The sequence below is a fragment of the Aotus nancymaae genome, unplaced genomic scaffold, assembly GCF_030222135.1.
Source record: "Aotus nancymaae isolate 86718 unplaced genomic scaffold, 86718_ANA_hifiasm-v0.15.2.pri h1tg000028l, whole genome shotgun sequence".
NCBI classification, from domain to species: Eukaryota; Metazoa; Chordata; class Mammalia; order Primates; family Aotidae; genus Aotus; species Aotus nancymaae.
In genome coordinates this window covers 192,851-258,770 of record NW_026988441.1, presented here as the reverse complement: position 1 = coordinate 258,770, position 65,920 = coordinate 192,851, and the positions used below count along the sequence as shown (strand labels likewise).

At 56.7% G+C, this 65,920-nt stretch overlaps 5 protein-coding genes across 21 annotated transcripts; all 5 read left to right on the top strand.

Moving 5' to 3' along the window:
- Positions 1 to 13,797: 13,797 nt before the first annotated feature.
- Positions 13,798 to 16,130, top strand: ZNF580 (zinc finger protein 580). Of its 2 annotated transcripts, none has more exons than XM_064380785.1 (2): positions 13,798 to 13,984; positions 15,157 to 16,130. In XM_064380785.1, exon 2 carries the CDS (start codon positions 15,169 to 15,171, stop codon positions 15,685 to 15,687), a length of 519 nt encoding a protein of 172 aa, XP_064236855.1. In that variant the 5' UTR covers positions 13,798 to 13,984; positions 15,157 to 15,168; the 3' UTR covers positions 15,688 to 16,130. The 2 variants fall into 2 exon arrangements, with proteins under 2 accessions (XP_064236855.1, XP_012320724.1); XM_012465301.3 differs by lacking the exon at positions 13,798 to 13,984 and adding an exon at positions 14,695 to 14,809.
- A 38-nt stretch (positions 16,131 to 16,168) lies between these two features.
- ZNF581 (zinc finger protein 581) lies at positions 16,169 to 18,288 on the top strand. 2 transcript variants are annotated; one of them, XM_012465300.3, is made up of 2 exons: positions 16,169 to 16,436; positions 17,224 to 18,288. In XM_012465300.3, the coding sequence occupies exon 2, from the start codon at positions 17,243 to 17,245 to the stop codon at positions 17,834 to 17,836; it is 594 nt and encodes a 197-aa protein (XP_012320723.1). In that variant the 5' UTR covers positions 16,169 to 16,436; positions 17,224 to 17,242; the 3' UTR covers positions 17,837 to 18,288. The 2 variants fall into 2 exon arrangements, with proteins under 2 accessions (XP_012320723.1, XP_064236854.1); XM_064380784.1 differs by lacking the exon at positions 16,169 to 16,436 and adding an exon at positions 16,525 to 16,688.
- On the top strand, positions 17,935 to 25,275 carry CCDC106 (coiled-coil domain containing 106). Of its 3 annotated transcripts, none has more exons than XM_064380783.1 (7): positions 17,935 to 17,993; positions 20,320 to 20,449; positions 21,213 to 21,344; positions 21,471 to 21,575; positions 21,672 to 21,848; positions 23,418 to 23,630; positions 24,514 to 25,275. In XM_064380783.1, the coding sequence occupies exons 3-7, from the start codon at positions 21,314 to 21,316 to the stop codon at positions 24,828 to 24,830; spliced, it is 843 nt and encodes a 280-aa protein (XP_064236853.1). In that variant the 5' UTR covers positions 17,935 to 17,993; positions 20,320 to 20,449; positions 21,213 to 21,313; the 3' UTR covers positions 24,831 to 25,275. The 3 variants fall into 3 exon arrangements, with proteins under 3 accessions (XP_064236853.1, XP_064236852.1, XP_012320722.2); XM_064380782.1 differs by lacking the exon at positions 17,935 to 17,993 and adding an exon at positions 18,386 to 19,868; XM_012465299.2 differs by lacking the exon at positions 17,935 to 17,993 and having other exon boundaries at positions 18,386 to 20,449; positions 21,269 to 21,344.
- Positions 25,276 to 27,163: 1,888 nt separating this feature from the next.
- Positions 27,164 to 44,558, top strand: U2AF2 (U2 small nuclear RNA auxiliary factor 2). 2 transcript variants are annotated; one of them, XM_012465302.2, is made up of 12 exons: positions 27,164 to 27,302; positions 31,391 to 31,526; positions 32,379 to 32,423; positions 32,718 to 32,821; positions 33,199 to 33,350; positions 34,636 to 34,752; positions 35,653 to 35,791; positions 39,510 to 39,589; positions 39,673 to 39,795; positions 40,086 to 40,184; positions 40,442 to 40,690; positions 43,785 to 44,558. In XM_012465302.2, exons 1-12 carry the CDS (start codon positions 27,254 to 27,256, stop codon positions 43,917 to 43,919), a joined length of 1,428 nt encoding a protein of 475 aa, XP_012320725.1. In that variant the 5' UTR covers positions 27,164 to 27,253; the 3' UTR covers positions 43,920 to 44,558. The 2 variants fall into 2 exon arrangements, with proteins under 2 accessions (XP_012320725.1, XP_012320727.1); XM_012465304.2 differs by having other exon boundaries at positions 27,165 to 27,302; positions 40,086 to 40,172.
- Positions 44,559 to 45,230: 672 nt separating this feature from the next.
- On the top strand, positions 45,231 to 65,194 carry EPN1 (epsin 1). Of its 12 annotated transcripts, none has more exons than XM_021673456.2 (11): positions 45,231 to 45,290; positions 48,333 to 48,681; positions 55,383 to 55,632; positions 58,714 to 58,838; positions 59,146 to 59,220; positions 59,689 to 59,772; positions 61,368 to 61,671; positions 62,296 to 62,406; positions 62,521 to 62,604; positions 64,181 to 64,438; positions 64,583 to 65,194. In XM_021673456.2, the coding sequence occupies exons 2-11, from the start codon at positions 48,454 to 48,456 to the stop codon at positions 64,789 to 64,791; spliced, it is 1,728 nt and encodes a 575-aa protein (XP_021529131.1). In that variant the 5' UTR covers positions 45,231 to 45,290; positions 48,333 to 48,453; the 3' UTR covers positions 64,792 to 65,194. The 12 variants fall into 12 exon arrangements, with proteins under 12 accessions (XP_021529131.1, XP_021529129.1, XP_021529134.1 ...); XM_021673454.2 differs by having other exon boundaries at positions 62,518 to 62,604; XM_021673455.2 differs by having other exon boundaries at positions 45,247 to 45,290; positions 48,353 to 48,681; positions 62,518 to 62,604.
- Positions 65,195 to 65,920: the final 726 nt, after the last annotated feature.

Genomic DNA, 65,920 nt, shown 5'->3' with positions numbered 1-65,920 from the left:
AAGCTATTAAATAGTCACAGAAGAGAGCACTCTTTAGTGGAATTACCATAAGCTTTCAAATCAGGCAAACCTAGGTCCAGATCTGTATATCTGCTTGCCGCACAACTCTGGGCAAGCAATGTCCCCTGTATGTGTCTAGTTGACATCTACAAAGTGGGCACCATAATGCCATTTGGCAGGGTTGTAGTTAGAATGCCACAGGTTGAGAATGCCAAAGGTCTATGTCATGCCTGGAGTCAACTGGCCCTCAATAAATGTGGGTTCTGGCTGGGTGCAGTGGCCCCGTCTCTACTAAAAATACAAAAATTAACAGCCCCAGTGTTGCGCCCCTGTAGTCCCAGCTACCTGGGGAGCCGAGGCAGGAGGAGTGCTTGAGCTTGGGAAGTTGAGGCTACAGTGAGCTGAGATCACACCACTGCACTCTGGCCTGGATGACAAAGTGAGAGACCCTGTCTCAAAAAATAAATAAACATAAAATAAAATAAATAAATATAAACTTTAAAAATAAATGTGAGTTTCTTGCCTTTTCACCTGTTGTCTGGCTTCTGAGTCCCTCGGTGCCAACATAACACTAACAGTCCATTGTATGACTTGAGGCCAGAAGTCCGGAAACATGGAGCCATTAGAAAATGGCCGCCGGGCACAGTGGCTCAAGCCTGTAATCCCAGCACTTTGGGAGGCTGAGGTGGGCAGATCACAAGGTCAGGAGTTCGAGACCAGCCTGGCCAACATGGTGAAACCCCCATCTCTACTAAAAGTACAAAAAAAATTGAGATGGGCATGGTGGCAGTCACCTGTAATCCCAGCTACTCCGGATGCTGAGGCAGGAGAAATGCTTGAACCGGGAGGTGGAGGTTGCAGTGAGCCAAGATCACACCAGTGCACTACAGCCTGGGCGACAGGGTGAGACTCATCTCAAAAAAAAAAAAAAAAAAAAAAAAAAAGAAAGAAAGAAAGAAAAAAAATGGCAGAAAGAGTCTTGGACTTGGAATCAGAAAATTTGTCTCGCTTCTTTCTGTCTCTACCTTCCTGTAAAAACTGAGCACATTACTTCTCCTCACTGAGCCTAGATTTCCTGCTTTTTTTTTTTTCCCAAGACGGTGTTTTGCTCTTGTTACCCAGGCTAGAGTGCAATGGCGCGATCTCGGCTCACCGCAACCTCCGCCTCCTGGGTTCAGGCAATTCTCCTGCCTCAGCCCCCCGAGTAGCTGGGATTACAGGCACACGCCACCATGCCCAGCTAATTTTTTGTATTTTTAGTAGAGACGGGGTTTCACCATGTTGACCAGGACGGTCTCGATCTCTTGACCTCGTGATCCACCCGCCTCGGCCTCCCAAAGTGCTGGGATTACAGGCGTGAGCCGCCGTGCCCGGCGATTTCCTGCCTTTTAAAAGAAATTGGCTAATAGAGTTACTTTGATGGCTCTGCAATTCCTCTCCCTTTCATTTTTCTATGTCCCAAGAAAAATGAAAATATACATTCACACAAAAACTTGGAAACAAATGTTTTTATAACAGTATTGTTATTCATAATAGTAAAAAAGCAGAAACAACCGAAATATCCATAAACATAAACAAAATATGATATATCCATACAGTGGAATGTTATTTGGCTATAAATAAATAAATAAAATACTGATACTTGCTACAACATGGATGAACCTTTAAAACATCATGCTAACTTAGAGGCTGGGAAGGGTGTGTGGTGGGAGCGGGGATGAATGAAGGTTGGTTAATGGGTACCAACATACAGTTACATAGAAGACATACTTTTTTTTTTTTTTTTTTTAAAGGAGTTTCACTCTTGTTGCCCAGGCTGGAGAGCAATGGCGAAATCTTGGCTCACTGCAGCATCTGCCTCTCGGGTTCAAGCCGTTCTCCTGACTCAGCCTCCCAAGCAGCTGAGATTACCAGTGCCCACCACCATGCCCAGCTAAAGTTTTTTGTATTTTCAGTCGAGACCAGGTTTCACCACGTTGGCCAGGCTGGTCTTGAACTCCTGACCTCAGGTGATCCACCCGCCTTGGCCTCCCAAAGTGCTAGAATTATAGGCAGTGAGCCACTCTGCCCAGCCTCTCTGTGGTTTTTTTGAGACGGAGTCTCACTCTGTTGCCAGACTGGAGTGCAGTGAGCTGAGATCGAGTCACTGCACCAACCTCCCGGGTTCAAGTGATTCTCCTGCCTCAGCCTCCCGAGTAGCTGGGATTACAGGCATGCGCCACCACATGGGCCTGGCTAATTTTTTTTTAGTAGAGACAGGGTTTTACCATGTTGGCCAGGCTTGTCTCGAACTCCTGACCTCAGGTGATCCACCTGCCTTGGCCTCTTAAAGTGCTGGGATTACAGGCCTTACACAGCTGTATGATACTTTCCTCCCTACATCCTTCGATCTGTTCTTCACACCACAACAATTTACAGTTTAAGAAAGTTTTATTTCAGATAGATTCACGACAGTTGTAGTTTCAGTATTGTCAAGTTTGGGAAAATCATAATCACGTTTCTTTCAGGTATGAATTTAAGTTTAGAGGGCATGGGAAACTGTTTTGAGCAATGACTGATCTTAAACACTTGGAATTGTTGGCACTCATTACGTAGAGAAGTAGTTGTCCCCGCGAGGAGCCTCTGAAGCTTAAGCTTTATTAGCTTTGTGGTAAATCCACCTGAACAGCTATGTTTAACTACTTTTAAGGGGAAGAGTAATATCCGCATTCCTACCCAAAGAAGGAATCCTGATAGGCCAGACAGGACTCCGACTTGGAACCTGATTGTGGGGGCCCTCCACGCCTCTCTTAGGATCCTTCTTGTTGCTACCTGCTCTGCCTATCTTCAAATAGAAAAACGCGGAGTTTTCCAGGACAGAGTCGGGAACCTCAACTGGCTCCAGCGAGTTCCTCCCTGGGCCTCATGTTTTCGTCTATGTCGTGAGATGGGCACTTCCCGATCTCCCTGTTGGTCCCCAGCGCTGTCAGAACAAAAATGAACGAGGGTCAGGAAGCCCCTCTGAGGAGAGTGATCTTTTGGAAAATTGGTGGGGCGGGGCGGAGGGGAATCCCACGTATTGAAGGGGGTGGGGTAGGTCCCAGGGGAGAGCGGCTCCTTCCTCTCAGAGCCATGTGTTTCCAGCCGGAACGTATTCGCAAAGGACCCAAAACACGACCCTACTTCCCAGGGACTCCCCCCAGAAGTCACGGCTCGGGCCTTCCCTAAAAGCAGTCTCACTGGCCACCGTTTATGCTGGGCTGGACCAGAGAGGCAGCCCGAATAGCCGACCCAACCCGAGCAGAACCCGCCGGCTCCAGCGTGGAGGAGCTTGGAGAAGGAGCGGATGTAACAAGCAGGAGGGCTGGGCCTGAGGGGGGGGGAACCATAGAGAGGTGAGCGCGTAGAGGGGCCAGCGTGGGTCGGGAGACGAGAGGAAGCCTGCGGGTAGATGGGCAAGAAGGGAAAACCCTAGAGACGCGGGGTGGCTAGATGGGCCGTCGCGAGCAAGGTGCGGTGTGGGGCGGGCAGCTGGCTTCCGAAGGCGGGAACAGAAAACGGATCTCCTTGGGTTGAGAGATGCTGGCGTGTTGGGAGGACGTTAGTCTCAGTCCAACGCTACCAGCGTGCCCTACAGCAGAAAACTCTCAGTCGGCTTCGTATTGGTCACTTGTAAAACAGGAATGATTGTGTTACCTCTCAGGGTGATGAAATAAAACCGCGTATGAAAGGACCAAGCATAATGCCTTTGCACAGACAATATGGGGCGCCTGGGAACGGGTGCTAGTATTATTTTCCCACGCTGAAATTCTTTCTGCAGCGCTGAAGTTTATCAGGGAATTAAAACCAGGCACTCGTTCATTAAAAGAGAGAGAGAGAGAGATCTGAGGATTCCCCATGTAATCACTCTCGAGGTCTCTCCATATACAAAGCCTCGTCCCTAGCTCAGACCTCATTCTTCCTCATCTGGGTCACAGCACCAGCCCAGCCTCCTCCCTAGTCTCTCGGCTCCCAACTCAGCCGCTTAACACACGCAGACAGATCTTTGTTTGTTTTGAGATGGAGTCTCGTTCTGTAGCCCAGGCTGGAGTGCAGAGGCGCAATCTCGGGCTCACTGCAACCTCCGCCTCCCGGGTTCAAGCGATTCTCCTGCCTCAGCCTCCTTAGTAGCTGGGATTACAGGCGTGCGTCACCACGTCCGGCTGTGTGTGTGTGTGTCTGTTTAGTAAAGACGCGGTTTCACCATGTTGGCCATGCTGGTCTCTGACTCTCGATCTCAAATGATCCGCCCTCCTCAGCCTCCCAAAGCGCTGGGATTACAGGCGTGAGCCACAGCACCCGGCCACAGACAGATCTTTCTAAAACGCTTTCTAAAACCTGTGCTTTTCCCAGCTCTCATCTCTTCTGCTGCTTCCTCTTCACTCAAGACAAAAAATAAAATAAATTCCTCAGTCTGGCATTTGAGGGCATTCATGAGGTAGTGTCGGCAGGACGGTCCAGCCTCACTTCTCACTACTTTGTGCTCTACCCTTACTCTTCACACGTCCAGGTGCTAAGCGTTGGACTGTTCCAGCAGCCTCATTTAACCATTCTTTTTTTTTTTTTTTTTTTTTTGAGATGGAATCTTGTTCTTTTGCCCAGGCTGGAGTGCAGTGCGCCATTTCCGTTCACTGCAACCTCTGCCTCCTGGGTTCCATTGATTCTCCGGCCTCAGCCTCCTGAGTAACTGGGATTACAGGCGTGCACCACCACGCCTAGCTAATTTTTGTGTTTCTAGTAGAGACAGGGTTTCACCATATTGGCCAGGATGGTCTCTAACTCCTGAGCTTATGATGCTCCCACCTCACCCTCCCAAAGTGCTGTGATTACAGGCGTGAGCCACCGCACCCGGCCAAGTAACCATTCTTGTGTAACTTGTTCATTTTTTTTTCAGGACTTATTTCCTCTGGAAAGCCACTTTTGACTTCTGCCTACCTCCATCTCCCAGGCAGAGTGAGGCACCCCTGCAGCTCCTCTCCTGTGCGGCTTTTAGGCCATTCTTTCTAGAGGAATCCTAATGCTCTCACCAAATGGTGTTCCCCTGCAGCTCAGAACCCTCCCATGATGCCCCAGTGCCTCTGGCACAAAGTCCAAGTTCTTTAGTCAGGTACTTGTAGTTATCTCCACCAGCATCGTCCCTTGCTTGGTACATTGTCTTTGCTCAGTTGCCCTGAAAAATGAATAGTTCTTGGCCAGCACGGTGGCTCACGCCTGTAATTCTAGCACTTTGGGAGGCCAAAGTGGGTGGATCATGAGGTCAGGAGTTCAAGACCAGCCTGGCCAAGATGGTGAAACCCTATCTCTACTAAAAATACAAAAATTAGCTGGGCACGGTGGTCGGCACCTGCAATCCCAGCTACTCGGGAGGCTGAGGCAGGAGAATTGCTTGAACCCAGGAGACCTCTAGACTGCACTCCAGCCTGGGCGACAAAGCAAGCCTCCGTCTCAAAAAAAAAAAAAAAAAAAAAGTTAAATTTATAAGACGTTTGAAACTGGATCACAGTGATCTTTGGGAGTAGAAGTGAGAATAGTGATTACCCTCAGTGGGGCTAATGACTAACAGAAGGTGTGAGGCGGGAATGTTCTCTAACCCAATCTGGGTACTGGTTATATGGTGATGTGCTTGTGCAAAAATTCACTGATCTGTAACCTTAAGACTTGTGTACATTAATCTCTGTAACGTATGTCTCAATGTATAGAAATAAAATGCGGTTAGGCGTGGTGGCTCACACCTGTAATTCCAGCATACTGGGACGTCAAGGTGTGAGGGCTTCTTGCGCTCAAGAGTTCAAGACCAGCCTAGGCAACATGGCAAAACTCTGTCTTTACCAAGAGTATAAACATTAGCTGGTCATGGTGGTACACACTAATAGTAGTCCCAGCTACTCAGGAGGCTGCGAAGTGGGAAGATCCCTTGAGCCCAGGAGGTAGGGGCTACAGTGAGTCACGATCGTACCACTGCACTCCAGTCTGAGTGACAGAACAAGCCCTTGTCTAAATAAATAAATAAAATAAAGTAAATAAAATGGGAAAAAAGGATGACCTCTTTTGGGGTCAGATGGGCAAACCGAGCCACCAGGTGGGGAATGAAGCCCCCAGTGGCTCTCAGATCTTCCTGGAAAGGACTGATTGTTTTCAGACCAGATATAGGATACTGTCATTTCTAAGCCACCTATTAAAACATGACATTTTTGCCACATAATCCTAATCCTTCAAGACAGTCTGCACTGAAGCAAGAAGGCAGCATTTTCTTTTTTTTTTTTACGACGGAGTATCGCTCTTGTTACCCAGACTGGAGTGCAATGGCGCCATCTCGGCTCACCACAACCTCCGCCTCCTGGGTTCAAGCAATTCTCCTGCCTCAGCCTCCCGAGTAGCTGGGACTACAGGCGTGCGCCACCATGCCCTGCTAATTTTTGTATTTTTAGTAGAGACGGGGTTTCACCTTGTTGACCAGGATGGTCTCAATCTCTTGACCTCATGATCCACCCTCCTCGGCCTCCCAAAGTGCTGGGATTATAGGCGTGAGCCACCGCGCCCGGCCAAAGGCACCATTTTCATGAATTCACAGGGCTCTGGGTGAACAGAAACTCAAAGGCCCACTTTCTCATTTCCCTAACCTTTATTTGCCAGCACTGACTCTCAGCATGTGGCTGACCAGTCCAGACCACGCCCTCCACCTGTTCTGGGCCTTCTGTTTCACATCAGGAAACATGTTCCCCAAGGAAGCTCTCCATCATTCCGAACCTCAACTTTCTTCAGAGTGTCGCCAGTTGTATCCCTGAAGGGCCACAGCCTCAATTCCCTAAAAATCAAGATACTTAGATGAGGATGTGTAAAGACTTCCTGAATTTTGTGTTCTAATCCTGGCTCTGCCATCCACTCACTGTGACCAACTTTTCTTTTCTTTTCTTTTTTTCGAGACAGAGTCTTGTTTTGTCACCCATGCTGGAGTGCAGTGGCACAATCATAGCTCACTGCAGCCTCAAACTCCTTGGCTCAAGTGATCTCCCACCTCAGCCTCCTGAGTAACTTGGACAAGTGCTTATGCCATCATGCCCAGCTAAGTTTTGTAATTTTTTTTTCGTAGAGACAGGGCTTCACCATGTTGCCCAGGCTGGTCTTGAACTCCTGGGTTCAAGCAATCCTCCCGCCTTGACCTCCCAAAGTGCTGGGATGACAGATGTGAGCTACCACGTCTAGCCACCGTCATTCCATTAAGCCTCTCTGGTCCTCGGTTTCCTTATCTATGACATGTTAGTGCTGAATTTGAGAAACCAAAGGGCCTTCCTCTTCCAAATTATAGTCATGAGTTACATAAGTTTCCTTAGTGAGGCTGAACGAGTCTTTGAAATTGAGTTTTTGCGGATTAGAGGAAACACAGTAGTCCCTACCTACTTTTCCCAGGTCCTGAGGTGGGTGAGATATTTTGATATTTTGGTCTTTGTCGCCCCCATGAGGCTTAGGAGGGTTCCCTGTCAAAACAGTTGTCCAATAAAGATCAATCTGGCCAGGTGTGATGGCTGATGGCGCGTGCCTGTAGTCCCAGCTACTCAGGAGGTTGAGGCAGGAGAATTGCTTGAACCTGGGAGGTGGAGGTTGCAGTGAACCAAGATCGCACCACTGCACTTCAGGGAGAAATGAGGGGTTTAAGGAGTAGGGAAATGGAGGATTAAATAGGTAAGAAACACTGGGGGATACGGGATTCTTTGATCACCTCAACTCTTAGGTTGCCTCTCCCTACCTTTAGTTAATGCATTTTCTTTTTTTTTTCTTCCTAACATATTCTATGATATTAGTTAATGCGTTTTCTTTCGTCTTTTTTTTTTAGATGGAATTTTGTTCTTGTCGCCCAGGCTGGAGTGCAATGACCCGATCTCGGCTCACTGCAACCTCCGCCTCCCGGGTTAAAGCGATTCTCCCGAGTAGCTGTGATCACAGGCGCCGCACCAAGCCCGGCTAATTTTTGTATTTTTAATAGAGACGGGGGTTTCACCATGTTGGCCAGGATGGGCTCGAACTCCTGATCTCGTGATCTGCCCGTCTCGGCCTCCCAAAGTGCTGGGATTACAAGCGTGAGCTACCGCGCCCGGACTGATAAAGTGACTGTTTAAGAAAAATCCCTTTTTTTGGACAAAAGCCACCTCTCTTGTATTCCCTCCCACAGCATCCAGCACTGCGCCAAATTGTGATTTCATTTTAACTTCCGTGTATTGTGTGTGGAGCAGCAGCAAGGTGCGCGACCCAGGAACCTTTCTCTTGCGTGTCCGTTTCTGGCGGGAGTGCTTTCCTGATGTTTTCGGAATCCGGAAGCTGCTGGAGAAGTCGGAGCATTTCAGAAGTCGTCCCTGCGGCCACTTCCGGACGTGAAAGTTTGCTGCGTAGGGAGAGGGAGACGGGGCCGGACTACGGGAAGTGAGCAGGTTCAGCAGGGACGGCATTCTTAAGAATCCTGCCCACGTGAAGGACTTGCGGTGTGGGACAGAGTGGCCCCCAGGGCAGTGGGCATTGGAAACTGAGGTCCTGCGAGGAAGGCTTGGGGAGGGGCTGCGGAGACCGGGGACGAGGTATAGGAAGAGGAGGGCAGAAAGTCTTGAGAGTGGACTTCTTGGATCCCAGTCGTCCCCGAGGGGACAAGGGGTTATTGCATGGGAAGACAAAGTGGGATGAATAGTGGACCTTGAGAAGAGGGGGCGGCCAGGAAAGGTTCCTGAAGGAGGTAGGACCCAGACTGCAGGCTGTGGAGGGTTTGGGCAGCCAGAGGGAGGTGAGGGTGCTGGAGCTGGAGTCACTCGGTCACTCCGGCCGGAGATCCGAGTGGCCTCTGCCCGCTCTGCGCCGTGGAGTGCATCTGATTGCCAGCCTTGCTGGACCGTTGAGAGGATTCATCGAGACCCTGGATATGAACACGCAGTGTGAACTGAAGTTTGGGGACATGAGTAATCAGTCACAGTGGCCCAAGATTTGAGGTATAAATGGAGACGTCAGAAAGATTCGCTGCAGCAGTCTGGAACAGGTTGGGTGAGGTGCAAGGGTGGGAAGGGTGGCCTTGGCCAGGTTGTGAGAGGCCTCAGCCAGGCTGAGGGGGTTATGCTGTAGGGAGGATTTTAAGCAGAGGAGCTGGTGGACTGGTGAGCAGGGCATATAGGAGACATCTGGCCAATTTGAGAGGTTAGAAGGCTAAGGGGAATGCTGCCGGTAGTCAAGGGGAAGAATTCCCAGGGCAAGGAAAGCACATACGCCTTTCTGTATGGAGCTGTGTAAATTCAGGGTCTAGCCAGGGGGCTGTGAGATGCCGTATGGGCTTGGAGCACAGGAAGAGAAGTGAGGTGGGGAAGTGGCTGGGTCACCTCACGAAGGGCCTCAAATTCTAGGCTGAGAAACTCGCACTTGGTCCTGAGGGTGAAGGGGGCCGGGAGACTGTTATGCATGGTGCTAAACAGCTGTGAGAAGAATCCGTTGGGGTCAGGCCAGTGTGGGAGGGGAACAGGAGGCCAGGGTACCAGGGAGAAGGCTGGTATGGTGGTCCAGGTGAGAAGGGCGGGGCTGGAGCTGAGCTTGGAGAATGGAGGGGAGCGGCCAGCTCTAAGAACATTTCAGCTGAAATGGAGAACATTTCAGCATGAAACTTGATGCTTGCCTGGCTTTGGGGAGTGAGGGAGTGGGAGGGAATGAGGACATTCAAAGTTCTAGATGCAGTGGTTGCCCCATGATCGTGTCTTGGGGGTGAGCAGGGGTTCTGTTTGGTGGGGAGTTGGGTAGGGAAGTAATGCTTGGCTTTTGGATGGGGCAATCAAATTCATTCATTTATTCATTCAACCAATATGGAATTGATTCCCTACCCTTTCCTGAGACCTTTGATAGATTCTGAGAGTAGAATGCTGACCAGGATGGAGCTGGGCCTTGGAGAGTGGGGAAGACAGGCAGTAGATCAGCGAGGCCATCATGGATCGTGCTGTGGGATATGAGGGAAATGAACAGACAGAGGACACCTCAAACTGACACGGTTGCTAAAGTCTGCTATGACCAAATGTTATGTGAGCTGAAATCAGAATGGCCAGGAAGGAGTCACTTCTGTGAGGGGCTGAAAGGAACATCGCAGAGAGGGAAAGAGCAGGCGCAAAGGCTCTGCAGATGGGAGAGGCTGGTGCAGCGGGCAAGAGACAGGCAGCACCGTGGCGCCCAGAAGGAAAGGCAGCTGCGGGGCCAGTCTACACAGGGCCTTGCAAGTGTCTGGGTTTACTCCAAGGGCAGAGGGGAGGGTTTTGATCACAAGGCACTGCAGTCTCAAACTCCTGGGCTCAGGCAATCCTGTCTCAGCTTCCTGGGTAGCTGGGATTGGAGGCAGGCACCACCACCCTGCCTAATTATCATTATCATTTTTTTGGAGAGACAGGGTTTCAATATGTTGCTCAGTCTCAAAGGGGAAGGTTTTAATTTAGGGAATAATTTTATGAGCTTAAAAAATCACTTGGAAATTGCCATAGAGAGGGGAGGGAGAAGGCCAGACGCACTGGCTCACACCTGTAATCCCAGCACTTTCGGAGGCCAAGGCGGCGGATCGCTTGAGGCCAGGAGTTCAAGACCAGCCTGGGCAACACGGTGAAACCCTGTCTCTTCTAAAATAACAAAAAAGTAGCTGGGCGTGGTGGCACGTGCCTGTAATCCCACTACTTGAAAGGTTGAGGCAGGAGAATCGTTTGAACCCAGGAGTTGGAGGCCGCAGTGAGCCGAGATCGCACCACTGCCCTCCAGCCTCGGTGGCAGAATGAGCGTCTGTCTGAACAACAACAACAAATGAGAGGGGAGGGAGAAGGTGGGAGGGGGAGACTGCTGCTGCTGTAAGCCGGGGTAAATCGTGGTGGTTTGCTCTGGGGTGGCGGCAGCGACCGTGGGATTACAGGGAAGTGTGCGGCTTGCTGACAAGGGTCATGTGTACTGACTGGGGGCAGGCAGAAGCAGGTGCTGTCCTGGCCATCCCTCTTGCGGACATGTGACTTCAGGCCAGTCACAGCACCTCTCTGAGCTCTGCTTCCCTCATCTGTAAAATAGGGATCCTCATGGCACCTCCCTTGTAGCTCTGCCCTGAGGATGCTGTGCTTTAGCGATGGCTGTTCCCGAGTGAGGGCTCAATAAATATTGGTTATTGTTGTCATTATTTTCAGGGATAGCAGTGGGGGTGGGGGTTGTGACCACTGTAATGCCACTAGCTATATGGTCTGAAACTCAGGAGAGGAATTGTGTTAGTTTTGTTGTATCTTTGTGAGTGAATACCTGAGGCCGGGTAATTTATAAAAAAAAGAGGTTTAATTGGCTCAGAGTTCTGCAGGCTGTACAGGACTTGTGGTTCTGGCAGCTGCTTCTGGTGACGGCTTCAGGAAGCTTACAATCATGGCGGAAGTAAAGGGATGGTTAGCATATCACATGGTGGGGGCAAAAGACTGGTGGGAGGTGGCAAGCCCTTCCCGCCCCCTCTCTCGAGAGACTCTGTCACCAGCCTGGAGTACAGTGGTATGATCTCGGCCCACTGAAACTTCTGTGTCCCAAGTTTAAGCGATTCTCCTGCCTCAGCCTCCCAAGTAGCTGGGACTACAGGTGTGCACCACCATGCCCAGCTAATTTTTGTATTTTTAGTAGAGATGGGGTTTCAGTATGTTCCCCAGAATGGTCATGATCTCTTGATCTCGTGATCCGCCCACCTTGGCCTCCTAAAGTGCTGGTATTACAGGCCTGAGCCACTGTGCCTGGCCAGACATGCTCTTTTAAACAACCAGATCTCGGCCGGGCACGGTGGCTCACACCTGTAATCCCAGCACTTTGGGAGGCCGAGGCGGGTGGATCACGAGGTCAAGAAATCGAGACCATCCTGGTCAACATGGTGAAACCCCGTCTCTACTAAAAATACAAAAATTAGCTGGGCGTGGTGGCGCACGCCTGTAGTCCCAGCTACTCGGGAGGCTGAGGCAGGAGAATTGCAGAGGTTGCAGTGAGCTGAGATTGTACCACTGCACTCCAGCCTGGCTCCTGGCAACGGAGCAAGACTCTGTCTCAAAAAAAAAAAAAAAAAAAAAAAAAAACAAACCAACTAGATCTCATGTGAACTCGGCAAGAACTTACTCATCACCTTGAAGATGGCACCAAGCCATTCATGAAGGATCCGCCTCCATGATCCAAATGCCTCCCGCCAAGCCCCATCTCCAACATTGGGGATTCGATTTTTTTTTTGTTTTTTGAGAGGGAGTCTTGCTCTGTTGCCCAGGGTGGAGTGCAGTGGCACGATCTTGGCTCACTGCAACCTCTGCCTTCTGGGCTCAAGCAATTCTCCTGCCTCAGTCCCAGCCTCCCAAGTAGCTGGGACTACAGGTGTGCACCACCACATCCAGCTAATTTTTGTATTTTTAGTAGAGACGAGGTTTCACCATGTTGGGAAATTATCATGAAACAGAGTCTTACTCTGTCACCCAGGCTGGAGTGCAGTGGCACAATCTTGGCTCACTGCAACCTCCACCTCCTGGGTTTAAGTGATTCACCTGCCTCAGCCTCCCAAGTAGCTGGGACAGCAGGGCACACCACCATGCCCAGCTAATTTTTGTATTTTTAGTAGAGATGGAGTTTCATCCTGTTGGCCAGGCTGGTCTTGAACTCCTGACCTCGGGTGATCTGCCCACCTCGGTCTCCAAAAGTGCTAGGGTTACAGGCCTGAGCCACCGCACTGATAATGGGAAATTTAAAATTCAGGTCCTCTGACGCACAAGCCACATTTCAAGAGTGTTAAGAGTCTCACGTGGCTAGTGACTGTCATAGAACTTTCCACCATTGCAGAAAGTTCTGATGGGCAGTGTTCTAGGACGTAGCTGTGGCACCCCCAGGGTCCTGGGGCTGGCTGCTACAGTTACTCCCCTTCTGTCCCCCACTCCCAGCTGCACCTGCATATGCTGCTGCCGCCGCCCTCCTGCGAGGCCAAGGCGCCACGTGGCTGGAGGAGGAGCTGCGGGCACCACTGGCAGCTTCCCCTAGTGCTGACCGCGTGTGCGGCTCCCAGTGCGGCTGCCGTGCCTCCGCGGTTGCTCTGGACGCCCAAGTCCTTCGTGTGCGCAGCCAGCGCCCAGGCTTCCAGCGGTTCTCCGGGCGGGGGGGGGCAGTGCCAGCGTTTCCTACCTCCGCCTTCGCTGCGCCTCGGTGTCCCCACGTGACTTCTAGAAACCTCACACCTCCGCACCTGCACATTCAGCAGTCTGGCCCTCTGTGGCCTCAGTTCCCGCATGTGCCTGTGGGAAGTATACACCTTCCCAAACTCTAATGGCAGTGTCTGGCCTTCTCCGGGCCTCGGTCTCCCCATTTGCTGGATGGAGAATCAGGCCCGTGCCACATCGGAGCCAGTGAATGGCTGGCCTCTGGACCTCGGTCTCCACAGTTGCTCAGCCGGCAGGAACATCCCTTCTCCCGCCCTCTGCCTCGGTGGGTGACCACGGCGGATCAGGCAGCTCCCACCCAGTGGAAAGTGGACAAACCTTTGTGAGCCTGCAGGCCAAGACGTAACTTTGCTTAGTATCGGTTTATTAGCCGATCTCTGTCAAAGCAGGCGAACTGTTCCGGTCGGGAGGCTTGAGGGGAGCTAGGCCGCCGGAGGCGGGCGTCTTCCGTGGGCCCCCCGCCTCGGGTCCCCTCCCCGCAGGGCGCTCCGCAGAGGCGGGGGGTGGGAGCGCCGGCTCCGGGGGGTGGGAGCGCCGGCTCCAGGCTGCGGAACCTCCGCGCGGGGCTCGCGCGCTTCCGGCCGGCGCCTTTTCCCAGGGACGCCGCCGCCCCTCGCGCCCCCGCGCCCGCGCCCCCAGTCCCCGCGTCCCCGGCGCCGCCGGCCCGGAGCTGCCCGGAAGTCTCGGTTCCGCCGCCGGCGCTCGCCAGGGGAAGCCCGGGGCAGCCCGGGACCTCGGCCCGCTCCTCAGGACCCGAGAGGCCGCCTCACGGGGTACGGGGGCCGGGAAGTGAGGGGAAAAGGAGGGGCCCCGGGGGCGGGGGCGGGGGCGGTGTAGCGGGTTGGGGGCGAAAACGCCCAGGTGCTGGGGTTCCCAGAAACAAGGGGAGCAGGGCGAAAGAACAGGCATGGGGCCATGCTGTGTGTAACGGGGAGAGGGATGGGGCTCCTGGAAGAGGTGAACAGGAGAATGAGATGCCAGATGTGCAGAGAAAGGAGGGAAAGGGGGGCTTTGGAGAGGTAGTGTCGGGAGCGGAGTTCCGGGGCCTGGTGCGCATAGCTGGGTCTGGGAGAAGCTCCCTGATGGGTACAGAAAGAAGTCACGATGTCACCGTCGTCTGTAGGGGCGGGGGGAGAAGGGGGGCTCTTGGGGAGAATGTAGCAGGTAGCCAGGTTGGGGGGACGGGGTATACATAAGGCAGGCATTTGAGGCATCTTGGGGGTTCTTTGTAGATGGATGAGACGATAGGTTCCGTAGTGGGGAGAGGTGGCTAGACTTCGAGGTGCTAAGTGTAGGAGCAGGATGGAGGAGCCCTAGTGAAATGTGGGGAATTGGGTTAGTGGGGCTCTGGGGAGGCACCTAGAGAGGAAGTGAGGGAGGCCACGGAATCTGAAGATGGGGAGGCCCTGCGACTTGCTGCGGGGATGGAGCCCCAGGAGGGCGCGGAGGCTGATGCGGGGCCCGTGGGGGTGGGGTGGGGTGGGGGGGCAGAAGGAGGGGAAGCAACCTGAACTGGGGCTGGGCAACAGAGGAAGAAGAAACCACAGATTAGAGAAATCCCGGAGGTCAGGAGGGCCGGGCTGTGAGACTTAAAAGAGGTAAAAAGATTTGAGGATTGATGTCTGCTGGGGTGGGTTGAGAGGCGAAAAGGGAAGAAAAGTCGGGGGGCCACGCCCTCAGATCTGACCTGGGTGCTGAGAGATGGGCCCTGGAGGAACGGCAGGCGGTGGCAGGGTTTTGCCGAGCTCAGTTGGAGGCCCTCTCCGAGGCAGGCTAATGGAACGTGGGAGACCTGGGCTGGAGTCAGAGTTTTTATTTTGCTGGGGAGGTGGTCAATGGCGCATAAAGGGTAACAAGCAGTGATAGTGGGGACGCTTTCCATTTTAGGAAGCTTTTCCTTAAAGGAAGTGGCAATTTTAACTAATCTCCCCTCCGCCGCTCCCAGCTGCCGCTCCAGATGCTGCTGCTGCCGCCGCGGCCACCCCACCCTCGGTCCTCCTCTCCGGAGGCCATGGACCCACCGCCCCCCAAGGCTCCCCCTTTTCCCAAGGCAGAAGGCCCCTCCTCCACGCCTTCCTCGGCGGCGGGGCCCCGACCCCCGCGGCTGGGCCGCCACCTCCTCATCGACGCCAATGGGGTCCCCTACACATACACGGTGCAGCTGGAGGAGGAGCCCCGGGGCCCGCCCCAGCGCGAGGCGCCCCCAGGAGAGCCCGGCCCTCGCAAGGGCTACAGCTGCCCGGAGTGCGCCCGTGTCTTTGCCAGCCCTCTGCGGCTGCAGAGCCACCGCGTGTCGCACTCGGACCTCAAGCCCTTCACGTGCGGCGCCTGCGGCAAGGCCTTCAAGCGCTCCAGCCACCTGTCGCGGCATCGCGCCACGCACCGCGCCCGCGCCGGGCCGCCGCACACCTGCCCGCTCTGCCCACGCCGCTTCCAGGACGCCGCGGAGCTGGCGCAGCACGTGCGCCTCCACTAAGCTCGAGACCCGGCCTGTGCTGCCCTGCCCCCCTCAGGGCCACCAAGTCTGACCCACACAGCGTCACTCACTCCCACACACACTCCCTAGCTCTGCTGAGGTTACTGCCTTACCCCGGGCCTCAGTTTCCCCACCTTCCAAAGGGAGGCGCATCATTCTTTCCTTATCCCCCTTCTAGCTGTGTGATGTAGACCAAAGTCGTTGCCCCTCCCTGGACCCGGGAACCAGTCGGAACTGGGTTCCGGCCCAGCTGTGCTGTGTGAACTTTTGCAAGTGACATGACCTCTCTAAGCCTTGGTTTCCTGCCCTCTGGAGCGGTGAGCCGGCGGCTGTCAGCGGGGAAGAGATGATAAAGAGCACGGGCATGGTCTGGTTCATTTCTGTATCTGCCCTCCTTCCGCCCACGCTCCCTACCCTTTGCTCAATAAACATTCCGCACTCCATTTTCAGGCTCTTATTTGCGTGTGCGTGCGCCTTGGGTGCTGGGGGGGGTGGAGACCGGACTTTTCTCGCTTAGGAACCTTCTTCTGGGTGTGTGTTTCTGGCCGGAGCCGTTTCGCGACGGCCTCGGCGCCCCGCCCCCAACTTCCTTCTTTAGACCCTCTCTTCTCTTCGGCTCCTCTCTCTCTCGGCTGGCGCCGTCTGCTCCTGGGGCACACCCAGAAGTCCCCTTCCCGCCGCCGCCTGCAACTGCGAGGGTAGCCCGGGGCCACTTGGAGTCGCCCGGACCTGAGAGGCTGCTGCACTTGGTACGGGGGCCGGGAAGAGAGAGGGGGCTGGGAGCGGGCGGCGGGAGGGCCAGGGCCGCGTGGAGGGTACCTGGGCGTGGGCGGGGATGGGGCAGGAACCGGAGGGGGCTGTTCTGGGGCTTCCAGGGATCGAGAACTTATATTGAAAGGCCCAGAAGGCAAGAGCTGCGGCCCTGGCGGTGGAAGCCTGGAGAGTGCTGGGACCTTGAACGAGCCTGGTGGTGGCCGGGCGAGAACTAGCGAGAACCCGAGGTGGATGGACGGGGCGGGGGGCGGGGGCACAGAGTTCTCCAGGCACATTCCTGGAGAGGGACCCAGAACCTGGGGGTTCTAACTCGCAGCCCCTGTGAATAGGTTTGGCTTGTATGGAGGGGGCAGGAAAGGCTTGAGTGGAGTATGTAGGATGGGCCAACACGCAGACCCTGGAAGGAGCCAGAAAGAGGGGAGGGAGAGGCCTTGAGGCCTGCGGGGTGGGGCACCCAGTGACCTGGGAGGGCACAAAGGGGAAAGTTAGAACGAGGTCCAGGTTGTGCAGAGCAGGTCAAGAGGTCCTGTGAGTACAGTGGGTGGTGGAGCACCGAGGCTAGAAGAGGTTTTCCAAGGAGGGAGACTGGTAACTTTTTAGGAGGCCACAGAGTCCAGCTGTGAGTGTGACTGGAGAAGAGGGACTCAGGGGCCACGGGCTGCAGAAGTCCTGGGGCGGGTATAGGGAGGGAAAAGGATGGAGCCTGCGGTGCTGAGCTGCCCTCTTCTATATAACCTTCCTATCCTGTTTCCCATCCGCCAGGCCTCAGCCACTCCTCCGGATGCTGGTGCTGCCATCCCGCTGCCCTCAGCCCCTGGCATTTTCCTCCGTTGAGACCATGGAGGGCCCTCCCCGTCGGACATGCCGCTCCCCAGAACCTGGACCTTCCTCCTCCATCGGAGCTCCCCAGACTTCATCCCCTCCAAAGCCCAACCACTACCTGCTCATTGACACTCAGGGTGTCCCCTACACTGTGCTGGTGGACGAGGAGTCGAAGAGGGAGCCGGGGGCCAATGGGGCTTCAGGCCAGAAAAAGTGCTACAGCTGCCCGGTGTGCTCCAGGGTCTTCGAGTACATGTCCTACCTTCAGCGACACAGCATCACCCACTCGGAGGTGAAGCCCTACAAGTGCGACACCTGTGGGAAGGCTTTCAAGCGGGCCAGCCACTTGGCACGGCATATCTCCATTCACCGGGCGGGTGGTGGGCGGCCCCACGGCTGCCCGCTCTGCCCTCGCCGCTTCCGGGATGCGGGTGAGCTGGCCCAGCACAGCCGGGTGCACTCCGGGGAACGCCCGTTCCAGTGTCCACACTGCCCTCGCCGCTTTATGGAGCAGAACACACTTCAGAAACACACGCGGTGGAAGCATCCGTGAGCCGGGTGGCTCGGTGCCCCAGGTACCACAGGACTTTGTAGGGAGCCTGGACTCCTGTCCAGACACCTGGTGAGAGCCTGAGGCTGGCGTTCAGGGCCCTGGACAGACACAGAGCAGCCGCATCTCAAAGGCAGAGCCCTGCCCGAAGGAGGAATCCGTGAGTAGTCTTCAGGTCCTCCGTGTTTTGGAGCTGAGATGGGAATGAACCCCACACAGAGTGGAGTCCTCTAGCCTAAAGAGATCAGCTATTCCATGGCAGAGCCTTGACTGGATGGGGGTTGGGAGAGTGGTGTGGAAATTGTCTGGCCTCATAAAAGATGGCTGGGGTCATGAGGAATCTGTGCCATCTTCCTGAGGCCTGTGCTGTGGTTGGGGAAGGGACCCCCATCCCGCCTTACACCCCCCAACCAGGCCTGAGACTGATCAAACAATAAACACATTTCCCACTCTGAGCACTTGAGGTTTGCTTCTAGAGACAGCATCTCAGACCTTCTCGTGGGCGCCAGCAGGGAGACCTCAGCTCGCCTGGCTGGGGAATAGGAGGGTTGGCCTGCCCTGGGGTGAACCCTGCCTCAGCTCCTGAAGACCTGTATCATCTGGAAAGAATATTTTTAAACTTAAATTTTAAAACTAACTAACAGATTTTATATGGCAATAGAGTACACAGATATACAAAATATATGTGAAACAAGTTTTTTTTTTTTTTTTTTTGAGATGGAGTCTCACTCTGAGTGTCACCCAAGCTGGAGTGCAGTGGCACAATTTCGGCTCACTGCAACCTCCACCTCCCAGGTTCGAGCGATTCTTCTGTCTCAGCCTCTTGAGTAGCTGGTATTACAGTGGAGACAGGGTTTCACCATACTGGCCATGCTGGTCTTGGAACTCCTGACCTCGTGATCTGCCTGCCTCAGTCTCCCAAGGTGCTGGGATTACAGGCCTTTTTAAAAAAATTTTTTTTTTTTTAAGTGTTTGCTCTGGAGTGAGTGCAATGGCGTGATCTCGGCTCACTGCAACCTGCACCTCCTGGGTTCAAGTGATTCTCCTACCTCAGCTTCCCAGGTAGCTGGGATTACAAGTGTGGATCACCACACACTGCTAATTTTGCACTTACAGCAAAGATGGGGTTTCACCATGTTAGCCAGATGGGCCTGGAACTCCTGACCTTGGGTGATACACACGCCTCAGTCTCCCAAACTGCTGAATTACAGGTGTGAGCCACGGCGCTGGGCCTCGAGACAAAAATTTCTTTACCATAGTTAGCTTTAGTATGTGCAGCTTTTTTTTCATCAAGTATTATGATTATTTTTTGAGACGGAGTCTTGCTCTGTCACCCAGGCTGGAGTGCAGTGGTGCCATCTTGGCTCAATGCAACCTCTGCCTCGCAGGTGAAAGCGATTCTCTTGACTCAGCCTCCTTAGCTGGAATTATGGGTGTGTGCCACCACACCCGGCTAATTATTTTTTTTAAACTGCTGATTCCATCCTATTTTGAATTCTCCACCCATGATCTTGTACTTTGGAAAAGACCAATCTAGGGCAGGTGGCTGGCCCAGGAATTTTTGGACCAGGCTGCAGTTTATCTGTAAAGTGAGGTGGGGAGGGGAGGATCATGGTCACAGCTTTGCAAGGGGGTGCGGACATTTAGATTCTCTATCGGGTTAAGACCTTGCTTTCATAAGGGCTGGCCGGATGCTTCTGGTGAACAGGAGAGGCAGGTGGAGCTGAGCCTGAAGCTTAATAACCATCTGTTTATTAGCTCACTTTCCTTGCCTATTTTGTGCCAGGCACTGTGCTAGGCCTCGTTTGTTCTTCCGACCTCTTCTTTTGGGAGGAAGAACAAAACTTCGTTCGAACTCCCCGAAGTGGGAAAGAGCCTCACAGAGGCTGCGATCACACCCCATCATCTGACCTCAATACCAGCAGCGCCCTTCTCTTCAGCCCTGACTATGGCCAGGTGCTGGGCTGAGCTGCTGCCTGTCACAGCACCGCATCCTGCCAAGAAATTTAGGGCTTGTAATGTCCCCATTTTACAGGTGAGTTAACAGGCTGGGGAGGGGCAGGAACAGTCAGGACTGGAATGTAGCTCTGCTCCAAAGCCAGCTCTTAATTACCAACATAGGGGTGGGGGTGGGGGTGGCGTGTTCCTGGCCCTCATTTTCCGAGTGAGGGGTAACTTCCCCCATTTTGGCCCCCACATCCCTGGGAACCTTGGAGTCTGGCTGTGGGAGGCGGGGGCTCTGGGGGAGTCCGCGCTGGCTAGTTCCGGAGGGATCGTTAAAAGTAGATTCTTTCGCTCCAACTCTCCTGCCTTCTCCTGGGCCCACTGGGCACACGGCCACCGAACCCGGGGACCCTCGGAGACTCGCCAGCTCTCCTGGATGGGAATTTCGTGACGTTCCCTGCCTGGGCTTTGGGGAGGGCGGGGGAGTGCTGTAAGGGACCATCGCACAAGTGCATCCCCCCTGCTTCTGCCGCAAACGACAGGCCTCACCTGGACCCAGGGACTCTCGAACGACGCGCACTGGCTTAGCCCGACGGGGCGAGTCCCCACGTCCCTGTCCGTTCCATCGCTCAGTTCCAGGACTCGCTACCCTGCAGCCCCGCCTGTTCGCGGGTGAGTGGGCGCTTCCCTCGGCTCCCCGTGACACTTTGCAGACGCTCCCCGGCGCCGGGCATGGGCGCCGCCGCCGTCGGTCCCCGAGCTGGATTCCGCGCGCGGGTGGGTGAGCGTGGGGGGCCCCGGCCCCTCGGACCCCGGGCATCCACGGTCGGGGGATGGTGGCTGCGTTTGCACCCCTGGCCTGGTGCATGCCCCCGCTGGGATCTTTCCACGACTGCTCCCCCTCCCACCCGCGGGACAAAGGGTGGGGGCGGGGGGGGCGCATCCCCACGCGTGACCTTTCCCCATACTGCGCACGCGCCCAACCCCCACCACCGGGGGGGGTTTGTCCGCCCACGCGAGTGCGGGGGAGGGGTATGGGGCCCCGGGGGTAGGGGAGGCAGCGAGCACGGGCCGGACCTCCCCCTATCCTGGGAAGTTGGGGCAGTTTTCCCTTGCACCTGCCTCTTGCTTAGGCCCGGAGGTAGCCCGCGATGAGCCAGGGTCCTTGCCCTGCAGGCCATGTGTCCCTGCTCAGGTGACCCCTTGGGGCACCTAGCAATTGATTTAGGGCTTCAGCTTCCTCTTCCTTCCATACCCAGGAGCCCACGTCCCCAGCTCACTACTTCTTCCCCAGGACCTAGGCGGCTGGGCCCCCTGCCCCTGTCCCTGGGAGCCCAGGAGTTTGAACCTGGGCGTGTATGGCCTCAGTCGTGGGGTCCGGGCTCCCTCCTCCCTCAGACCAGGGTTCCCTCCTCTCTCATCTCACCTCCCCCAGGATGGACCCTCGAGTCCGTCCGCGTCCCGCCATTTGTGGCTGCTGTTTCTGTCCAGTGCCTCTGAGGCGCTCGGCTGCTGGGGTCCGCAGGAAGCCACGCCATGAATGACCGGACCAGCCGGAGGAGGACAAGTGAGGAAGCTGGGGCCCCTCCCTACCCTCGGTCCCAGTGCGGTTGGCTCCAGGCTGCCGTGGTTGGGGGGTGGGCTGAGGGGCTTGCGGACTTCTCTGGGGTGACCCAGGGCCTCTCCTCTCCAGTGAAGGACGATGAGGCCTTCGAGATCTCCATCCCCTTCGACGAGGCGCCCCACCTAGACTCAGAGATCTTTTACAGTCTGAGCCCCTCTCGGGGAAACTTCGAGGGTGAGCTGAGGGGGCGTGGAGGGACTGGAGCCAGCTGGGAAGCCAGGCCCTGAGTCCCAAGGTGTGACCTGGGCCCCTCCCTTGCTGTGTCCCTAGAGCCCCCTGAGGACACGTCCCCTACCCTGGCCCTGATGAACAGCGTCAAGGCCCAGCTGCACATGGCCCTGGAGAGGAACTCCTGGCTGCAGAAGCGCATTGAGGACCTGGAGGAAGAGAGGGACTTCCTGCGCTGCCAGCTGGACAAGTTCATCTCTTCTGCTCGGATGGATGCAGGTGTGTTTGTGGGGCACGTTGGGCCCATCACCTCCCTATCCCGCTCCTGGGCACCCGCTCACCCAGGCTCAAGGCTCCACTGTTTGGCTGGCTGTGTGGGACCTGCCATGTTGGCCCTCTCTGCTAGTCCCCTGCCTGTTTCCGGGCCTCAAGCCCAGCTTCCTTCTTGCTTGGCCTCCAAGGCCTAATCCCCATGAACTATCTCCTGGGGCCCGTCCTGCCTTCTCCATCAGCTCCCTGAATTCCATCAGCCTCAAGTGCCCTGCCATGTTTCCCTAGCCCTGGGTGCTTTTAGGGACTCTGGGACCTGAGAGCTGCTCTCTTCCTGACACCTAGGGGGATGTTCCTTCTTCTCTTTAGCCGAGAGGCCCATCCTAGTCCTCTGGGTGTCCTCAGGGGCCCACTTCTCTTCCCAGGCCTGTCTTCTCTGAGATCCAGGAGTCCAGCCATCTAGCCTCTTCTGTCCCCTCCCGTGTGACACCAGGGGCTGTCTTCCCACCCACCGTGTCCCATCCTTGGTTGATGAGCACTCCTTCTCCATCAAAGAAATTAAGTCCCTTAGTGGAGCTCTTTGGGTGGGGACGTCAGCATGTGCTGTCCCCCAGACCTTGCCCCAGGTTCCCAGGCAGTCCCCACCCATGTCCCTTGCTCTAATTCATGGCCAGAAGCAGCCCACCGCCCCAGCCAGCTCACAGCTAGCGTCGTCTCCTGACTGCTGGGACCCTGTGCCCTGCTTCATACATTTGGGAGGCCAGCCCCAGCCTTTTCTCCAGATGGTCAGGTCCTTTGCTCCAGACCCTTAGCCCATGTCCTGGAGAACCCACACTCTACCTCACCTACCCTCAGCTCAGCCTTGGTAACTCCCTGGCTGGGAAGACCCCTCAAAAGCTCCCACATCTCTCTTTGTGAATTCAACCCTTTTCCCCAAAAGCTTGGGCCAGGGGCCTGTGGCATCTGGGGATCTGATGTTCCCTGTGCTCTCAGACTGCCTCTGGCTGCCCTTGCCTGCCACTGTCTCCTTCCACTGAGGGTTCCATCCTGGGTTTCTGACTCCTTTGCACAGATGGTTGGGCCCTGTGGCCCCAGCACTTTCCCAGTGGGGACCCTTGCACCAGACTCCTCCCCAACCCGCCTTCTAGAGGACCCTGCATCTGGGTGGAGGTGGGACCCAGCCTGCTGGACCCAGGGCCCCTGATTTCTCTCAGGGTCTGACCCCCCCGGACTCCAGCCAAGGCCTCGCCTGCCTCCTGGGTTTCCAGATCCAGTCCCTCCTCCATGGGAGCACACAGTCACAGGGGTCCTGAGGTCCTAGGTTCTGGCTGCTTCCCCAAGACCTCTGACCAGCCCAGGCCTCTGAGAAAATGCTCCACCTGTGACCACCTCCCACAGCCCCCCGCTGGCTCTACTCAGCCGCCACCAGTGTCTTTGCTGTTCTCCCTGTCCATCTATCTCTTTAGGGGACCAGCCCAGGTTGGGGGATCCAGTTTTGGGGACTGCAGCTTCTGGCAGTCCCGGGACCTGTGATGGGGTTTCTGGTCTGGTAGCTCATGTGTGTGTCTCTCTCTCCAGAGGACCACTGCCGGGTGAAGCCTGGGCCGCGGCGGATTGAGGGGGACAGCCGGGGCGGAGCTGGGGGCGAGGCCTCAGACCCCGAGTCAGCAGCCTCTTCCCTCAGCGGAGCGTCGGAAGAAGGCAGTGCCAGCGAGAAGAGGCGGCAGAAGCAGAAGGGAGGTGCCAGTCGGAGGCGCTTTGGGAAGCCCAAGGCCCGGGAGAGGCAGCGGGGTGAGTGGGGTGCATGGGGTGGGTGCTGAGGTCTTGGGCTGCTGAATTGCTGTGTGACCTTCCCAGAGGCCCTCCTTTCTCCCCAAGCCCGTACACCTTGCTGGAGAAAGACCCACCAGCTTCTTTCTCTCCCTCTTCCACATGTGGTCCTCAGTTTACTTTTTTTTTTTTTTTGAGAGGGAGTCTTGCTTTGTTGCTCAGGCTGGAGTGCAGTGTGTGATCTCGGCTCACTGCAATCTCTGCCTTCCAGGTTCAAGCGATTCTCCTGCCTCAGCCTCCCAGGTAGCTGGGACTACAGATGTGCACCACTGTGCCCGGTGAATTTTTGTATTTTTAGTAGAGACGGGGTTTGACCACGTTGGCCAGGCTGGTCTTGAACTCCTGACCTCAAGAGATCTGCCTGCCTCGGCTTCCCAAAGTGCTGGGATTACAGGCGTGAGCCACACTACCGGGACTGCCCTGGGTTTACTTTAAGTTTTGGTCCACCCTTGCGCGCCTTGGGCACCTCCTTAACTTTCATCGGTGAGAAAGAGGCCTGCTGGAGGACCTGTCTCACGGGGAGCGTGAGGCTTGAGTAAGTGAAGTCACCTGAGGCAGGGAGGAGACGGTGAGGACGCCGCCCGGGCCTGGGACCCTGTCGGTTTAACTCAGTCTCTCGGCTCATTTTCTCTCCTCACCCTTTTCCCTGGGCCTGCCTCTTCCCACTTCCCACTGGTCCAAATTCTGATGCCCTTTTCCCCTCCTCTCCTCGGCCTCCTGGTCTGCACCCGCCCATGCCTCTACCCGCTGGGATCCTTCCCATGGCCGTTTCCCTTCCTGTGTCCGCCCCCCCCCGTGTCTTGCCCCCTGCCCCTCACTTCCGTGTCCCCACCTCCCCCCGCAGTGAAGGACGCTGATGGGGTCCTCTGCCGGTACAAGAAGATCCTGGGCACTTTCCAGAAGCTCAAGAGCATGTCGCGGGCCTTCGAGCACCACCGCGTGGACAGGAACACTGTGGCGCTGACCACGCCCATCGCCGAGCTGCTCATCGTGGCCCCCGAGAAGCTGGCCGAGGTGGGCGAGTTCGACCCCTCCAAGGAGCGCCTGCTCGAGTACTCCCGCCGCTGCTTCCTGGCCCTGGACGACGAGACGCTCAAGAAGGTGCAGGCGCTCAAGAAGAGCAAGCTGCTGCTGCCCATCACCTACCGCTTCAAGCGGTGATCGCGCCGCGTCTCCGTGCCCCGGCCCGGGCCTCCCTCCCCCGTGGACCCCGGCCCTCCCCAAGCCCCCGGTGGATGACCTGCCCCTCTCCCCGCCGCGCCCCTGCCCCTCCTCACTCCCTGGGTTGAAGGCTCCCTTAGCCGGGTCCTCAAGCGCAACGGCCCCCGCCCCCGGGCCAGCTGCGTCCCCCTCCCGAACGCTGGCACCCCTTTCTGCTGGGGCTGCCCAGCCGTGCCCTCGCCGGGCCCGTTCCTCCTGCAGAACCAGGCAGGCGGGTGCCGCCCCGTCTCGGGTGGGGGACTGTACAGACCCCGTCTCTGCTCCCTGCCCCGCTGCCCCGCGGAGGAGCTGCCCACCCGATTCCCGGACGGACCTCCCAACTCCGCGCGACAGAGAATTATTCAGAGAATTTAAATTAAAAAAAGACGTGAAAATTTGGAATAAACTGGGCCCCAGCCTCTTCCTAGGAGGGGGACGTGCCTGGGAGGGGACGGCCGTCGCCCTGAAGACAGTGACAGGGTTGCGGGGGCTTCCAGCGTGGTGGGCGGTCAGGCGAGAGGCCGCGGAGGACAGGGGTGTAATTAGCCCCCGGGAGGCAGAGATGGAGAGAGAAGCAGCTGTGCCCCAGAACACTTGGGGGCAGAGCTCGGGAAAAGAAGCGTGGACACAGCCGGGCATGGCGGCTCACGGCTGTAATCCCAGCACTTTGGGTGGTCGAGGCGAGCGGATCACCTGAGGTCAGGAGTTCAAGACCAGCCTGACCAACATGGAAAAACCTCGTTTCTACTAGAAATACAAAAATTAGCCGGGTGTGGTGGCGCTAGTCTGTAATCCCAGCTACTCAGGAGGCCTAGGCACGAGAATCGGGAGGCGGAGGTTGCGTTGCGCCGAGATCGCGCCATTGCATCCAGCCTGGGCGACAAGAGCGAAATTCCGTCACTCTCACACACTCTCACACACACACACACACACACGCGCGGCATGGATACTATCCATACACACACACACACACACACGCAGCAAGGATACTATCCATCCACACGCACACACGCAGCGTGGATATGGATACTATCCGCTGAGCTACCCGGACCAGATCGCGGCGGGACTCGATGACCTCTAGCGCGGGAGGCCACCTGGGGGCCAGGCGAAGTCTGGAGGATACTTCCGTCGGACCGCCAGGGGGCAGTAATGCGCGATCATCGGTCTCCTGCGCCTGCGCGGAGGGAGGGGCCGGAGAGAGTTGATGCGGTTGCCAAGACAACCAAGAGGGCGGCCGGATTTAACGGTTGGGGATTAAGCACTTTCACTCTAGGAAAGGAAAATCTCGCACACGCGCAATGGGGATTCTGGAACCTGTTCCCTGCAACCCCCTCCACCCGAGCAGTGGGAGAGCACGCCACAAAACGACTCACGCAGGCGCAGAAGCCTGTTTCCCCCACCCGCCGCTTCCACCCTGCGCAGGCGCAAAAAGCCGCGCTGGCAACCTCCGCAGCAGTCGCGCGCACCCTTTACTCTTCTGGCTGCTTTTGTCTCGCGCAACCTTCTCAGGCCATCCGCGAGGCCAGCTCTTTTTTTCTTTCACTTTACCCACTCGGAGAGCCAGGTGCCGAGAACCCTGACCTCGCCCCCTCCTCTGTATCTCTTTCTCTGACCCACCTCGCCTCTGTCCTCCCTCCCTTTTCCGTTCCCGAAGCCGGAAGGAGCCGAGGCACCAACGGAAAAAGCCGAAGCTGTCCCCCGAGAGTGAGGCCTTTACGAAGCGGTGGCGGAAGGAGCCGAAGTTGTCTGACTGGAGGAGTAAGCGAGTGGCATCCCCGGAAAGAGCCGAAACTTGGAATCGAGCTTAATCCGAGGAGAGGATTAATCCCGAGGGCGAGCTCCGGAAAGAGCCGAAGTCCCGGACCGTTAGGATTCTCGAAAGTGGCCGATTGCTTGGACAGAGAGGAGCGGAGCAAGTCCGTGGAAGAAGCCAAAGACTGAGACGGATTGAATTGTTGGAAGAAGCCAAACTCTTAGAGGGGGCTGGGCGCAGTGGAACACGAGGACACACGGAAACCTCCGAACGTTCAGTAGCTAATCTCCGAAAAGTTACGGAAACCTGGGAAGTCGGCGAAAACCTAACTTCGGGTATTTTCGGAAGCAGCCGAAGCTGCCGCCTGCCACTCCTTCGTCCAGTGTCCGAAAATAGCCGACGCGTTTCGGAGCCAGGCTCGGGGGCAGGGGCAAACGGGCGGGCAGGCGGGCGAGGGGGCGGAGCCCGGGCGGGGTGGGGCGGGCTGCCGGAGGCTTGATTAGGTAGGAGGTGGCGAAGCGCCGGCGGCGGCCGGAAGTAGCCGAGGCCAGCGGCGGAAGTAGCCGAAGCGGCCGGAGCGGGCGGCAAGGCAAGTCGAGCGCTTCACAGGGCCCTACGCGGCCGCCTCAGCATGTCGGACTTCGACGAGTTCGAGCGGCAGCTCAACGAGAATAAACAAGGTGAGGGCGCCGGGGTCGCGGGGCGGAGGTGTGGGCGGCTCCTCGCGTCGCTGTTTGTCCCCCGCCATTTTCTCCCTCTCTTCCCCCCACCTCTCACGGCTACGCGGCGCCCCCCCACCCCGGTTCCGTGGCGCGCGCCTCGTTCACGTGACGTTCCCGGCGTTCTGCCGCGCGCACCGTGAGGGGAAGGGGGCGGTGGGGCGCGGGCCCGTGACGCATGCGTGCGGCGGCTGTCCCCGCGCCCCACGTGGTCTTGGCGGAGGTGGCGCGGTGAACGCGGCGCGAGCGCGCCAGATGCCTCGACGTGAACTTTTGTTTTTTAAAATCTTTTTATTTTATCTGAAAAGGAGATTATATTAGGCCCCGTAATCCCTTCTTTTTCTCCCGCTGCCTTGGCACTTCCGCTTCCGGTCTGGCCCAGGACCGCGTCTCCACGCCCCCTTTGTTTCCAAAATGGCGCTTGTGAGAACTCGGGGGGCCCCCCTTTCCCTCCTTCACGTGGATGAGGACAGAGCCATTTCGGGGGACGCTTAGAGGTCACGGGCCCCTCTCGTACCCCTTTTCCTTTTTGTTGATTTGCTGTGATCTCTCCGGCCAGGGTGTTTCTGCCCCAGCTGCTGGTCGTGGGGCGCTTCTTATTAACGTGTTGGCCGCATGTTCCCTCGTATTTCCTTGTAAAAGGAAGTGTCTGAGTTCTTTGAGTGTCGACACGCATACATGCTGCATACGCGGGGCTTTTAGCGGTCCCGATAGTCGCGATATGGAGTGTTTGAGATAAACCCCAAATTACGTACAATCCCAAAGTCAGGGCACCTATACTCAGTCTCAGATCCCAATATAGAGAAGGAAACGGAGGTTCTGAGGAAAGGAGGATCTGGCCCACTAAACTTTCCACTTACGGGGAAGGTGGGAGGCAGGTTCCCTTCAGGGTATGGCGAATTGTGATGGGTTAGAACAAAGTGTGGGCCCTACTGATTTTAGGGATTCCGAGAATATTCAAAGTGGGAGAGTTGTTAGACGTTTTAAAAATCTTCCATGTTTCAGTTAGAGTGAAGAAATAGAGGACCAAGGAAGGTTGGGGACTTGTTCATTTTCCTGTGAGGCTTCAGCTGCCCGTGTTCTTGGCGTTCCTGGCTGGTTCAGAGGACGAAATGAGGGCTGAGGAATTTTCCTTTGAACCCGGGCTAGAGTTGGATAGGGGCTGGATTAGGAAACAGTGCCCTGGGGAAGAAATAACGTTTACTGAGTGTCTGACTTTGTCTTCGGTGATGGACTACTCAAGAGCATAGGGGTTGGAGTTGAACACACTAGGGGTTTAGGTATCTGCTTCGTTGTTTAGTCGCTACTTTTAATATGTTTGCGTCTTCGTTTTTTTTTTTTCCCATTTGTAGACTGATTATTGTTATTCTCTTGTCACTGGGCTTTGAGAATATTAATAAGGATTATAGTAATGATAGATGTAGTTAAACTGAGCGCTGTGTGCCAGGCTCTTTGCTAAACTCTTAGCATGATTGTACTAAGCGAATCCTTGTAACAACTCTCCTTGTAAGGCCAAAATGATTTCCACTTCTACTAGGGAGGAAACTGAGGGCTCTGAAAAGTTAAAAGCTTTCTCAGGTCTCATCTGGTCAGAGGCAGAGCTGAGATTAAATGGGGTAACATGTAAAGTGTGTGGCATGTGGCTTGGTTTACACCAGGTGTCTAGTAAGCAGTACTTGCAATTGTAAAATTGCATGCATAGAGAGGAAAGTCTTCCACTCACGTAGAGACGGTTTCAGAGTTGGGCAAGGGCAGGAAAAGGTGCTTTCCACATGTCATTCTGCCACACAACACCTGGGTGGAGTAGATGTGACCCCCCTCGTTTAAAGAAGAGAAAACCAAATCTTAAAAGCTTAAGTTGCTTTTGCATGGTTTTATGTTGTTAGTAAGTAGAAAAACAGGTACTGATTCTGAACTCTGGCTGGCTGCAAAGCCAAGTTCCACTATGCTGGACCACCAAGTGGAGCTGATTGGTCCGTTCTTTGAGGCCCTTAGATGGCACCGTACTGGTTCTCCTGTGGTTTCTCCTCTGATCCTGGTAGGCCAGTGCCTGGACCTGGCGTGTTCCTGGGTTGGTGGAGCTGCTCCCATAAGATGACCACAATACAATGTTTTCAGCAAACGAATCTCCCTTTCTGTTTTTACCTGTCCAGCATCAGTGTGTGGGAGAGGGTTCTTGCCATAGGGGAAGCTCTGCCCATGCACGTATCACTCTGGCTGTGGGTCTTTGTCTCTTTGGAGGACGGGCCAGCTTCTGTACCTGCCCGCTTCTGCTTCAGCCCCTTCCTCTGCTCCCTGTGTCTACAGGGAATTTCCTTGTCTATGTCCCAGGCACCCAGCAGGCGTCACTGCTTTCTCTGCGTGTGTTCCTTTCTGCTTGCTTGCCTGTTTCAGAGCCTTAGCAGCAGGAAGGGCTCCTGGGGCTCACAGCCTGTCCATCTTTCAAGCGTGGAGCCAGCGCTGTGCCCGGTGCCATGCCTCTGTGCTTACCCCACTGCTCTGCACTGCTGGCCTGTCCTGCTGATTGTTCCCCCCAGTTTCTGTCTTTGATTTTGGGGTTTTGGGCCTTCAAGCTGACAGTTACATTGTCGTTAGTGGTTCTAGCCAGAACGTCCTGCCTGATCTGAATTCAGGAGCATGGCCTCATGCTTAACTCTAACTCGCTGGCTTTATAGGGTTTAAGTTCTGGCTTCACCATTTCCTAGCTGTTTGGCCTTGGGCAAGTTGTGGTCTCTCTGTACCTCAGTTTCCTTATCCATTATGTCATCCCCCAGCAGTGTTTTTCTGAAGCAGTAGTGAGGATTAAGTACAAACAGAACTATTTAATACAGATTCTGGTCGTAAGAAGCATCACAATATTTGTTACTGATTTTTTTTCCCCTCTGGGTGCATATTTTTCTGAGTGTTGGTGGTTTTGGAATTGTGACGCTTTTCCAAACATTCATCTTGCGTCAGAAAAACCTGACAGAACACTGGTTGAGGCTGAAGTTTAACATCCTCCCTCAGTGCCTTTTGCCCCAGGGATCATCACTCTGGGTGATGCTTGTTAACATGTATGAGCACCTTAACATATGCATCTTGTGTGTGTGTGTTTCATGGATAGTTGAGAAATGTGGGTGTCTTTGAATTAAGGAAATTGTAGGTGGTGCTCATGCACACCCCAGCTCATGGTTCTTCTTCCATCTTGAAGGATTGGTCTTCCTTCTTCAGGAGTTGAAGGGTCTGGTGGGAGCAGAGGTTTCTGTGGTTTTGCCAGCGAGGCTCTGTTTCTTGTGGCCACCTTGGAGGAAAATAGGACGTCTGGAGGCTGGCAGACATACACACCCCTACTCTACAGCCTCTCCAGTACTTGGCTTTGAAGGGAGTGAGGCAGGGAGAATCAGGTGGTTTGGGGTGCAAGTCTGGGTAGGGCAAGCTCCTCCCCTGACCTGCTGAAGCAGAGGAGGGCGTCGATCCCCTTCGTCTGCGGTTTCTTCAAGGCCCTTCCCTTCCCCGGGGGAAGGGTGCTTGCTTCTGCATTATTCACTGGATTGGGAAGGGATGGGTTGAGTTGCCCTCCTTCCTGGGGATATCAGATCCTGCCTGGCACCTGACCCCAGGCCTGATGATGGGGCTGTGGGTGCCAGCTGGTTGCAGAGGTCTTTCCTGAGGGGTCACTGCGTCCCTTCAGGAAAACATCATTGGGTCTCTTGATTCCCCAGCCTCTAGCCCTGCCCCTCTCAGGGACGACCCTGGGGTCAGGCCCCTCAGCCCTCGAGGGGGACCAGGAGCCAGCCTCCTCTGTCTTCTCTGGCTCCCCAGCTCCTCCTGAGCATCCTCAGGTATCTTACACCCCGGGGGCATTTCCAGGCCCCATCCCCCTGGTCCCCTCAGGGTCCCTGGACTCGCTTGTGGACCTAGGAGGCCTGTTAATTCCCTTCCTCCATCGAATCCCTTCCCTTTGGGGGTGGCTTCCCTGGGGCTTGGGACAGAGCCACCAGCGCGCAGGGTGGGCTGGGTCTGCATCCTCGCTCCGCTCATCGCATCCCCTGCCTCTCACCCTTGCCCAGAGCGGGACAAGGAGAATCGGCACAGGAAGCGCAGCCACAGCCGCTCTCGAAGCCGGGACCGCAAACGCCGCAGCCGGAGCCGAGACCGGCGCAACCGGGACCAGCGGAGCGCTTCCCGGGACAGGCGGCGACGAAGGTACTTGGGCTCAGGGATCCCGGGCTGGGCCAGCCTGGGAGACGGGTCGGGGGTGGGTGTTGGCCAGCCTGTGGGTGGCCTATGAGATTCTGTATCTGGGCCCAGGCTTTCTGTGGCTCATTCTTTCTTTGTATGGATCTGGGGGAGGGATCTACTGCTTGGTCTGTCTTGAATTCCAATTTTTCCCCTGTTTCTTTCATTTCCTCTTTTGGTGATTGCTGGTGGGTTGCTGGGGGCAATAGGTTCTTTATCTGGAGCCATGGAATTGATTCTGTGTTTTCCTTTACAAGGGGCTGTTCTCTGTCTCTGACTCTTGAGGGCCTGTTTCTTCTTTTCAACTCTGTGGCTCTCTGTGGGACTCTCTTTGAGGGGGTTGGTCTCTGCCTCCAGTTTCTTTCTTCCCTGCCTCCTTGGAGAAGGGACCTCTTGGCAGTGAGGCAGCGTCCACAGCCTGGGCTTACTTTCTGGCCCAGGGGTGTTGGTTTCCACCGCCTCTTTTCTCTCTAGGCTCCCGTCTCTGTTCTCTGCCCCTTAGGTGAGGAAGGGCAGGATAGGCGGAGTTCTCCTGCCTTCTCCCAGCAGTTTCTCCAGCTAGAGACTGGTCCTTCCTGGCCCCTGGCCCCTGTCTCCTGTCTCCTTTCTCCTTTCTCCTTTCTTCTTTCCTCACTTCCTCTTTCCTGGGGGTGGGAGTGTTTGGGGGGAAATGGCAGGGCTGAGGGGGGCCTGCTTGCTGCTTGTTCACCTCGGCCCTGCTCCCACCCTGGGGCTCAGTGCCCTTGGGGGGGTGTGGCATGTGGGGAAGACGAGGGTCCCCAGTCACCCCTCCCCATACCTTTCCCTCCCACCCCCCAGCAAACCTTTGACCAGAGGCGCTAAAGAGGAGCACGGTGGATTGATGTGAGCTTCTCTTCCTGCCCCTTCCACCCTGATGTCCACTCCCTTCACCTTCCTCACGCCCGTCTACCCTGCCCTGTCCACTTCCAGCCCTGGCCCGAGCACTGGGAAGAGTCCACTTGCCTTGAAACCAGCACCCCTTCCCCAGGCCCTGTCCCAGATCCTCTCCTTCCCTGGAGAGAGTGGAGCTTACATGGTTGGGGGGAGGGTGAAAGGGTACCTGGGAGGGGGCTCTTAGGCCCACTGTTGGTCAGACTGAGGTTGCCCTGCCCCGCTCTCCCCTCCCACCTCCCCCAGTCGTTCCCCCCGCCATGAGAAGAAGAAGAAGGTCCGTAAATACTGGGATGTGCCACCGCCAGGCTTCGAACACATCACCCCGATGCAGTACAAGGCCATGCAAGGTAGGCCTGAGGCCGGGCTGCTCCCAGAGGTGGAGGGTGCAGGGGTGGGATTCTCTGCATAGCTACCTCTCCGTGTGTGCGTGGAGGGGTCGAGGAAGCAGGCAGAGGGCTGCACACCCCTGGGGTTTCTGGCCTCTGCCCTTTTGAAGCCTCCCTAGAGGAGGAGATGACCAGAGACACACATCTGGACACCATTGGGAAATGAGGCTTCGCATGAGCAGCAGTTACTGACTGGGGGCCCCCAGGGTGGGGAGGGGGTTCTGGAGGCTGAGAACCTGTAAGAGATTTCTGCTGAGGAGGGGAAGTCCTAGTGTGTAGTGGGTGGTCACTGAGTGTTCCCCCAATGCGGTTTTATCCTGTTTTTACCCCCTTTCAAGCTGCGGGTCAGATTCCAGCCACTGCTCTTCTCCCCACCATGACCCCTGACGGTCTGGCTGTGACTCCAACGCCGGTGCCCGTGGTCGGGAGCCAGATGACCAGACAGGCCCGGCGCCTCTACGTCGGCAACATCCCCTTCGGCATTACTGAGGTACTGCCATCCCCCTGCCCCTGCCCTCTCCCTTGTTCCCCTCCCACTCCTCCCCTTCCCTCCATTCCCTCTCCCCAACCTGCACGGGTCAGACTCTGCTCCTGCAAGACCCCCCGGCCCCCTCCCAGACGGACGGATGGAGTTGAGCCAGCCAGGGGCCGGGCTGGGGGTGGCCCTCCCTCCCTCCTCTTCCCCTCTCCCGTCTCCCCTCCCCCCAACCTCCTCCAGCAACCCAGGGATCAAGCACACACATAATGTACCCACGTGTTGTACCTACGTGTCGGAGAGAGACAGAGAGGGAGACTTGGACACACACACACACACACACACACACACACACAGACGCACGCTGCCCCTCAGTTTTTTTCTGACACGCCTCTCGTTCTCTGCCGCCTGTCCCCCATCCTCTCCCCATGTCCCTCCCATGGTCGCTGTTCTTTTATTTTTGATCGCCCCTGACCTCCCCGCTTCCCCACCACTCCTTTTCCCTATCCCTCTCCCCCACCCCTTCCTGTGGCACCCCCTGAGAATCCCGAGATCAAAGAGTTGTTTCCATTTCTCTTTAAAGTGAAATATTGTGGGGCTGAGATCCCTCGTAGCAACAAAAAGTTTGCTACCATCGTTGAAGGCAAGTAAGGTCCATTCTGACTTTCTCAACCTGCACTTTGCTACATTTGATAAACCAGCCCCCGGACTCCAGGGCCAGATTCCTCCACATCACTCTTTTCTCCTCCCCTCCCGTCCCTGCCCCTCCTCCCTACACTCCTCCTCTCCCGCCCCTGCACTCTTGACCTCCTCCTCGCTCGTCTCCGTCTCCGTCTCGCTCTTCCTTTCTGTCCTCTGCTTATCTCTGCCCTTGCCTGCTGCCTCCTTTCTACTTTCCTGTCTGTCTCCACGGCGTGTCCCTTCCTGTGTGCTGTCTCCATCTCCTCTGTTTCATGTTTTTCTTCATTTTGCGTTGTCGTCATTCCCTCTGCCTTTTCTTGAACGATCTTCCCCTTTCCCCTGGTTTTTTGGGGCCCCCGTGGCTCTCCCCCGATGCCTGTCCATCGCCTGCCCTTGGCCGTCTCTTGCTACTGCTTCCTCCCCATTTTCTCTCTTGCTTCTGTTCCCACTATTGACTTCTACACCCCCACCCATATTCCACTGTTCCTTCCCCCACTCCTCCCTCCCCTCATCCCTCTCCCCTTGCCCCCAAACCCCTCTGTGTCTCCCTCTCTCACCCTTCCCCTCCTCTCTCCACCTCCCTTCCCCCGTCCCCCCCTGTCTCCTATTCCCTCTGCAGGAGGCCATGATGGATTTCTTCAACGCCCAGATGCGCCTGGGGGGGCTGACCCAGGCCCCTGGCAACCCGGTCTTGGCTGTGCAGATTAACCAGGACAAGAATTTTGCCTTTTTGGAGGTGAGCAGGGGGAGTGAGCAGGGTCAAGGCAATGTGTGTGATTCGACGGCCCGTCCCTCAGGCCTGAGGTGTGTCAAGCTGCCTTGCGCTGTTTCCACCGGGCCCTCTGCTGTCCATTCTGTACTTGGTTGCCAAAGTGAGCTCTGTAATAGCTCTACAGATCCCATCCTACTGTCTGCCTCCTCTTTGCTTTCTGTGTGACCTGAGAGGCCTGTTTGGCCTCTGCAGACCTCTTCGGCCTTTTCCAGACCATTCCAGCCCAGTCCTCTGTTGTCTGGCCACACTGACCTTCCCAGAACGTACCATGCTCCTGCCCACTTGGCTGGAGTTATTTACCCCAGCTAACTGGTGTTACTAACTAGTCTTGCGTGTCAGTGTTTCTCAAGTGTCTGGAAAAGGGCCTTGGTTTTTGATCGACCAGTCTTGGTGGACTGATTCTCTCAGGAAATACCGTGAAGGGCGCTGGTCGCTTGCTGCAGAGGTTTCCCAGTGCTCCCTCTTGCTCTGTACCCGCCTCACTGAGGTCCGCTTTCAGCTGCACTGCTCCGGGTATCGGCCGAAATGTCTCCTCACCAGAAAGACTCCAGTGCCGTCATCTCCCCTTTCAGCCACACCTCCCCATAACATCCTCGTTCAGCACTTTGCCCCCCCCAATCATCACAGCCTGCAGTTGTGTGTTTGCCTTTGTGTGTGTTGGGTGCCTGGTGTCTTTAATTGTGGAGGGTGAACTCCTGGCATTGGGGACGTGCATGTCTGTTGTCCTCCCAGTGCCTGGCCCGGGGCCTGGCATGTTGCATTTGTTCACGTGTGAAAGGAAAGAAGAAATCCTGATCCTGGAGTACGTGGGGCTGTACTAGGCCCTTACCCTCATCCCTCACCACTGCTTTCTCTTTCTTTCAGTTCCGCTCAGTGGACGAGACTACCCAGGCTATGGCCTTTGATGGCATCATCTTCCAGGGCCAGTCACTAAAGATCCGCAGGCCTCATGACTACCAGCCGCTTCCTGGCATGTCAGAGAACCCCTCCGTCTATGTGCCTGGTGAGTGGGGGATCCATTAAGCTCCCCCATGTCCTCCAACCCTATTCCCCTGGCCCATCCTTCCCTTCAGCCCAGCTGGAGTGGCGTAGGGAGTCATGTAAGTACTGGAGAACACAGGTGTCTTTTACCTGCTTCCTCCATGTCTCTGTGAGTGGGGTGTTCTCTGCTAATAGAGGAGGTGTCTGGGGCCAGGACAGTAAGCTGTGACCTGCTTGAGGACACACAGCTTGTACGTAGCAGAGCCAGGACAGATCAAAGGTGCTTGGGAAGTGAGGGGCTTGTGGCCTGGACCTCTTCCTGGTCTGCGGCTGTGGGACCTCAGAGGGCTCAGTCTGTGCACGTCGGGGCAGGTGTGCATCAGCACTTGTCAGCAGAGCTTCTGCTGTGGGGTCTGGCACCTGGATATTCACTCATTTTTTGTCTCCCAGCGTTTGCCTTGAATCTTGTGTTCGGGCCATTCCTCATAGCTGTGTGTAATATCATCTCTAATTGGTAGGTAACAGAGCAGACCAGGGGTGGGCAGACATTTAACTGTGTGAAGCAGCTGGAGGGTGTCTGCGTGCATGGGACTGGCCATGTGCCGGCACACCTTACCATACCTGGCTGCCGAGGTCGGGATTTCCTGTGCTTTTCTCAGGCCATGGGATGGTTTCCCTTTAGAGAATGTGCAGGAGGTACACAGCCAGGCAGTGAGCCCTGTCAGCCCACAGGCTAAGTTTGCTGACCCTTGCAGTTGACGAATGGGATGTGAGTGAGAATTGAGCCTTGTCTGGCACCCTGTTGGGGTACGGCTGTGTCTCAGACCTGGGACCTGGAGGAGGTGGGGTTCTGCTGGCCAGCACTCACCGTTGGAGGAGCCCTTTAGGAACCGAGTCAGCTCTTCAGGGTGGGTGATGTGGAGCGTCAGACAGAAGCACATCTGTGTCCAGCAGGACTCGGGCTGGGTCCCTCACCTGCCTCCAGTGCTTTGCTGCTTGCTTTCTGTTTTCTTCTATTTTTTGAGATGGAATCTAGCTCTGTTGCCCAGACTGGAGTGCAGTGGCGCGGTCTCGGCTCACTACATCCTCTGCCTCCGGGGTTCAAGCAATCCTCCTGCCTCAGCCTCCCAAGCAGCTGGAATTATAGGCACCTGCCACCATGCCCGGCTGATTTTTGTATTTTTAGTAGAGATAGGGTTTCACCGTGTTGGTGAGGCTAGACTTGAACTCCTGACCTCAAGTGATCCACCCACTTCAGCCTCCCAAAGTGCTGAGATTACAGGTGTGGGACACTGCGCCCGGCCCAGTGCTTGTCCACCATGAGTTTTGGTAAATTTTGCTAACGTTTTAGAGCCTGCTGTGTAGTATGTATTGACATGCTTTAATCTTTATGGACTTTTTACATATGGGTACATGTCCCAAATCAAGCTATGGAATATCTTCCCCATGTCTCTTCCCGGTAGAGCCACTGCCTTTTTGTTCCTTGTAGATCACATGAGTGGCCCGTCACTTGCTGGTGCTTCATATGTGTGTCAGGCACTGTCCTAAGTGCACTCCACGGATCACCTTTAGTCTTCATGGCAGTTCCGTGATAAGGGATTGGCAGGGAACAGTTTAGAGGCTATCTCTGGCCCACGGCCTGTTTTTGTAAATATGGATGGATTGCCACACAGCTGGCCTCTCTGCAGTGCCTCCTTCCTGGGTAGGGACACTTGGGCCTTGGGGAATAGGAATGGTGGGTTACGGATCAAAGGTTGCTTCTGTTACCAGGCTGAGGGACTTGAGTCTTCTGAGGGTGATGGGGTGCTCTGCCAGGGCCTGGGCACAGGGTGGCCCAGTGATAGCAGTGGCTGTCGAGCTCCTCTGAGGCACCCCTGGGCCAAGCTGACCTGCCGGGTATTCCTCCTCCTTCCAGATGAGGAAAGAGCTTTGGGACAGTGGGGATCCCTGCCGGGTCTTCCCCACACCACCTCTGCTCCAGATGTGATGCTTTATAGATGGCAGCCTTTGCAGAGGCATGGGGCCTGTTTCCCCACCCGACTATTGCAACGTCCCTGTCAGGTGGGGCTTATCCTCCTCAGTGATGAGTGGAGGAACTCGCAGCTCCCGAGAAGATTCCTTTGAAGTTGTCAGGGGACAGTGGCTGGCCTGCCCTGTTGTGGCACTGAGTCTAGCAAAGGCCCAGGTCACAGAGACTGCTGTGCCTGTTCTCAGTTCCCCTATTAAATCAACACGGCGCGAGCTGTTCTCATACATGAGGCTTGTACGATGAGTGCCAGGGTCCTTCCCATTCTGCAGATGAAGACTCTGAGGCCCTTGGAGCCTTATGTGGAACAAATAGGACTCGAGCCCAAGGAGCCATGAATCTGGCCTGCCCATCTCTTGTGCCCTTGGCCCCATGTTGCTCCGGTGAGACGTGCAGAGCCGGGGTTTGGGGCCCAACTCCAGTGAGGCCCCTTCTTCCTTGGACCCAGGCAGAGCCTGCAGCCTGCCCCACTGCCTGTGGAGAGTCACAGCTGAGTGCGGGCTCTGGAGGCCACCTTTTTCCTGCCTCTGTGGCTTCTCTGAACGCCTCAGTTTTTGCTGTGTGTGCTGTATCTACAGCACTGCAGTAGGAGATACCTGGCTCATGGGTGAGTGCTCGGTGCGTGTCCTGCTCCCAGGCTGCTGCCGCTTGTCCCTGTGGCAGAGGAGCCGAATCTCCTGGGGTCTGTGTGGCCTCCTTCTGGTGACTGGAGCCGGCTGGGTTGGTGCTTCCAGTTCTGCAGGGGGCAGCGTCATTATGGGCTGGAGGGGCTTGAGTAGATTGGTGGGAAAGAGTGCATGGGGTGCCTCCCCTCTTCCCATGGGCATAGTGGTTCAGCTTCTGAGGCTCTTCCCCGTTAACTGTCTTACCTATTTCTTCCTAGGATCAGGATCGAGGTGGCATGGGGCCTCTCACACTTGGTGTGGGGGCTGCAGAGGAAGGGGAGGCCACATGGTCTAGGCTTTGAACTTGGGAGTCAGGCTGGTTGGGAACTGGGGCCTTGGCATAGCTCACGTCTGACAGCTCAGCACCAAGATACATTGGCAGAGCCTGTGGGGTGTCAGGTTGAAGTATCCCATCAGCAGGCACCTGTCTTTGAGTCCAGAGTTCAGTGGAGAGGGCAGGATCATGGGCTGATAAATTCAGCTGCTAAGCCCCACTGTGGTGTGTCAGGCCTGCAGTCAGCACACAGCTCAGAACAGCTCACACTGCAGATGCTGTCCTGAGACTGCCGGATAAGCCTCGGCTCCTCATCGTGTCGTGCCACTTACGAGGGCAGGCTGCCCCTGCAGTGGCACCTGCTGTTCTGACAGGGCGTGAAGCGGGGGAACCGAGCGTTAATGGGAGCCTTGTCTGGGTGGCTGTCAGTCAAGGGGTGGAGTGTGTTGGGACTCACCAGCGGGTCCCAGGCCCAGGTGACCTGCCAGCGTTCCACAGCAGCAGGTGGCAGAGGTGGGTGTGAACTCAGGTCTTTGTGTCCTCAAGGTGTTCTGGGGGATGTTCTAGTTTGAGCTTCCCCTGAGGCTGGGCAGATCTGGGAGCATGCTGCCTTCTTCCCAGGGAGCTGTGGTGTGCCACTGGCCAGGCCCTCCCCTGTCAGATCAGGCTGTGGGGGGTGATGGGCGCGTGGTGCGGCCCCTCCTCCTCGCCTCAGGACTGTCCCAGGGTTTTGGGAGTTGACCTGGTACTGGAATTGTCTCTCCTCTGCCCATAGGGGTTGTCTCCACTGTGGTCCCTGACTCTGCTCACAAGCTGTTCATCGGGGGCTTACCCAACTACCTAAATGATGACCAGGTAACCTCCCTGCCTCCCTCCAGTCCCCTCCCTACACCCTGCCCCACCTCAGCCCAGCCCTAATGGACTCTCGGCCCCTGTAGGTCAAAGAGCTGCTGACATCCTTCGGGCCCCTCAAGGCCTTCAACCTGGTCAAGGACAGTGCCACGGGGCTCTCCAAGGGCTACGCCTTCTGTGAGTACGTGGACATCAACGTCACGGATCAGGTGAGTCCCCGGTCCCTGGCCGCTGCCGCATCTGTCCTTCCCTGCCCTGTGCTGTTGCCAAGCCGTGGTCTCCCCTCCTCAGGGGATGGGGCGGGAGGCGGCCAACCTGAGGCAGCGCTCTGCGTGTGGGCTGGTCCCTGTCCCATGGTGTTGACTTTTTCCAGGCTCTTCATCCCCTTTGCCTTCCCCTCTTCCCCCACCAATGCCCCGGCTTGGGGGTAGGTGTTGGGCTCCCGGTCCCTGACCCCACCTCTCCCCGCACCCCTGCACCCCTCATCCTCCAAACGCAGGCCATTGCGGGGCTGAACGGCATGCAGCTGGGGGATAAGAAGCTGCTCGTCCAGAGGGCGAGTGTGGGAGCCAAGAATGCCACGCTGGTGAGCCCCCCGGCACGTCATCTTCCATTGGCTCGAGGGACCCCGGGGTTGGGAGGGGCTGGCTAGGGACAGGTGTTCCTGATCTCTCCCGCAGCATTTATGGGAAGGCATTTGGGGGTCATTCAGTGCAGTGTTGGGGAGTGGGGCTTCAGGCGTTAAAGTGGAGAGCTGGCCTTTCCCCAGGGTGGGCGTCCGAGGGGCACAGGCTTGAGCAGAGGGAGACTGGGTCTGGGCCCCCTGTGACACCCCTTCGTCCCCTGGCTCCACAGAGCACCATCAATCAGACGCCTGTGACCCTGCAAGTGCCGGGGCTGATGAGCTCCCAGGTGCAGATGGGCGGCCACCCAACTGAGGTCCTGTGCCTCATGAACATGGTGCTGCCCGAGGAGCTGCTGGACGACGAGGAGTATGAGGAGATCGTGGAGGACGTGCGTGACGAGTGCAGCAAGTACGGGCTTGTCAAGTCCATCGAGATCCCCCGGCCTGTGGACGGCGTCGAGGTGCCTGGCTGCGGAAAGGTCAGGATGTCCCGGACCCGCTCTCCACTTCCTCACTCTCTCCCCTTCTCCTCCTCTCCCTGCCCACACCTTCTTCCTGTTCTGTCTTCCCCTGTTCCTCTCCCTCTCTCCCGCCCTCCCTGTCTGGCTCTCCCTTTGCTTCATGAGCATAGGTGCCATCACTGTGTGCCGCCCTCAGGCCTGGCCATGGGAGATGTTGGTGACCCAGAGGGGTGTGTGGCCCTGTGGGGGTCCAGGGCCTGCAGGAGGGTCAGTAGCTGGGGAATGCAGCTCTGTATGTATTTAGAGCTGGACTGTGCTCCTTCTCCTTATGTGACCTTGCTTGTGGAAATGGTTTTGCCTGGTCTGTGGAGCAGGGAAGAGTGCTGGGAACAGTCCTGGGACACCTGCCGGTGTCTCCTGTGTGCCAGACACCCTGCTGAAGCTGTGTCTGCTCACCCTGAGCCCTCCCAGTAGCTCCTGAGCCCCATCGTGGGAGGAGACAGGTACAGTGCGGGGAGGCTACGCAGGCAGGTTTCAGGTTTTTGCAGTCTGATTTCAGAGCCCACCAAGTCCTGCCACCTCCAGCGCCGTGGCAGGTGTCATCACCTTACCTCGTGTGCCTCTTGAGGCGGCGGTGAGGGCATGTGTGTGGAATTCCCATTGGACCAGGCTCTGAGACTTCCTGTGCCGCCGAAGCCCTGGGGGTGCAGCTGTTAGAGGGCACCCATGTTGTGTTGAATTGCAGCATTCCTGGGCGTGGTGTTCATTCAGGGGGGTCAAGGTCAAGAGGTGGCAGTGAGCAGATGAGGGAGGGAGGTGGTGGGGCTGGGGCTGAGTGGCAGGCCTTGGAGGGCTGTGTGGGTCTTAGAATGACCAGTTATTTTGAACCAGATGGGAGGGAAGCTATTGAGAGGCCTCCAGTGTGGTCACGCCTGGCAGATGGAAATGGCCCCATGTAGTGAGGTTGGGCGTGCAGAGGTACAGCAGGCACTTCCTCACAGGGCGCAGGATGTGGATCGATGAGCAGGAGGGCAGAGAGGGCGCTGTGGACAGGAGGGCATGCCGGGAGCTGGAGGGTTGGTGCTGCTGAAGTGGCCCAGGAGCCAGGGGTGTCAGGGCCAAGGCTGGCTCTGCAGGTCCAGACTGGGGAGGGCCTTCCAGGGCTCAGTTTCTCCCTGGAGTGGCGGGTTTTTAAAGGAGAAAACAGGGCTGTGGTTGCATTTTTGAGGTGATTTTGGCCGCTGTTGAGAAAAGGAATGGTGAGGAGGTCTCCTGGAATAATCTGGGTGAAAGATGGTGATCTGATTTAAAGTAGTAGCAGGAGATGGAGAGAGGTTGATTGATTCGAGAGACTTGGGCCTGGGAAGTGTGCAGACTTTGTTGCTGGGAGGGGAGGGAGAAGGCCTGTGAGATGCTCAGTGGCAGCTTTGATGTAGGGGTAAGCAGGTGTGGGGCTAGCTGGCTTTGTAATTTCTGAGACACCCAGTAGAGATGTCCAGCAACAGTGAGCTGGACAGGTCTGTGTTCCCACTGTGAGGGCTGATGGTCACAGGTCCGGCCTGAGATGTGGGAGTGCTTTGCCCAGGGAGAACAGGGTTGGGGAGGGCAGCTGGAGAGGAGGAAGGGGCATCTTAGAGGAGCATGTGGAAGGCCAACAGCATCTCCTGCCCACTGCAGAGTCCTCGTCCCTTGAGCCAGTATGTCAGGGCTGCTCAGGGCTGCCCTCTGGTGCTGGGATGGAGCTTGGCTCAAGCAGAAGTTGAGGAAACATTTGTGGGAACAAGAAGGAATGGAGATTTTGGCCTTTGGGATCAGCTGACCTGTTTTGCATATTACATTTATTGCATCTGCCAGGCGTGGTGGCCATGCCTGTAATCCCAGCACTTTGGGAGGCCAAGGCTGGCAGATCACAAGGTCGGGAGTTCACGACCAGCCTGGCCAATGTGGTGAAACCCCATCTGTATTAAAAGTACAAAAATTAGCCGGGTATGGTGGTGCACGCCTGTAATCCTAGCTACTTGGTAGTCTGAGGCAGGAGAATTACTTGAAACCGGGAGGTGGAGGTTGCAGTGAGTTGAGATTGTGCCACTGCACTCTAGCCTGGGCGACGAGCAAGACTCTGTCTCAGGAAAAAAAAAAAAAATTGCATCTTATTACATTTTTTTTGTTAGTTGTCTTTGCAAATATATTTAAAAGCAGAGACTGTGATAGTAATATATTTTTATCATAGTATATGTAGTAATATTTTGGTGTTCCTTTACCTGGCTTCAAGTTGCCGATATTTTGTCATTCTTTTTATATTCAGCTAATTTCGTCCGCCTCCTCTTTTTTCTTTGCTGGATAAAGAATATCAGATATATTTCTCCTGAGATCCTTAAGTATGTTTCTCTAAATTCTCAGCCTTGGGTCATATAACTTCTCTTTGGGGTCTATGCTGTATGTTGTAGGATGTTGAGAGGCATCATCCCCAGTCTCCACCCATCAGATGTAGGAGCACTACTCCCTGCTTTGAGATAACCAAAAGCATCTCTAGACATTGCTGAGTGTTCCCTGAGGACACGCCTCTCTTCCCCCCCGCGCCAGTTGACAACCACTGCTCTAACCAGATAACCTTAAAAAATTGTTTTTTAATAAAACTACAATAGCATGATTACATTAGCAAAATTAAGTTTTTAGTGCCTATTCCATGTTCAAATGTTTCTGTCTCAAGAATACTTGTTTTTTTTCGAATCCTAATTTCCGAGCATCCCTTACTTCATTTATTGTTGGAGAACATGGCTGTTGGGGTGGTTCTGGGAGCGCCCACCATGATGGCTGCTGATGTGGAGTAGACACTCAGCACGAGGGACCCCTGGGTGGGGGTGGTGAGCTCGCCTCTGCCTCCCGCCTGCCCTCTGTGGCTCTGCTGATTGTCCATGCCTATGGTGTGTCTGTGCTCTTGTTTTCTGATATTGCAGGATGTTTGGGTGAATTCCACCAAACCTCCACTAAGGGTCCCTTTCTGACGCCTGTGGCAAAGCCCCTTCCTGCGTTCAGTTCTGGGCTTGGGTGGATGCTGGCTGGCCGCTGGGTGTGAGCCTTGTTCACAAACCAGCCTTTGTTTTCCCCACAGATCTTTGTGGAGTTCACCTCTGTGTTTGACTGCCAGAAAGCCATGCAGGGCCTGACAGGCCGCAAGTTCGCCAACAGAGTGGTTGTCACAAAATACTGTGACCCCGACTCTTATCACCGCCGGGACTTCTGGTAGAGGCGGCCGGGGGAGGGTGGGGGCAGGGCTGGCTGGGGGCAGTTCCCCACTCCCGCCCCCCCCTTATCCCCCTCTGAAGACGACGGGCAGAGGAGTGACAGCCGCACAACACACGGCAGCCGGCAGCAACTGGAATGGCAGCAATTAAGGGCGGGGGCGGGGGTTGGGGGTTAGGGCAGGGAGGGGACTGGGGAAGTGCGCACACAGCCCACAAGACAACATGCACCCACACAGACACAGAGGGAAGGGGTTGGGATGGGGACAGGGTGCACAGCAGGGCGGGGTAAGACCCCTAGCCCCTCCCAAAACAGCCTCTCCCTTCTCCCTTAGACCCCATTCTCCTCCCCTTCCCCATGGTAGGAACATAGCGTGTTTATATTTTATGGCCAAACTATTTTGAATTTTGTTGTCCGGCCCTCAGTGCCCTGCCCTCTCCCTTATCAGGACCACAGCTCTGTTCCTTCGGCCTCTGGTCCTCTCTGGTCCCCTCCTGGATTTCTTATGTAGTTGATTTTTCCCTCTTTAGTCTCCCCGATCTGCGCCCAGCCCCGTGGCTCTGTCCCTCTCCTACTCTCTGTGGCAGTTTCATATTTGCTAAGACGAATTTGCTCATTAAACATTTTGTTGTATTTTACTTTATGGAGGGCTGTGTGTCCAGTGTGTCCCACCCTCTTCCTTGGTTCCGGGCTCGGGTGGGGGTCCCCTTGGCAAACCGGGCCCCTGGCCGGGACGCCCCTGGTGCCGGCACCCACATCCCCGGGACCTTCCCTGCTGGCGCAGTGCGCTTCTCGGGGTTGGCACAGGCATGGCTCCGGGGCGGGGCGTGAGGTTCCCGAGTGCTCTCCCGCCCCGCCGAGAGGAGGATTGCCCGAGCGGGACGGGACGGGATGGGCGCGGCGTGGGTGCGCCAGGAGCTATGTGATTTCCGCGGAGCGAGGTGGGATGAGCCTCGGTGTTTCGTGCAGAGCCTAGCGGCGGCGGGCGGAAATGACGTAAAGGTCACCTCGTAACTAGGACCTGCGCGCCGGAAGTGATGCCTCCCTGGTTAGCTGGGCTGCGGAAGCAACTCCCGCCTGGGCCGGGTGCGGCACCGGAGGGCGGGGAGCGCGGCAATTTCCGCTTCCGGTCCGTCGCCTTCGGTAGCTTCCCATCTCTCCGGCGGCTCCCCTCCCCCGCCCGGCTCTCCGCGCCCCTTCTGGGCGGCGGGGCGGCGGGGCCCTCGTCGTGCGGCCCTCTGTGCGTTCGTGCGTGCGCCCGTGGCGCCTCCTGGTCCGCCGCCCGCGGCCGGGCGCACGCCCCGCGACACGGAGGCCGAGCGGGGCCGGGGGCTGACCGCCATGACCCCCCGGAGCCCGGCGTGAGGGGGCCGAGGTGAGCGCGGGGCGGAGCGCGGGGAACGCCGGCCCGCTTGCCCCAGGTGTTCGGGCCTGGGCCGCGGCGCGCGCGGGCTCGGGCCGGGCCTCGGGTTCTGGGTGTCTCTGGCGGCCTTTGTGTCTCTGTTGTTGGGTCGGCCTTGACTGCCCCCGTGTCGGTGTCGCTGTCGCTGTCTGTGTCTGTCTCTCTCCCCCTCCCCGGTGTCTCCCTCCCTCTCGTGTCTGTCAGCGTCTGTTTCCCGTGGGCCTCTGCCTGTTCCAGTGGTCTTAGAAGAGGGTTTGGACGTAGCAGTGTGCCTGTCCCGAGTCTCTTTCTCCTCTGTCGTGTCTGTGTCTGTCAGGATTTTGTTCGTGTCTCTGAGTTTCTGAGTCTTCACTTCCCTGCGTGTCTCTAGCCCTTCCCTGTGGACTCTTCTGCCTGTGGTGCAGAGCTTACCTCTGCCCCGTCTTCGCATCTGATTTTGCCCCCATATCTGTCACCTCCAATCCTGAAGTTTCTTTCCAGGAGTCTGTTGCTTGGTCTAGAAGAATCTGCCCCTTTTCTCCAGTTTTCTGAGTCTCTGATGTGGTGGTGAAGAGTCCCAGGCTTGGATTCAGAGGTCCGGGCTGCCTGCTAAGCTGTGTGATATTTGCCGTGTGATATTCTCTATCTCCAAACCTCAGTTTCCTTGTCTTTAAAATGGGGCATTCATAGTTCCTACACCATAGGGTCCTTGTGCTTGTAAATTGAGGTGATGCTTGTAAAGTGCCGGACCGTATCTGATACACAGGAAGTGTGTGATTACTGGGAGCTCTGGTTTTTATTATTACAGTGCTTAGAGATTTTTACACAGTAAGTGTTAGATGTCGGTCGGTTATTGGATTATTTCTTGGAGAATTTTGCCATATTCTTTGTATGCTTTTTTATCTATTCTCTTTGAATCAATTTAATTTGAAATACATTCTAAGCAGTATCTAAGAACTCTTAGCTTTGATGTACTAATGTATATTTTTTCTCCTGCACACTACACAGTGTTAAGATAGTGTATTTTCTACCGCCACCCTTTTGGAACTGTTCTCTGTTTTTTCTCTGATAATAATAGCAGCCAGTGTTACTGAGCGCCTACTATCTGTGGGGCACAGGGCCAAGCACTGTATGTACCCATCTTATTTAATCAACAGGCCTGCCAGGTAGGCATTCTTTCATTTCAGAGTGGAGCAAACTGCATCTCAAGGAGGTTCGTGCTGCAGGTAGCTGCTGTGGCTAGGCTTTGAACCCAAACTTACGTTCTTTTCCGTTATATGCCATTTTTCTTGTCTCTCTTTTCTCAGTGCCGGGTCTCATGTTGTTTCTGGGCCTCTATCCTCCTTGGCCTCCTGCCTCCCTGTTTTCCTATGTTCTCGTATCTGCTGCTGTTTGTGTCTTTCTCACTGTCTCTCTGGGTAGCTCTCTCTGCCTGGGTTTCTCTGTGTCTGTTTCTTGTCATTCTTCTTCTCTGTATTTGTTAAATTCATTTCTCGTCAGTCTCTTTCTCTATATTTCTTACATGATTGCTTCATCATAATGTGTCAGGCTGGGGCTGCTTTGGGACTCCAGCACATCTGTCTTCAGGTCCTTGGCCCTGTGGCTTGAGTTGGAAGCAGAGGCCAGCCTCTCTCAGTCATCCCTATCTCCCCTGGGCTTACATCATGGTAAGGCTTTGGAAGCCTCCCTCTGTGGCTCGTTGGAGCTGCATAGACTGGTGATCAGAGCTGGCTCTGGAACCAGGCTGCTCCAGGAGTGAGGTGTGTGTCTCTGGGCAAGAGGCTGAACCTCTCTGTGTCTCAGTTTCCACCCTGCGAGATGGCTGTGAATCATGGGGTTGTTTCAAGGATTAACTGAGTTAATACATATAAAGCGCTTACAGCAGTGCCTGGCCTGGGCTAAGAGCCGCACAAGTGTCCGCTGGTGTAATCATCATTTGCTTGACTCGCCTTCTGCTTCTTATCACCAGTTTTGGGTTGGGTTCATGTAATTTAGGTTAATTTAAAAGTACAAGTTTTGGAGTTCAGGTGGGCCTCGGGTTGAGTCTGCCCTGCCATTCCTGGTATGTGACCTTGGCTGAATTATTTAATCTCCAGGAGCCCAGTCTCTACATGCACTGTTGAAAGAGGGAATGTCCCTCTTGTGCTGAGTGAGCGCCTGGCTCTCAGCTGGGACCCAGGCAGTGGGGCTCTTAGGTTCCTTATCTCTCCTGGGCCTTGGGCTTCACCTATCCTTGAACATCTGGTCCTCTGGCTTCTGTAGTTCCTGATGCCCTGGTTGGCTCCCTGCTCCTGTCTTTAATCCCTTCCATCAGCGTTCTTTCCTGTACTGTTGTTGTTTCTGCTGTGTATTCCTGTCCCCTCCCCCCTTGTCCCAGTGGTCTCACCTGCCCCCCCCCACCCACTTCCTCCTTGCATGGTTTACTGAATGGTTTTTCTGGGCAAGCTTCTTTGCTGGGAAAAGCCACGTCCAGACAGACGTTCTCTGCCCGCTGGGGCCTGTGGGTTGACCTTAGTATAGAATCAGACAATATAAAATCGTGAGGGAGACTGAGTTTACCGATGAGGTTCCAGGGAAAGGCAACCGTGGTGTTTGGGTGTAGACGAGAAGTGTAAGCAGAGCCCTTGTGGTGAGTGTCCATCCGTGGGTGAGGAAGGAGAAAGAGCACATGGGCAGGACGGAGTCCCTCGGGACACGCAGTCAGTGTTTACAGAGCGTCAGTGGCTGAGATGGCCGAATGGAGTCCCATTTGACAGACGAGAAGGCTGAGGTGCAGAAGATGGCAGCCCGCCCAGGGTGGCCTGGCCAGGAAGTGGCCGGGTCAGGGCGTGGGCCTTCGATCTGCCACTGCATACTCTGCCTCACTGAGCAGGGGCCCCGGCAGGAAGGAGGCAGCCTATTTGAGGAACTGAAACATGGATGGGGTTACTTTCAGGCCTAGAGGTTAACAAGGGACAGAGCCTTGTGGGCCACAGTTAGGAACTCATCTTTGACCCTGAGAACTCTGGGCAGCCCATGTCCCGTTTGTGTTTCCAGAGGTCCTCTTCCCCTCTCAGATGCTGTGACCTGCCAGCGCGTGCCACTGCCTTCATCCGGAGTCGCCCCATCTCTCCACGCATCAGGGGCCCTGTGCCCCTTGCTGCTGCAGCTGGGCACCATGTCGACGTCGTCCTTGAGGCGCCAGATGAAGAACATCGTCCACAACTACTCAGAGGCGGAGATCAAGGTTCGAGAGGCCACGAGCAATGACCCCTGGGGCCCATCCAGCTCCCTCATGTCGGAGATTGCCGACCTCACCTACAACGTCGTCGCCTTCTCGGAGATCATGAGCATGATCTGGAAGCGGCTCAACGACCACGGCAAGAACTGGCGGCACGTCTACAAGGTCAGTGCCCTGCCCTCCTCCCTGGGCAGGTGCGGGGCTCAGGCGGGGGACGGGAGCCTGTGTGTGCCCTGCCTGGGACGGCTTCCTGGTTCTCAAGAGAAGCTGGAGAAGAGTGAAGTCTCTCCTTTTGTTTAATGAGGGCAACGAATGTAAGGCCAAGAAGTTTGGAGCCTGGCGATTGAAATCTGTCTGTGAGTGAGTGGTGCATTCCTGAGATTCGTGTGCTCAGGAGGCCTGAGAGGGCCCTCGGTGCCCATCTCTCCTGTGTGCCCAGACACCCAGTGCCTTTCCTCACAGCAGCTGAGGTTCCACTCTGGGCCCCGTCTGAATGCCCCTCAGGCAGGTGTGTGCTCCGTGGCACAGGTAATGCCAGGCTGGGGATGAACGCCGAAACAGCGTGGTGATCTCACACTCCTTGTCAGACTCAGAAGCCTGCATGCTGTTTGCTGGCATCGATCTGACTGTGGGAGAGACAGGACTGTGGGGACAGAACGCAGATAACAGGCTGGTGCTCGCGGGGATTGGAGGGGAGGGGTCAGCTACACAGGGCAGCACAAGGACATTTTGGGGTCAATGGGACTGTTCTGTGCCTTGAGGGCAGTGGTGGCTTCGTGTTCTCTGCGTTTGTCAGAACTCAGGCTGATGTTAAAATGAGTGAGGCTTGCCATATGTAAATTAGACCCCAGTTTAAGGAAGGAAGACGAGACTTTATCTTACACATTTCCTCTCAGGATGTAAAAGATTTGCCCCTTTTTTTTTCCTTTACAGCTGCAGAACATTCAACTCTATGGATTGGTCGTAACTTGTTTAACAAGTGCCTTGGTGATGGATTCTTTTAAAAAGGGTTTTGGAGTGTTTTGCTTTTAAGAACAAGACTGCCATGAATATCCTCATGTATTTGCTGTTTTCTAGAACTGGAGTTGTCAAGTCAAGAGGCTCATGCATGTGTAATTTCAGTAAACGTGGCTAAAGTGCCCTCCACAGATGCAGCGTAGTTGCTGGCCCTGATCCACTGACCAGACACACAGATCGCAGGTTTTGGGCCAAAGGGGTTGTGCCTGTGAGCAGGACTCAGCGAGTGGATTTCCTTTTGCCGCTCTTGGGGGCCAGGGGCCTTTGCATCCCTATCTGTGGTTATTGTGTTCTTACGTTATGGCAAAGTGGTCAAGGACTCGGGCTGGGCCGGGTTACACTCCCGGTGGTGGGAGCTCAGGCCGGTCCCTGGATCTTCCTCGTGTGAGGGTCTGTGGAGTCCCTTCACGTGTGACTCGAGGCGGGGGCTGGTGAGTGTCACAGTCCTGCCGCTGCTGTTCCATTGGCAAGCCTCTGCGGAGGGTGCACAAGACCAACAGGGCAGCTGAGGTCCCCGTCCTCGCTGATTTTTTGAGACTTCCTGCCTAGGTGGGGGTGGTTCCCTCCGCTCACAGACCAGGAGGCTGAGGCCCGGAGCGTTGCTCCACTTACACACTGGAGCAGTGGAGGCTGGTTTCCTGTGACTCGTTTTCATGCCCATCCCGACACACCAAGATCAGGTCAACTCATATGTTGAATCAGTTACGGGTAATTCATTGTGAAGGGTTGGGTGGCGTTTGTGGTGTTGAGAATCTTGGAAAAGGCTAGGGGTGCAGGCGAACCTCTGTGGAGGCAAGGAGGAAGGATGGGGCTAGAGGGGCAGGTGGGGCTGGAGGGGTGGGTGTGCAGAGGGGCCCCAGGCGCAGATCCTGCCTGCCAGTGACAGAGGTGATGCTGTGGGGGCAGAGACTGAGTGTGGCCTCTGGGTAGGGCCGGCAGGTGCCAAGGCCTGAGAGTGCTGCGGAACATGCACTGCCGGCAGCCGGGCTGTGCAGGAGAGGGGAATGTGACCTCCAGTGCCAGGTGGGGCCTAGGCTGCTCCCTAAAGGAGGAGGGAGAGTCCCCACTGAGAAACAGATGGATTCTTTTGTTCATGCTGCACTGTTTGTCCTGAGGCCTCCTGTGGGCCACCCTCTTGCTGGGCAGTGCTAGGGACCCAGCCCTGATCAGACTTGACCCCAGCCTTCAAGCGCTCCCGGGTAGGTGGGAGTCGAGTGGTTAGGCTGGTGGGTGCCGTGGAGGAGGCAACACAGCACAAGGCCCTGCAGGCCTCGAGTGGTCAGGGCAGGCTTCCTGGAGGAAGCAGTCAGCCAGTCACAGGTCTGAGCCAGCCTTTCCACCCTGGTTTTTCCTAATAACTTTTTAAAGGTAGATTTACTGAGGTGTAATTTGCATGCAGTAAAACCCAGCCTTTCAGAAGATAGAGTTCTCTGGATTCTGACAGATGCACATATTTTGTAACTGTCATCACAGTCAAGGTATAGAAGGTTTCTGTCACCCCCAAAACCTCCCCTGTGGTTTTTGCAGCCCCTCCTGGGCCCTCTGCAGGCCTGGCTGTTTCTGCTCTGTTCTCCATCTTCAAAGTCTCTCTTGATTCTTGGGACTCTCCTTTCTATGCTCCCCACAGCAGAGTCTATGGCACTGGCCTTTTTCTTGGAATGCTTGGGGTCCCCAGCCCATGTGGCTGAGGACATGGGGTTCCCGCTCCACCCTGAACCACTGATTCCTCACACTGAGGGCAGGGTTCAGCCTCAGTGCCCCAGGGCAGGGTTGATGTTGTCTGTAAAAACCCTCCATGTGTGTTGCCCGCTGGATGCTGTCCTGAGAGCAGCCCTGTAGGGCCAGCATGTGTCAGTGTTGTCTGTGCTGCGACAGGTGCTGATAGCTGAGCATAGGCACAGGGCAGGGCTCCAGGAGGGGCTCCCTGGGGCCACGTCCAGCCAGTGCCCACCTTCCTGGCTGAGCACTTCTATCCTGCAGTCCTCTTCTGGAAGCATGAGGGACTGGCCCAGGGGGCCTGAGCCACTGTGAAGCTGCCATCCCCTCTAGCCCTTTCCAAAGCCCAGTGTGCTGGCCTGTTCTGGCATGAGAGTGGGTCCTGTTGTTCCCCACCATCCCTTCGCCACCATGGTCTTATTTTGTCAATTCAGCCCCAGGTGGTGGGTCGTGCGAGAGCAATCTTTGCACTTTGATGGATGGGGAAACCGAGGCCCAGGGAGAGTGGAGCTGGGGCTTGGGCCCATCTCTGCAGACCCCAGGCTGTCCCACCCTGCGACCCTGCTGGCTGGCACTTTGGGGGTCTTACTGTCCCCGTGGAGAGGGAGGTTGAGCTGTGGAGGCTCTGCACGGCCTCCCCGCATGGCCTTGGGGGTGAGTCTTGGTGAGTAAGGTCCGGGGTTTATTTGATGCCTGTATGTGTAGCACACGTAGGTTCTCATCAAATCCTCCGTTACCTGGTGAAGGAGGTACCTTTCTTCCTCCTCTGTTTTCCAGGTGAGGAAACTGAGACACAAAGATGCTCAGCCCTGCCACCCAGGTTGTGGCAGAGCCGGGAGGAGCCTCAGAGACCCCCCTCTGGACCCTGTGCTGTCACCTGAGTTCTCTGAGGAATGCACGGTCTCAGTCTTTATTTTAAAGCAGGGGTCAGCAAAGTACAGCCCACTGGTCACATCCCACTCATGGCCTGTTTTTGTAAATAAAGTTTTACTGGAACGCAGCCAGGCCCATTAATCTGTGGCTGTGGAGTAGTTGAGACAGAGAGTATATAGCCTGAAAAACTGCATTGTTTATCATCTGGCTCCTTACAGAAATGTTTGTTGATCCCTGTTTTAAACTTTATTTTTGCATTGCAGGATGTCCTTGACAAAGCTACCTTAAACATTAAAAAAGACTGTTGCTGGCTGGGCGCAGTGGCTCATGCCTGTAATCCCAGCACTTTGAGGGGCTGAGGTGGGTGGATCATGAGGTGTCAGGAGTTTGAGACCAGCCTGGCCAACATGGTAAAACCCTCTCTTTACTGAAACTACAAAAAATTAGCCAGGCATGGTGGTGGGCGCCTGTAATTCTAGCTACTCGGGAGGCTGAGGCAAGAAAATCATTTGAACCCGGGAGGCAGAAGTTGCAGTGAGCCGAGATCATGCCATTGCACTCCAATTCACAGTGTAAAACTACGTCTAAAAAAAAAAAAAGCTGGGTGCCGTGGCTCACGCCTGTAATCCCAGCACTTTGGAAGGCCAAGGCGGGTGGATCAGGAGATCGAGACCATCCTGGCCAATGTGGTGAAACCCCATCTCTACTAAAAATACAAAAAATTAGCCAGGCGTGGTGGTGTGTGCTTGTAGTCCCAGTACTCGGGAGGCTGAGGTGGAAGAATTACTTGAATCAGGAGGTGGAGGTTGCGGTGAGCCAAGACTGCGCACTCCCGGTTCAAGCCTGGTGTCAGAGACTCCGTCTCAGAAAAAGAAAAGACTCTTGCTTTATGCAGTCGCCCACTGCTTTTTGCTTGTTTTTGGAAAAGCAAAGGAGAAATAATGACTTATTTAAAAAAATTTTTTTTTTCACTGTTTTAGAGAGGAGGTCTTTCTCTGTATTCCAGACTGGAATCCAGCAGTACAGGCATAGTCACTGAGCCTTGACCTTCTGGGCTCCAGATGTGGTTGAGGAGTAGCTGGGACCACAGGCACGTACCACCATGCCCAGCGAATTTCTTGTTATTTAATTAATTTATTTAGAGATAGGGTTTTGCCATGTCACCCAGGCTGTTCTTGAACTCCTGATCTCAAGCAGTCTGCCCACCTCAGCCTCCCAAAGCACTAGGATTACAGACTTGAGCCACTGGCCCAACCTTATTTATTTATTTTGTTGTATTTATTTATTTTTAAATGGAGTCTCACTCTGTCTCCCAGGCTGGAGTGCGGTGGCGTGATCTTGGCTCACTGTAACCTCTACCTCTCTGATCCAAGGGATCCTCTTGCCTCAACTTCCTGTGTAGCTGGGATTACAGGCATGCACCACCACACCTGGCTAATTGTTTTGTATTTTTAGTGGAGACAGGGTTTTGCCATGTTGGGCAGGCTGGTCTCGAACCCCTGACCACAGGTGATCTACCGGCCTCAGCCTCCCATAGTGCTGGGATGACAGGCGTGAGCCACTGCGCCCTGCCATGTTTATTTTTTATTTTGGTGTATGTGGTAGTCCCACTGTATAAGTTTACTGTGGTTTATATATGCATTTCACTGAGTATTCGCTCATTTCCCACTTCACAATCTTTTTAGCTGCAATTCCAAAGTCCAGAGAGCTCTGAAAACAAAAAGTTTTTCGTGATTCACTTGGCACAAAGTGTGGGCACGACTCCCTGCCTGCAGAGTTCTCTTCTGTGTTGTATATGTGTTGTTTTCCTGGTCTGAACTCATGAAAATTCCGAATTCCAGAACACAAGAGCCACAGGAGTTCTGGAGCTGAGACTGCCTTTAGGCTTAGGGTGTGCTAAGGCAGAGAAATGGCTTTTCTTGCTTCCTTTCTCCTCTCCTGTAAATACCTTGAGGGCCGGTTAAACACTAATCTCTGATTACACTGTAAATACTGTTAACACACCTTCCAAAGGCCTTGCCAGAGCTAGGTCCAGCTGCCTCGGAGGGTGAGGAGATATGGATGGCCCTGGCGTTTTTCCTGGCACATTTCTCCTTGGTTCAGACAGAGCTTACTGTGAGAGCTGACTCCTTCCTTTTTTTTTTTTTTTTTGGCAGTACTCTAGCTCTGGGAGCCCTAGGGGGTTGCTGTGGCTCTGTGAAGACCGTGGGATCACCTGTAAAATCAAAGGCGTGCCTTTTTTTTCCGTCAGTGACTAAGACACCCCCTGCAGAGCCTTAAAGGGGCCGTGACCCCCCCCAAGCCCAGGACTTGAACCTGAGTTGGGAGAGCCACAGAGACCTTGGTCCCCCCCCACCCCCAACAAATTAATTGCAGCTTGTTGAAAGGGGAGTTTGTTCTCATGGTATAAAATGCAGACATGCCAAAGGGTGCAGATTGAATGGTTCTGTCCCTCTGCCTGTCCTCTTGCTCCCGGTGCTGTCAAACTTGGGTGCCCCTCCTGAGAGAGCCCAAGCCCACACAGGCCCTTGTGTGGATCTCCTCCTCCCTTCTTGCAGAGTGGGTCAGCTCCTGTTCCAGGCTGTTGAATGCCCCTGTGAGGTTTTAGTCAGAAACGGTGACATACTTCAAGTTGAATGCTAAGACCCCCCCCGCCCCCGCATTGTGATTCAGCAGATGTGGTTTTCTTGGCCATGTTACTTTAGATTTTAGTTTTAAAGAAATAGACAGGGCTCCGGGACACCGAGCGATGCCACTGTGGCCGGGGTGACTGCAGTGGCCATTTCCTCTTCTTTTGATTGAGATGGAGCTCCTACACGGTGCAGCTCCCGCTTTGTACTGAACAGTTCCGTGGCGTTTGGCCCATTCACAAGGTTGTGCAGTGCCTCTGTCTAGCTCCAGAAGGAAAACCCACAGCCTTCAGATGGTCCCTCTCTCGCCCTCCCTCCACCCCTGGTAACTCGTAGTCCACTCCCTGTCTCTCTGGATTTGCCCATTTTGGACGATTCGCGTCAGCGGACTCATATGCAGTGTGGCCCTCTGTGCTGGCTTCTGTCGCTGAGCTCAGTGTTCCTGTGGCTGGTCCTGTCATGGCGTCTGTCCATGCTCCATTCCTTTGCATGGCTGTGTGCTGCTCTGTGGGGACAGGCAGTTGTGGGACCGGCACCCAGGCGGCCGCCCCAGGGCCTGGCCTCACGCAGTCTCCGGCCTGCCATGTGGTGTCCTGCGTGCTGACTGGGTGTCCCTGTGCCCACCTGCAGGCCATGACGCTGATGGAGTACCTCATCAAGACCGGCTCAGAGCGCGTGTCGCAGCAGTGCAAGGAGAACATGTATGCTGTGCAGACGCTGAAGGACTTCCAGTACGTGGACCGTGATGGCAAGGACCAGGGCGTGAACGTGCGTGAGAAAGCCAAGCAACTGGTGGCCCTGCTGCGTGACGAGGACCGGCTGCGGGAGGAGCGGGCACACGCACTCAAGACCAAGGAGAAGCTGGCACAGACCGCCACGGGTGAGCCCCCTTCTGAGGCCCCTGGCGGCCTTGGATCTGTCCTCTCTGGCTGCGGAGGCAGGAGCGACTGAGGCGGCCCCTTTCCCTCTCCTTGCCTGGGACCCTGGCTCTGCTCTCACTTGGGTCCTTTCCTTCCCTGGCCACCTCCCCTGCTGCAGCTCTCTGCCCTTCCTGCCTCATGCCCCAGGGCAGGCCTGGAACTGGGAACCTTTATCATCCCACTCCCCGACAGGCACAGGGCTTGAGAGCAGCCAGTGCTGGGGGCCGGGCTCTGAGGGGACACGCACAGTGACCCCCGAGGGTGCAGTCCTTCTGTCTGCGCTGAGATGAGGGGACATCGGACAGGCAGAGGGTGGTCTGGCATGGCACAGAAGGAAGGCCAGAGGCAGGGCCTGCACGTTGCTCCAGGCATCTGGGCCTGTGTTAGGAGCCTTGACAGTGCTTCTGTAGGTGGCGGACTCAGGCTGGTGGGTGGTGACCAGCACTGAAGAAAACAGTGGAAATAGTGCATCCTCCATCGTCAGGCCAAGCTCTGTCCCACGAAACATTTCCATTTCTGTGGATGGGTGTGTGGGCTCGGACCGTGCTGGGAAGTATTGTCTATGGTGGTTGGGGGCTCACAGCTGGGAAGAGACTAGTCCAGCTGCCTGTGGCCTGGAGTGAGGCTGGGAGAATGTCTGCGAGGCTCTTCCTGCTCTTCAGGAAGAGTGGGGGCACCTCAGCGGAGGTGTGTGAGATGGGGTGAGGCCACCGGAGCGCTGGCCTGGAGGTGGAGGTGGGTCAGCCAGGCTGGCACAGACAGCAGGGAGGGCCCGTGGCCCCCATGGTGTCCAGCTCGAGGGACTGGACTGGTCTGGTGAAGTCTTGGCTGTCTGTTTGGACAGGTCTCATTTGGGATCACTGTTCAGCACCCATGGGGAGACACAGGCATGGCCGAGACTCCAGAGTAGGGACCCACAAACCTGTACACAGCATTAGAGCAGAGAGTTCGAAGTGGAGGGAAGGAGGCTGGCCTGGCTGGGGAGTGCTCAGAGCCGGGGATACCAGGAGGGAATGTGGGCGGCAGAGAGGGCTGGTCAACTTGAGGCGGGTGGGCAGCATAGAAGGGCTAGTCAACTGGAGGTGGGCAGGCAGGCGGGTGGGCATCGAGGTTGGGGTGGACTGAGGAGGGACATTGGCAGGAGCTGGGAGCGACTTCAGGGCAGAGGCCTGTGGGTGGGAGATCCTGGCTCGGGGGTCATCAGACTGTGCAGGGCCAGAGCCAGCATCCTCTGCTTTGCTGGCCATGCCGTCCAGTCCCAGCTTCCTGGCCCTTCTGGCAAATGCTGGGAAGCAGCTGCGCCCCTCCAGCACTCACCACGGACTCTGAAATTCAAATTTCATGTAGTTTTCGCGTCTTTTTTTAAGACTTTTAAATTGTTATTTAATTTTTTAAGGTAGTGCTCTGAGTTTTTGCCCATCTTGGTGCATTCTTTTCATTTTTTTTCCAGCCATTGTTTTCTTAGACCTTCTCAGGCCAGCCATGGCTGCCACTGTGGTGTGCTGGCCCTTGTCCTGGAGTGAGCTGTGGGGAGGCTGTGGCTGGGGAGGAGGATGGGGACAGCTGGGGAGTGCGCCCTGAGACCCCAGTGGGCAGCACCATGGGTGGGTGCTCCGGTGATGGGAAGGCCTGAGTGTTGCTGGCTGGTTGCCAGATTACCTGTGATATGAGAGGCAGGGCCTTCAGGGCTGCGGGGCGTTGGATTTAATCACCACTGGGCTGGGGGGTTAGGGGCATTTGCAAGGTTCAGGTTCGGCGATGGGGTGTAGATTCCCAGCATCGACCTCTGAGAGTCCTCAGAGTTTAGGAGGGAGTCGCTGGGGCAGGGAAGGGGAGGCGGGGCCACGGGGGTGTGGTCATCCCTGTGAGCTGACGTCACCTGTGCCCTACGCTGCCCTTCTGTCTGCCCGTCCCCCCCAGATGGCCACTTACCCACCCAAGTCCGTTAGCCCGTGCTGGTTCTCTCATTGTCACCTCACACGTCACCCCAGATGGTCACTCTTTGCCCTGCTCTGTTGCGCACGTGCCCCCTGGGGCACCCATGCACGACTTTCTTTGGCCCTGGGGGCCAGCCTGGGGCCCCTGCTCCCGGTGCAGGTGGGGCCACCAGACAGCTGCCTGCTGTGACTCCAGGCAAGGGGAAGCCAGGGCCTGCTCATTGAGGAGAGGCCTGAGCAGGGTTTGGAGGGAAGTGCAGACACAGGTGCAAGGCATCTTGCAGCTGGAGGAGCAGAACTTGCTGACAAGTCCACAGCGTTGGGGCAGGCAGGGCAGGGGCGGGGCCCACTCTGGGGCTCTGGAGCCTGGGGCAATGGCCCCGGGCCTGGGTGGAGCCTTTCCCTTGGACTTCGAAGGGGCCAGGGTCCACAGGCCTTGGGGGTGGAGAGGGCAGTCAGGACAGTGTGTAAGGGCAGGCACGGGTCACTGAGAGGATGCCACGGTTGAGGCTGGGGATATCGGCTCCTTCCTGGTGGGTCCGGCCCTGCCTTCCTGTGTCCTTTCTCCCTTCCTGCTCCTGGAACCAAGGGCTCCTTGCTGGCCCACTCCCCAACCCCGGCTGGGTCTTGGATCCCACCATCAAACCAACGCCGTTCTCCCTGGCGAATTCCAGTTGTTCCCTGCTAGAGCTACTGCGTTCAGCAAGTCCCGGACACAGGCTTGGAAGACCCCTTCCTCCCATCCCCCAGGGCCCAGCAACAGCCCCCAGGCAGCAGAGAGTCCGGGTGGTGGCAGGGCCCAGAGGGCCCCGGCGCCCCCCACCTGCTTATCAGGCCGACTTTTGCTCCTGTCCTCCCCGAGGCCTGGCCTCTCCCGTGGGTGGGGCTGCCTGCATCCCTTCTTGGGAACCCTGCATCTCTGCCCCTTCTCCTCTGAGCACCTGGTATCTGGTCCCTGCCTCTCAGTCCTGGTTTTGGCCTTCAGAGGTTGGAGGTGGGAGATGGCAGGAGTTTGGAAGCAGAAGCCCTGGTCTGTCTATCCATGGGGTTTCCTGTCTCTTGTTCCCTGGCCTGGGTCTCACAAGTTTCTCCCCGATCCTCCAGCCTCGTCAGCAGCTGTGGGCTCAGGGCCCCCTCCTGAGGCAGAGCAGGCATGGCCGCAGAGCAGCGGGGAGGAGGAGCTGCAGCTCCAGCTGGCCCTGGCCATGAGCAAGGAGGAGGCCGATCAGGTACTGGGTGTGCAGCCGCCGCTGTCTGCCCGCTGCCCGCCTCTGTGCCTCACCTTAGGCTCCTCCTGGCCAGACGCGGGCCTGGCCCTCACTTTCACCGCTCCACGTGCTGTCACTCGCCTCCTCCCCAGCCTGCCTCATCCTCACCCTTCTGTCCCTCTGCGTGTCCTTCTTTGCCTGCCCTTGCTGGTTCAGGGACCCCAAGCCCTCTCTTTCTTCGGCCCTATCTGACCCTGGCTCTGCCTCCGCCTCTGTGACTCTGGCTCTGGCCCCTCCTGCCATGCCCCTCACACTCTCTCTCCCCCAGCCCCCATCCTGCGGCCCCGAGGACGACGCCCAGCTCCAGCTGGCCCTTAGTTTGAGCCGAGAAGAGCACGATAAGGTCAGAGCAGCCTCTTTGTCCCTGCCTCTGCCAGGGGCTCCCCTCAGACCAGCCCTGTCGCCCCTTCCTGAGTTCCCTTCTGCCATCCTGCTGGGCCGAGGTCCACAGGCTCATGCGAGGTGAAACGCCAGAACCTTCAGCCGTAGGATGTAGGACCTCAGGTCAGACAGAGCCTGGGTGGCGGCCAGCACAGCCACGCCATTGCTCCTCGAGTAACCAGGGTCCCTCCCTCTCCCGGCACAGGAGACATCACCTAGGCAGGTGCCTGTCCTCCCCGGGTGCCCCAGCACAGCCCCCACCCCCTCAATCCCTGTGTCCCACCTGACCTCTGACCCAGGTGTCCCACCCCCATTCATATATCGTCCGCATCCCATCGACTCCTTCAGCCGCCTTTGTCGGGATGGGCTGGGGTGGCACCGTGCGTGGCTCATGTTCTCGCTTCTCCCTGGCGCTGCCCATGCCCCACAGGAGGAGCGGATCCGGCGCGGGGACGACCTGCGGCTGCAGATGGCGATCGAGGAGAGCAAGAGGGAGACCGGGGGCAAGGAGGAGGTGAGTGGGTCTCCCAAGGGTGTCCGTCTGTGCCGTCGCTCACGCGCCTGGAGCAGAGACTGAGAAACAAGGGTTTCCAGCCCCGGCCTGCTTCTCCCTCCCTGCGGGGGTGAGGCTGGTGACTGACCAGGCTGCCCTGTGGCCACCTCCTGTGGTCAGTGCTGGTCATCCCCCTTTGAGCCGAGCACTGTGAGGGCCACCACCAGCCGTCACAGCTGGATGAGGTAGGCCCAGAATAGGCCAGCAGCCTGACACGGCCACGGGAGGAGGGCACCAGGTTCGGCCATCAGTCCCACTTTCCCAGGCACCTCCTTGGTGCCAGGCCATGTGCTGGTGAGTGAGGGAGGCGTGGTCCCACCCTCCCAGACAGTGTTTCTGTGGCGTTCTGTGCCCTGCAGCTGAGTAGCAAACCCACAACCTTGTGCATCCAGGTCATGCTTCAGTGCTTCTCTCTGACGGGGATCCACTGGCTGGTTTTGTTCTGAGTCAGGGCTGAGGTCACTCATGCTGCTGGGCCTGGGACATCCACACGGGCCTTGCCCTCCAACCCCCTCCCCTGGCCTCTCCCTGGTCACTAGTCTGTCCCAAGTGTCCTCACAGCACAGCAGCTGCTGCTGCCGCCCCCCACAGGACAAGCTTATTGGGCTGGGTCGGAGCTGGCTCGCCAGCCTGCGCTGCTGTTGGTCTCAGCGGGTCCTGAGGCCAGCCCAGGTTCGAGTGGTGGGGATGAGTCCCCTCTCCATGGGGGGCAGCAGACAGCTTGTGGCCGTAAGTGATCAGGCACAGTGGGGCTTTCTTGGTAGACGGAAAGCCTCTTTAGGTCGGCCTTGGTCAAGGGGCCTCTGTCAGTGTCCACCACAGCTCAGAGTGACCCCAGGGCTGCCCTGCTGGAGGAGCGCCAGGTCTCACCCATCTCTTCTGCTCCTGCCCCAGACTCAGCTCTTCCCCTCACAGCCCCCCGGGGCCTCTGCCTCACAGTGCTGACTGGAGGTGTTTGCATGAGTATGTGGGGGCATCTGGCCTCTCCGAGACCGGGGCTCTGGTTAGCCGGGCCCGTCGTGTGCCCACCTCCAGAACACAGGACCTTGCTGCGTGTGTGTGTGGCACGGGAAGGCCTGCAGCGTGATGACTGCGGGGCCGTGTGGGGGCATCATGAGAGGTGCTCAGAGTGGCCTGAGTGGCAGTTAACAGGGGCTTCCCAGGGGAAGGCGTGGCACAGGGGCTGGCTAGAGAAGGCACGGTGGGCAGAGGGAGGGCTCAGCCTCTGTCCTCAGTCAGGGCCAGGGGACCTGGGAGCAGGTGCGGTGAAGGGACTGCCCTGCTGCAGCATGGAGAGTGGATTCAGCAGGGGTGGAGGCCGTGTTGGGGTGCCCTGTGTTGAGGGAGGTTGGCAGAGGCGGTCCGACCCCAGGACATGCGAGGAGGGAGCACAGGTGGCGTGTTTGGGGCCTGTTTCCCTCTCATCCCTTCTTAATGGATGGTTGCTGTCTGGACACCCAGGGCCTGGCCACCTCCCCAGCTTGGTGCCCTGCTTGGTCCCTGTCCTGGGCTTCCCACCACTTGTTCATGCTCCTTCTTTTCTCTCTCCCCCACAGTCATCCCTCATGGATCTTGCTGACGTCTTCACAGCCCCTGCTCCTCCCCCGACCACAGACCCCTGGGGGGGCCCAGCACCCATGGCTGCTGCCATCCCCACGGCTGCCCCCACCTCGGACCCCTGGGGTGGCCCCCCTGTCCCTCCGGCTGCTGATCCCTGGGGGGGTCCAGCCCCCACGCCAGCCTCTGGGGATCCCTGGAGGCCTGCTGCCCCTGCAGGACCCTCAGTTGACCCTTGGGGTGGGACCCCAGCCCCTGTGGCTGGAGAGGGGCCCATGCCGGATCCATGGGGAAGCTCTGATGGTGAGTGTGTGGCCTGCTTGCATGTAGCCTCTAAGCCTGTGTGCATCTGTCCTTGTTTGGCTGTGCCCTTGGACAGGGACAGATGCAGCCAAGTGGCGCCAGGGCAGTGGTGGGGGCGTCCTGGGTGCAGGGGAGGGGCCGAGAGGGGTCGGATGAGACAGCCCAGCACAAGGTGTGTGAGATTGTGCCTTGGAGGACATGGTAGGGTGCTGTGGGGACGGTGGGCAGCTCAGCCGAGGGGCCGAGGCTACAGCCAGGGCAGAGCCTGTGTGGCGTAGGCATCTGGGGAGGTCAGTGGGTGGAGCTGGGAGGTGCAGGTGGAGAAGGGGCCTGATGCCCAGCTGGACGGGAAGGGTAGGGGAGCCATGGGAGCTGAGGAGGGCTGGGCAGGTCTCACAGAGGCCGTGGGGATACCCCTCGCCCCAGCTGGGGTTCCAGGGGCAGAGCCTGGCAGTGATACCCAGTTGGAACTTGAGTGTGTGTGCAGGAGGCCGGGTGGGGTTTGCCTCTGGGGGGCAGTGGGGAGGCTTTTTTGTGAACAACCACAGATACAGAGGCACTGGTCCCCTCAGCCACCCAGGCATTCAAGGTTGCCAGCCCTCAGGCTCTTCTGTCATCACCCAGGTGGGGCCCCGGTCAGTGGACCCTCTGCCTCCGATCCCTGGACACCGGCCCCGGCCTTCTCGGACCCCTGGGGAGGGTCACCTGCAAAGCCCAGCACCAATGGCACCACAGGTACTGGAGTGGGGGTGGGGGTGGGTGGGAGAAGTTAGTGTCCGGCATCCTAAGGGAGGGGTGGGTGCCTGGACTGGAGAGGGTGCTGAGCAGAACATCCTGACCCCACAGCAGCTGGGGGCTTCCACACGGAGCCTGATGAGTTCTCCGACTTCGACCGACTCCGAACGGCCCTGCCGACCCCCGGGAGCAGCGCGGGTGAGCCTCTGCCCTCCTTCCCAGTGGCCAGAGGGAGCCTCCACTGGCTCTTCGGGAGCACTGTCCCCTGCTGCTCTGTCCTGCTCCAGGCAGGGCCGGCTGGACTTAGGGATGAAAAGTTCAGGTGGACAGTGGGGGCCAGAACCATCCACCTGTCTTTAAGAGAATATGCTTCTTTATTTTAGAGAGATTGCAGACTTAGAGAGAAGTGGAGAGTGCTTCTCATGGGTTCGCACCCAAATGTTGACCTCTGACTCTCTCTGCCTCCACATCACTCGAGTGCCTTGCAAACTACAGGTGTGTCAGAGAATAGGGACTGTCTTGTCCTGTGCAGCAAGCTCCATGGACAGGGGTGTGGAAGGCAGCCCAGGTCCTCGCTCACCTGCTGGCGGCGCCGGGGCCAGGGTGCATCCTCACGGGTGCTTTGTCAGCTGCACTGGCTCACTGGGCCTTTCAGCTGGCACCCACCACCCATGATGGCCCATCTGCTGGGTCCGCGGGTGGCTCTTCCTCCGTCAGGAGCGTCTGAGGTCACGGTGGGCCACTAGTGCTTTGCCATGGCCCCGACCCTGTCTGTCCATGATGAGTCATGTCGGCTTTGATCACTTTTATTATTTTTTTAATTGAGCTGTTATTGAAGCACAGGTTGTGGTACAGAACCCTGCTTCTGCTGACCGAAGGCGGGCACCTTGCCGGGACTGAGTGCAGCCCACCCTCGTCTCAACTGGGTGAATGTAGAGGAGCTTCCAACCTGCAGGTTCCCTTCTTCTAGGCCCTCTTTTGTCCCATCCAAACGGGCATTTTTTCAACATTAGATAGAATTCTTAAATCTATTTAAAAAGAAAAAATCAGGCTGGGCGAGGTGGCTCACACCTGTAATCCCAGCATTTTGGGAGGCCGAGGGGGGCGGATCACAAGGTCAGGAGTTCAAGACCAGCCTGACCAACATGGTGAAACCCCGTCTCTACTAAAAATACAAAAATTAGCCGGGCGTGCTGGTGCGCACCTGTAGTCCCAGCTACTCTGGAGGCTGAGGCAGAATTGGTTAAACCCGGAAGGCGAGGTTGCAATGAACCGAGGTCGTGCCACTGCACTCCAGCCTGGGCAACAAGAGCAAAACTACATCTCAAAAAAAAAGGACCTCCAGCCAACAGACATCTTCTTACCAGCCTGGAACACATGTCTGCATTGTCCACTTGGAAGCTCCCACTGGGGTCCGTGTAGTCAGGGAGCGTCTGAGGGCAGGTTCCTGTGAGCCTTGAGGTGCCTGTGACAGGCCCACTCTGGCTTAGAGACCCTGGACGGCCCATCCCTGAAGCAGGCTGCCCTGTGGTCGTCAGGGTTATACCTGGGTCCGCCATTCCTCTTGAGTTTGCTCACTGCAATCAGACCCATCTTGTTTGGAATCTGGGCTGACATGCGAGCTTTTGGCCTGGGCAAGTGATGCCTCAGTTCCTCCTTCCCAAGGCCTCCGGGCACCGGGCGCTTTGAAGCGCCTCCCACGAGGCCTGTACTGCTCCTGGGCTGGAGCCTCGCTGCTGTCTGCCCCTCTGAGCCTCTCTCCCACTCCTTCCAGGGGAGCTGGAGCTGCTGGCAGGAGAGGTGCCAGCCCAAAGCCCTGGGGCGTTTGACATGAGTGGGGTCAGGGGATCTCTGGCCGAGGCTGTGGGCAGCCCGCCACCTGCAGCCACGCCAACTCCCACGCCCCCGACCCGGAAGACGCCGGAGTCATTCCTGGGGCCCAATGCAGCCCTCGTCGACCTGGACTCGCTGGTGAGCCGGCCAGGCCCCACGCCGCCTGGAGCCAAGGCCTCCAACCCCTTCCTGCCAGGCGGTGAGTGGCCCAGTTACCTGCCTGCACCCTCCCTGTGGGTCCCACCAGAGCAGGCACCTAATGCCCCCGCCCGTACGTGCTGGGTGGACACGGGTGGCTGCACTGCTGACTCCACTCCATGTCTCTGGTTTTCTCTCCCTGCAGGAGGCCCAGCCGCCAGCCCCTCCGTCACCAACCCCTTCCAGCCCGCGCCCCCCGCGACGCTCACCTTGAACCAGCTCCGTCTCAGTCCTGTGCCTCCTGTCGCTGGAGCGCCACCCACATACATCTCTCCCCTCGGTGGGGGCCCTGGCCTGCCCCCCATGATGCCCCCGGGTCCCCCGGCCCCCAACACTAACCCCTTCCTCCTATAATCCAGGGCAGGAGGGGGACCTGGCCCTGCCCGGCCGCCCCCATTCTGGCTCTCTGGGAGATCAGTGTTGTGAGTGCATGTGAAATGGGGGTGTGCGCCCCCAGTGCCCTTCCCCGTCCTGGGGCCCACTCACACTACATCCTCTTCCCTTTCCCACCCTGCCTCCCGGGAGAGAAACTGGACATGAGGCCTGGGGAAGGAGCTGGCCAGAGGAAGACCCTTTCCCGTGGCATTAGAGGGGGAGGGGCGGCTGGGGCCCCACATGTTCTCCTCCCTCAAATTCCCAACCCCCAGTCAGTGTTTGAGCCTCCTCGTTCCCCTCACACACCCTCGGTGAACCCTTGGTGATGATTTTGGCGACTTTGGGAATAAATGGCACTTCCCATGGGCGTGGCTCCCCCAGATTCCCACCTGTGACTCGTGTGTCCCTCCGAGCCCCTTCGTCCAGGGACCCAGGGTTCAGGTCCTGTCTCTCGGGGGTGGCTGGAAACCAGCCTTTCTGTCTCAGGAGCCCTGATTTCCCTGACCCTCCCGGGTCCAGGGGTGGCTGGGTTGGGGGTAGGAGGGCACAAGGCCTGGTGGAGCTGCAGCCCCGCAGGTCCAGGCACTGGGAGGCCAGAAGTGGCCAATCACTCCTGGTGCAGGAGGCCCTGCTCTGGAGAGCTCATGAGGGTCTCAGGTGTGGGGGCTTAAGACACATGCTTGTGCTGCGGGGAAACCACGATGAGGTCAGAGAGTGCACCGGGGTTCAGGGAGAAGCGGCATCCTGAGGGCTGGCACATACGCAGCACAGGTCACCGTCACCACTGCCCGGAGCCCTGGCAAGCATCACCTGTCCATCCCTGCACTCCCGGAAAACCCACTAGCCTCCCCTGGCTGAGCTCAGGGACCATCAGCTCTCTACTGTGTGCCCTTGCCCTGGGCTGGACCACATGTGGTGGGACCATCCTGGAGAATCCTCGGGCCGCCCCGTGACGGGGATGCTGCTGCCGTATCCAGGGCTGGGTGATGGCTTGTGGCAGGCCCTGCAGCTGGGGCGCCAGCGATAGGGACCTGCGCGTCTGTGTGTTAAGCCAAACAGGCTGTTCTTCCCTGTGGAGTCTACTTGCATGATTTCCCAGGTCCAGTTC

What these genes read in the sequence shown, in the direction of transcription:
- EPN1 (XM_021673454.2), top strand. Translation starts at nt 48,454, where the DNA reads ATGTCGACGTCGTCCTTGAGGCGCCAGATGAAGAACATCGTCCACAAC. An exon ending in GCTGGCACAGACCGCCACGG is followed by an intron (nt 55,633 to 58,713) that starts GTGAGCCCCCTT and finishes CCGATCCTCCAG; the next exon opens with CCTCGTCAGCAGCTGTGGGC. An exon ending in GCAAGGAGGAGGCCGATCAG is followed by an intron (nt 58,839 to 59,145) that starts GTACTGGGTGTG and finishes TCTCTCCCCCAG; the next exon opens with CCCCCATCCTGCGGCCCCGA.
- CCDC106 (XM_064380783.1), top strand. Translation starts at nt 21,314, where the DNA reads ATGAATGACCGGACCAGCCGGAGGAGGACAA. An exon ending in GACCAGCCGGAGGAGGACAA is followed by an intron (nt 21,345 to 21,470) that starts GTGAGGAAGCTG and finishes TCTCCTCTCCAG; the next exon opens with TGAAGGACGATGAGGCCTTC. An exon ending in CTCTCGGGGAAACTTCGAGG is followed by an intron (nt 21,576 to 21,671) that starts GTGAGCTGAGGG and finishes CTGTGTCCCTAG; the next exon opens with AGCCCCCTGAGGACACGTCC.
- ZNF580 (XM_064380785.1), top strand. Translation starts at nt 15,169, where the DNA reads ATGCTGCTGCTGCCGCCGCGGCCACCCCACCCTCGGTCCTCCTCTCCG.
- U2AF2 (XM_012465302.2), top strand. Translation starts at nt 27,254, where the DNA reads ATGTCGGACTTCGACGAGTTCGAGCGGCAGCTCAACGAGAATAAACAA. An exon ending in GCTCAACGAGAATAAACAAG is followed by an intron (nt 27,303 to 31,390) that starts GTGAGGGCGCCG and finishes ACCCTTGCCCAG; the next exon opens with AGCGGGACAAGGAGAATCGG. An exon ending in CGGGACAGGCGGCGACGAAG is followed by an intron (nt 31,527 to 32,378) that starts GTACTTGGGCTC and finishes CCCACCCCCCAG; the next exon opens with CAAACCTTTGACCAGAGGCG.
- ZNF581 (XM_012465300.3), top strand. Translation starts at nt 17,243, where the DNA reads ATGCTGGTGCTGCCATCCCGCTGCCCTCAGCCCCTGGCATTTTCCTCC.